The sequence below is a fragment of the Protopterus annectens genome, chromosome 1.part1, assembly GCF_019279795.1.
Source record: "Protopterus annectens isolate FY-2018-M chromosome 1.part1, PAN1.0, whole genome shotgun sequence".
Classification (NCBI taxonomy): Eukaryota; Metazoa; Chordata; order Ceratodontiformes; family Protopteridae; genus Protopterus; species Protopterus annectens.
In genome coordinates this window covers 1,811,755,168-1,811,827,256 of record NC_056726.1, presented here as the reverse complement: position 1 = coordinate 1,811,827,256, position 72,089 = coordinate 1,811,755,168, and positions in this window count along the sequence as shown.

Here is a 72,089-nt window from a genome sequence, read left to right as displayed (position 1 = left end):
TATTGGAACTATCTTGGGTTTCTTTATCCAGCACTGGTCTAGTTTCTGCTTACATGTCCTAGTATTTTATGACTGTATTTCTCAGTATGACTGTCACTCGTGATTTGACAGCCCGATCTCATATGCAAAAAGGAGTGACGGATGGATTTTTAACTGTTAGTGTTAGATACTACCATGTGATTAGAATCTCTTCCTTTTTAGTAATGCTTTTTGGTTCATGTTTCCCTTGCTTCTCAGCTAATTGTATGTTGTAGTGTCTGTGCAGTCTTTAGCGCCACAGTCTTGCCACATTGTTCTGCTTTCCAGTATACAGTTGCCCAGGCATGAGCATTTCAAATCCCACAGCAAGATGTGCAACTGTTTCTAGTTTTGTACTACAGAACCTGAATTTCTCTGTATCACTCACTTTTTATTTTGACTTTGTAAACCAATGTGTACGTAGCCTGCTCTCTTGAGCTGCCATTATCAGCCTTTCATATTTTGATTTAAATTTACATATCCTGAATCATGTCCCCATTCTGAATAACAAAAGGATGTGAAGTGCGCAATAAGTGAATCATCATTGCCTGATGTCAGCAAGAGCCATGATTAAAATCTGTGAAAGAAAGTGTAAATGTTATACAGAATGCACAAAGCATCTAAGTAAAATCATAATGAAACAAACTAATAAATGTGGGTCATTCAGAGAGTAGTGTTATGCCTTAAGAGCTGCCACCTGAAGATACTACTACTTGTGCACCTTAATGCAAAACTGCATCGATATTTATTTTATTATTATTTATTTATTTTATTTTACATTTGTTAACCGGGCTGGTCTAGCTGGATACATATCCGTTTTCAGTAGAGGCCCGAGGAGAAAAGCTCCAATACAAAATGGAAGTACATGTTTAAATTACAAAATTCAAAGTATAGTTACTACAAAGAGAATATAGATTACATATGCAGGAATGAAAAATTACATAGATGTTATATAAGACAAGGACAGACAGGAGGTTATACACAAAACATTGATTTTGTTATATTACTGTAAAATAGACTGAAATCGGAGAATCTTCCTAAATTGTTATAAGGAAAGAGAGATTTTAGAGATCTGCAATTAGGGAAATGGGCTAGGGATATGGGACTAGAAGGTATGAGATATGTAGTTAGTCAGGTTCACGACATGGGCATATACATATTATATACATACTGCACCAACAAAATCATGGGAAAAAAAACAGTCTTGGTGTCATAAGCAGCTTTGCAAAAACATAAATGCCTTCAGTCTGTGCTGCCATCTGCACTTGCCAAGTAAGCAACTGAATATACGCCTCTTTTATAAGGGAGAATTTCAGAAGAAAAGAGTCTGCAAGGTCAGATAAGCTCTCATTAACTGCACCATTCTGAAAAAATCAGCTGTCCCTTATACCATTTTTATTGCTGGCTGTAGCTGTCAGTCAGACAGACAACATTCTTCAACCTAGCATTATGGACAGTTGGACTACCCTTGTTTCTCCTGCCAACCTTGTTGACTTGGGTCTCGAGCAGTGTAGTAATTGGCTTGTACATCGACAACCCTCTACTAATAACTCAGTCTAGTACAGAGTGCGAGAGATGTATCTACACCAAGAATCTTGAATCCATGCCTCTCACACTCAAAACAGTAACATGGAAGAGGTTGTCAACTCACACACCACTACATACGCACATAGTACCATTACTCATACACATAATACTTATCAAACATAAAAATCTATATACGCAGAGGTTCTCTCAAAAAACTTACCTAAACACCAGAGACCTCCAAAACAAGACTGCTACAACTAACACAGCCCCCACAGCACCAATGACAAATAGCAACACTAGTGTCTCACCCAACAAGTCCATAAAGTGAAACACTCAAATCCCAAATTTTCTTGTCATTGGAGACTCAGTAATGAGACACATGGATGTCCCACTCACCCAAGGAGAAAGTCACAGTCAGCTGCTGTCAGGTGCCAGCATTTCATCAGATTATGTATGATCTCAGGTCTCTCAGCAACAAGTACCATTATGACTCTGTCATAGTTCATGTTGGTGTGAACGACCTGAGATGTACCTCACTGGACTACATGAAGAGAGACATGGTTGAACACTCAGTGTGTGTCCCAGGCAGGTATTTCCCTATCCTTAAACAGCATACTACCCTCACCTAGAATGATGCCACAGTATAAACAAAAAATGATTGATTTCAATAATTGGTTTAGGTTTTGGTGTCATTCAAAGAGGATCCAGTTCCTGTCAGCCTGGGAAGCCATGGTCGACAAACATTACTGCTTCACCAGAGACGGTTTGCACATTGCATCTCTAGGCTTTTGGCTGCTGGCAAAGGCTCTTGTCTCCCCCATAGTGTCTTTTTAGACAAGGTCTTGAAAACAACATTACCAACGTGAAATTAGCCAACCAGAACAAAATAAGGGTCATGCTGCTAAATGCTAGGAGCTTATACCAAAAACCGAACTCCCTGGAAGCACTTCTATCACTAGAAGATGTAGATGTATGTGCAGTCACAGAAACCTCGTTCAAGGCCTCACAGGGTACCCCAGCCTTGCAAGGTTACAATGCACTGCACACCTTTAGACCACAAAATGAATGTGTGAAAACCAGATGAGGCAGTGTTTCTATCTATATTAGAGATAAATTCACCTCCTGTCTAGTTAGACTGGACAACTCCATGGAGTTACTCCAAGTCCAGGTTACAGTGGGTAAGACTCCCATTCAAGTCATAGGCAGTTATAGATCCCCTGCATGGGTCATGACGCCCACGAAGCCTACTTGACGAAACTGGAGACAATCTAAATTTTACCGAACACACTGTTATGGGGTATTTCAATTATCCCACCATCAACTGGGAAACCTATGCTAGCCCCAAGGCACTAGCACAAAAGTTTCTTGACTTTGTTAATTCAAATGCCCTGGAACAAATTGTTCATATAGCGACAAGAGGAACAAACATTCTAGATCTGGTCCTCACTATCATGTCAAACAAATGCATTTCCACAACTGTTGGACACTCATTAGTTAAATCTGGCCGCAAAACAGTCCTTCAAGCTGGCACTAAAACCAGAACACACAAAGGGTGAAATCAGACTAAAAAAACTTCACTAAGGCAAACTATAACCTCCTAGGCAAAGGTATAAATGCATTCCAAGCCCCACCCTAAGGTGTAAGTGGTAACTATGCTGTCTTACACTAAAGTCCGTACAATCACTTGCATAAGTGTATAAACTTGGCTGTACCAGAAAGAATCAAAACCAGATGCCCAAGTAAAAACAAGTTGCCACGGTAGACATCCAGCATCAACAAACTTTACAATAAATGCAAAAAGTTGCTGTCCAAGAAAACAAATCAAGGCCCCAACAATCGAAAGGCACCCTCCTCAGCCTCAACAGGTAAATAAGACAATTTGTCAAATCCGGTAAGGGCTCCTTTGAGAGAAACATAGCAAGTACTGCGAAGGATAACCATAAGGCCTTTTACAGCTATGGACATAGCCTAAAAGGTAGGACCCAAGCATTTGCAGAACTAGTGACCAACGGTATCACACACACTGACCCCACAGAGATAGCAAACCTGCTAGCAGATAGGTCTGGCAAAATTTTTACTGCCTTATCCCCTTCTAATTTATCACAAACCTTCCCCCAGACTTCCCTCCCACTCTACATATCTGAAGAGCAGGTCTTCAAAGCCTTGTCCAAGGCAAAAACACAGCCTCCATAGGACCAGACAACATCCCAGGCTGTCTCCTAATCAGGCTAAAACATGCATTGGCATCACCATTAAGTGCCCTTTTCAATCATAGCCTAACCACAGGCTTTGTTCCTGTGGAATGGAGAACAGCAACAGTTATTCCCCTCCACAAAGGTGACTTAACAACTGACCCAAATAATTACAGACCCATAAGCCTGACCAGCCTCATCTCTGAGGCCATGAAACATATCATTATGGACCTCATAAATAAAGACATAGATGACCTCCAAACCCTGGATTCTACCTAATTTGGCTTCATCAAGGGCAGATTGCGCCTGTTAAATCTGGTGATCTTCTTTGAAAATGTGACCAGGGCCATTGACAAGGGCAAATCTATGCACGCAGCATACCTCAACTTGGCAAAGGCTATCAACACAATCCCACATTCAGGCATTACTGATAAACTTAGTAAACTGAATGTAAACCCCTTTGTTGTAAGATGGGTTGCCAACTGGCTCACAAACTGGGCACTCAAAGTGAGTGACTCCATATCAACCAGCAGACTTGTTATCAGCGGGGTGCCACAGGGGTCAGTGCTGGGCCACCTATTGTTTGGTATATGCTTTTCAGAAGTTGAGGTCAAAACTAAGGGGTTGTGCCTGACCACATTTGCAGATGACTGCAAACTAGGTGCAATCAGTAAATCCCCAAATGATGCAGTATACTCCAGGAGGGTCTCACACAGACCAACGACTGGTGTATTAGTCATGGTCTCAAACTGAATGCAAAGAAATGCATCATCATTCCCTTCAGCAAAAACAATGTCCCTTCACACTATCAAATCAACAACAATACCCTAAGTACCCATGAAGTGGTAAGGGACCAAGGATCACAAGTTGACTGCAAATTTAACTTTGATCACCATGTGTCTACTGTAGTAAGGAAGGCTTTCTATGTAGCACACTTAATTAGTAATGGCATCATCTTGAGAACTAAAGAGGTTATGACCCCTCTATACTTGGCACTATTCCATCCCATAATTGAGTATAATGCCCCATTTGACATGTACTGTACAAAGCACCTGCAGCAACTGGAGAGACCTCAGAGGTTTCTAACTAAGAAGTTCAAGGGGCTCCAACATTGCCTTACACAGACCAACTAAAGTCCCGGTCATTATACTCTGTGTCATAAAGACTTCTTGGTCTATAGAGCAAGCCAAGACCCAAACCTAATGAATTTGCTGCATATCAGTAAATCAAATGGGACTAGAGCTACCCATTCCAGGGACCTAAATATGGCCAGTGACTGAAACAGAACATGCTAGAGGGTCAGATTTATCTCCCAGCAACTGTCGCATCTTTGGAACAGGCTACGAATTCATGTGAAACAGACCATCTCTGTGACACTGTTTAAGAGGAAACTGGATGAGTGGATGGGGCACCATAAATTCTTACTGGGGATAATGCCCACAACCTTCCTGGACATGGGTAGTCATTATTAAATGCAACCTCGGGTACTGACTAGCATTTTCATGGTATTACATTGGGATGAAACGGCTAGGTTGAAAATGACCTCCAGGTTGATAGCTTAGTAATCTCCTATAATCCTATGATCAGGAAAGTTGCCCTTTTCCCTACTGTAATGTAATCTCAGAGTTGATATATGTAATTAGTGGGAGTTGTGGGGGGTGCAGCCCCCACATGAGGGGGGTTGAAAGCCTGCATTGTCAACAAGATGAAGTTCAACAGTGTGACTGTTTGACAGTCTGACATAGACCCTTCCTATAGACATGCTACTGAAGTTTAATTTACTATGTCCATATACACAGTTTTTGCCCTTGTAGCACAGGTCATGACTAAAGTATACACAAAGATCTGATTATTTACCCACATAAGATAGCTAACGTAAAATAAACATTTGCAACAGAAAATGTTCCATCTGTCACATGCAGGATAGTCAGTAAGGTCTGCTGTACATGGACAGGTACTTTTAGACAAATGCAGAAAGATATGTTAATCATACATATCACAGCAGGGATCCCTGTCAGATGATCAAAGTTTCAAAACTTCAAAATTCATATGGTCGGGACCATATGATCGAAGTTTTGAAACTTCAGACATTTTGAATGGAACTCACAGTACAGCGCGGATCAGGAAATTTACCTTTTTCCTCACTGTAGTGCAATCTCAGAGTTGGTATATTTAATTTGCAGGGGTTGTGGGGGTGCAGGTTGCTTGCCCCCCCCTGCAAAAATGCAAAAAAAAGAAACTTTTTGTTTTTATTGATTTATATATTTTTTTGTTGCTCAAATTTCCAAAAGTTTGATCATATGGTCCTAACCATATAATTTTCAAATTTTTAGAACTTCAATCATCTGATAGAGATCCTACAGCAGACAGTGCCCTCATCTGCTGCAGTATGACCTCTATGACTTTTTTGTTTGAAGAAGACATATTTTTAATAAGTAAACACTAGGTTATCAAACTTCAGACTATTACAAGTCTAGTCAATAATCAGAGGTCAGAATCAAACCCTATAACTTGTATCTGTTAAGTAAAAACACTTAACCGTTATACCAAGCCATCCTTCCTGTTTTTAACATCTCTTTATCAGTTGTTCCTTTCCTATTGCACTCCTTTAACCTGACTACTTATCAGATTTAAATACTGATTTTTTTCAGGCCACCCTCATAATGTATGCACAACAGAAGGCTATACAGTGTATACATTACTTGTGTTTTCTCTAGTTGCATTACCTCATTGACAAATGGGGAGTATTCATGTTTCCCATGCCATTAACAGAAGTCGTATGTCTTGAATAGCCAGTAGGAACAACTGACACATGATGCATAAGTGACATTATCTCAACATAAGCCTGGCAGGTGCAGAAACTCAAGGTGTAAAGCAGTTCAGGGTACTGAATGTATGTATATAAGACATCAGCAGTGCTATCCAACCAATACATGGCCATTTCAGCTGTGCTTTCAGCTTAGCAACAAGGCTATTGTTCAAACAGTTTAGTTTGTCACATGGTTCATTGTTCCTTTTATTTTAGTATATTCAAGCAAGTTACACACTTATTTGCAATATATTGTCCTACCCTTTATTCCCACCCTATCTAACATATACTTTCGTTATAACTGCCTTTCTGTTTTCTTTAGAACCAAATGCCTCACACATTTTCTTTTTTTTATCAATACATTATCAGCACATAACTAAAAATATGTATAACATACTGTTTCATAATGTTTTAGAGTTCACAGTTTTCACACACTGATAGATCCTCTGGATATGTTCCATTAGTTATATGTTTAGTTGTTATGTTTTCAGAAATATGCTATATAAAACTGTTCAAGTGCTATATGCTCATTTATCTAGAGCTGTAATAAATATGTGGTTGTTTACACATTTATGTGTGAAATAGATGCAAAATGTAAATATGTGTGACATGGAAAGAGTGAATGAGAATAAATAGAGAGAAACAGAGAGGAAAAGAAAGTAGTGCATTAATTTAAAAACGTAACTGTTCTGCACAATAACTTTCAATCTTTGACATTTCATCTATTTTTATAAACAGTTTTAAGTTGCTTATACTAAAAGCATTACTCAGCACATCCAAACATATGGTTCTGCATAAACATAATAGTCTAAAACATTTTACCACATGTAATGTTATATTTGACCTTCAAACAAATAATTTCTTCATTATTCGTTCAATTGTTCATTCATTGTCTAATACCTGTTCAGTGTCTCTAGAAAGCATGATCATATTCTAGCAAACAGCAGGCAAACACACACACACACACACACACACACACACACACACACACACACACACACACACACACACACACACAAACCCACACACATTCACATACAAACATATATACACATGTACTCTCAGCTGAGAATCTGTAAGATCACCGATTTGACTACATCATATCTTTGGGTACACCTAGCAAAACATGGGTGTTGGCGGTCTTGCTGGCTCTGCATAGAAGGCACCCCAACCAGAAACCAAAGTGTTATACTACCATATCCTCTTTTCTTGGCAAATCTTATTCTAACACTGTAACTTCAAGGAGGAATCAATGTTTTATGATGGGAGGATATGAAATATTCTAAGTATGTTTTAGTTTGTATAGACTATAATCTTATTTCTGTGTACAGTGTACTCTTTAGCCTGATTAGAAAGAGCAAGCTGGAAAGTGATGAAAATCACAGAAAACATGTACTTTCTCATTTTATTCCCTAACTGTATGAAAGTGTAGTTGGTTACGGGTCAATATTATTTGCATGAAAACTGAATCGCACAAACACATATTGAGCGACACATAAAGAGCAAATATTCAAAATATCGACGGTATGAACGGAGACCTCTGTAGGGAATTCTTCCCTTTGCTTCAATGGAGTGCAATCTCGGAGTTGGTATATTTAAGTAGGGGGGTGTAGGGGGTGCAGGGGGGCTTGCCCCCCTGCATAAACAGTTAGTGACAGTATTTGTTTGTTGGTTTTGTTGTGTCTGGAATTTGATGTTTTGAGCTTTCGCCCATTATGTGTCGCTCAATACATGTTTGTGCAATTCAGTTTTCTTGCATATAATATAAACTCGTTGGTTACTAATAGATTAGAGAGAAAACCCTTTCCTCATAGACCATGCCTGATGGTTTCCACACTGGGATTTTGATTTCAATAATCCATTCTTTGGCGCAATGTATCTTACATTTTTCATATGCCACCATTATGCATTTACATTTTTTGTGGTAGTCCTTGAATTAGCTCATTCCACATAGCATCCTCTCTCAGATTAATGTGTAGTGGGTATTCTGGGGAGTGATGACATTTAAACAATATTTTCATGGAATAATGTTTACATCAAAAATGAACTACCAGACTTTTGTGTGTATTTTCTATACAGAAAGTGGCATATTACTGATGAACGCAGCACATTTGTAACACTGGTCACTTTTCTTAGTAGTACATTTCTCTGATATGAAATTTAAAGGATCGAAGCACCGTGATAGTGAGAGTAGACTGTCACATTTGTAGTACAACATAGTAGAATGCCTAGTAACCACCATCAACTTGATGTGTTTTGTTCCACAATTGTTGAACAATGGCCACTAACAAATGCCTTTGCCCTAAAAAACACAAGGATTAACGCAGTATAATCCAAAGTGCACTAAACTGTAGTAAGAACTGTCTGAAATATGCCAACTTGCTGCACCATGCATTTTCAGTTAAAATGGAGCAGTTGTCCCTATGCAAAGGAATCATATGCCACAGAACCGGAGTGGCAATACCTCCCAAGTTACACACTGCAGTATTGAATACTGCCTTGTAAACTGAAAATTTACAGATAACCAAGCTAGGTGCCAGGCGGTTCAAAATGCAGCCTTGCACCTTTGCAAGTGGCTATATGTGGCATGACAATATATCCACATTAGCTTTGTAAACTCCCTTGTGAACTCTGTTTCTATTTGCTGTATATAAATGCTCCAAATGGCTGTGAGTCTCAATGTTTTTGTAAGTCAGAAAGAAAAGAAAAGAAAGAACTTCATTGCAGATGCAGAGAACCCAAATGAAGGAGCCTACTATGAAGGCTGATTTGTTCAGGGCCATATTAACAAGGCAGATGATGGAGTTGCAGCGCCATACCCAGGTGTCTGAAATAAGCCCTGCAGCTTCAACTTCTAGTTTTTTTAGTCTGAAATCCTATGCCATTGTCATACCAAATAAATAGATGCCTTATCATTTTCAGTTCCAGGCCCAAGAGGCCAATAATCCAGCTCTGGATTTCAGTGACATGCTTACTGAAGTGTTGACTCAAGACATGATAGTCTACAGAGACCCTCTCCTAAGAACAAAAGGAACTCCCTCCCTGAGTCTCCTCCCTGAGACTGGGTCAGTGATATAGGCAACATTTTGAATGAACTTCTATGAGTGGTGGAACAGTACCAAAGTATTTATTTGTATATCATATGACTCAGTGGTATTAAACTGATATAAATACAGAATTAAGTTACCAGTTATCTTCAAATGATCCATCTTTAAATAAATAACTTGTCTGCATGCCATAGCATTACCTGGTTCACTATGAACTTATACATGCTATAACATGGCACAGGAATCCATTATAGGAACGCAGGAGACATGTACAAGTATGTGTGCTATATATGATAAATTTGGAAATATTTTACAGGAATAAAATAACTTTTGTATATGCCCCAAAAATGTGCTCCATACTCACACTATCTCCAATGCAGACCCACAAGTTTGACTTCTCCATTTGTGGAATAGCTTGCCAGCATATCTTAGGATTTAAAGGACCTGTTTTCTTTCTCCCATTTAGCATCTTTTATAATGGAGTTAAGGTGCATGAGTAAAATAGGAGGTAGCCGTCTGTTCAGTTATACAATGATATGCCTTCTAGTATGGTAGGAGAATAGCAGACTGGTTAGTGTTCCTGCTTCACAGTGTTTGGTTACCATTTCAGGTATTAATTGGGACAGTTTCTTCCTGAAATCTGCCTGCCCAGTTTGCATTCTTGTGAATTTTCACCATATCCCAACAACATCCCGAAAGGCAAAATTGTGATATCAGTAACCGTTCAAGAGTATATGTGAGTATGTTTTTATCCAGTAGTGTATTGGAGGCTTACACAGAATTGGTCCTTTGTCTTATACATGTTGATTACCGGAACAAGTTCCAGTTCTTCTGCAACCATGAAAAGGATAATGTAGGTATTGGAAACAAATGAATGAATGTCTCTTTTCATGTGCATCTGTCATTTATTCTTGTATGCTCCACAGAAAGTGATGGATGCATTTAAAGTATTCTGTATTCAGAGCTTAGAAGCTGACGGTTTCATTTCTTTCAGCCTGCACTTGCTTACTCTATGATTCTGAGCAAGTCACTTAAACAGATAATACTCCTAGTTTGCCGCCAAAAAGTCATTTACTGTCTTAAACTTAATACCACTGTCATCCAAGCTACAGATAGAAAGGGTTTTATGATCAAGAACAACATTTAACTGGCACTTCAGAGTTCTGCTTCCCTCCAGTTTAGCTAATTCAACAAAACTTATACTAGCTTGCTTTTCAGACTGGTGTGCATTTGTGCATGTGTCTTTCTTTGTATGTGTGTGTGTGTTTGCATGTGTGTATTCCCCTAAAACCACATATTAATTCTGGGAGTGCAACAGTGCTATGTGCAGTATGTGATTTTATTTGCTAGTTATGAGCACATTACTGTTTTACTCTGGTTTTAACTTCTGCCTTAACATGATGATTTATGCTCACTGTTACTGCAAGCACAAACAAGCTACTATTCAGCACTGGCATGTTTATTATGCAACTGCATGCTTGTTTTCACGCTGACAGCAGAAAGTGTCAGTGAAAAGAAATTCCTCTGTCAACCATCATTAATTTCCTCTCAAAGCCCTCATAGCTTTTTTCTATAAGATTACAAGGAGGCGTGGACAGTAACTTAGCAGCCAGAGCAAACCAAAGAGAATTATGGTTACGATTGTGGGTTGAGAAAGTTACTATCATCAGCCTGTGATGATTATGAAAGAATGAAACATGGAAATGTTACTATAGAGATCATGGATGTGAAATTTGTTTATATGGCAGTAGCTTGTAAAGCAAACCTTTCACAATCAAAAGGCATTTTTATGTCCAAACATCTGTCTAGAAGTGTTTTCCAGATACAACCTGCTTTTTGTTACAATAGTGCTTAGCTCTGCATGTAGGACTGTGAGCAATGCTACTAATTTTATGAGAGGCTTGTGGAGTGCAGATGCACTTCTTCATATTCCTTTAGATTTCATGCTTTTTATTTTAACAAGATATACGCACAAGGCGCAAGTGCCACTTTTCTGGGACCAACTCAGGACTGGCCATACCTCTCAGTTGTGCAGATTTTTGCAGAATGTCCAGATTTTTGCCTCATAATTTAGTCCATTTTTCATAAAAATGTGGTTTTCTGGTAAATCATTGGCGATTCATTAAAGACTGAAGTCAGAAAATAATAACAGACATTTCCATTTCAGACTTCATACCACTCAGAAAGTTTATGTTAATACAAAACCTGTTATTCTATCAACTTTCTAAGTTTGTGAGAGCAAAATTTAAAACTTGCCCCTATTTTTGGGCCTTTGTCCCCCCATTATTTATGTCTTTATCCAGATTTCTTGCTGTAAGTGATTGAGAGGTATGAGGACTATTGTCTAATTGAGTGACTTTCTCAGAGTTAGTAAATGTGGACTAAAGGAATCAAACCTAGAACTCTAAAATTAATCTTTTGGCAGCTTATATGTTTAATCCTCTACACTAAAGTGCCATTAGCAGACCTCCAACATTTTCCAAGAAACAGTTGCCTAGCAGCCTTTACCTAGTCCAAGAAGGGTATAAAGGATGCAATAAAATGGTCAGAATACATAGGAAGAAAGGCTTCAAAGAGGAAAGATCAAATAGAAAAGAAATATGATTATTTGTACCTGATGAGCATACTGTTCTGTGACCATTCAGAATTTTGAGTGCTCACAAGAGAACTTAGGGTAAACTGGAAACATACTATTTACAAATCGAATATATTTTGAGATGCAAGGAATGAACATGAGGAAAATGATGGGAAGTAGGATACTGGGGTGAACAAGAAGAACAGACTTTGTAGGAAGTGGTTATTAGGGAGCATTGCCAGCAAGACTGGGTTCAGAAGACTGATGCTGAAGATTGGCAGACCTCCACTACTGTGCTTAACCCTAAAGTCTATTTCGGAAACTCATTCTAAATGGAGCCCATATGCTTAATACTTTTGAAGTTTAGCAAACTGCAGTAAATTATAAAATAGCTTAACATGCTCACCTTCTCACTAAGTGAGTCACTAACCATAGCAACCAGACGTTCCAATGGAAGCACTCGCACTAGAACAGCTCAGCACACACATTGGTAGGGGTTTATTATAATACATTTAAGAATGATATTCTGCATCTGGAAATTGCTACCCACAAGATGTATAGTATTCTCTGGGCTGTAAAGTACATTTCTTCCATAAATCTTGACAATTCAACAGTTTTCTGAAAGTTAGCTTGACCTTCAGCTCAGTGTTGCATATTATTTTGGAATCCCTCTCCCTGGTTAGCTTAGATTCTAAGTGAGCTAAGCGTATGAGGAATCAGAAGACATTTGCACTTATTTATTCTAGTATTTCAAGATCATTGTTTCACATCTGAACTTGAACCTGTCCACAGTTATGTCTCTTCTCTACTATTGCCCTGTTCCGAACCCATTGCACACACACTGAGTTTGACATATTTGATCTTATATGTACACAAGTTGAGTTGCTTGCTGTGTAAATGGAACTTGAAACCAACACCACAAAATGAACAATCCACTTAGAATGACCAAGGTTGGACCCTTGGTCATTCTAAGTGGATTGTTCATATTTGATCTTATAGTTTATTGATTTTTACTGAAATTATTTGATAGCCGTATAAATAAAGTAATACATTGTAGATTGTTTTTTAGCCCATCCTGGGCCAAGGAGACAAGATTAATTATATAATGACAGTTTGTTTGTATTAAAAAACGAGCTCATTGATTGGACAGCCCAATCAACCTGCCATTGTAAATTGACCACATACCAGTAGAATAAGGTCCGGCCTCTGAGGCACCATTAAATGGCCATATTTTAAATTGGAAAATGCTGAGGAACACAGCAAAATATAAGAAAAATCAGGTACATTCTCAAAAATAAAGAAACTGAAATGATGTACCAGATTTTCCCTCTATTTCTGCTATGTCCCTTGTTAAATCTCGACAGAAAAAAAAACAGCTACATATATTCACTTTTCTCCATTGTCTCTCCTGCATTGTAATGATGTATGATGCAAATGTAGGCATACAAGTCCCATATGCATGCTCATTACATCAGTAAAGAAATGCAGAGGAACACTACAGCACCACTATGCAAAGGCATTATTTAAGAAAGGTAAGCAATTTCTTTGTTAAATGTCATTGTATAATTAAACAATAATTCATAACTGGATGTGGGTATATCAGGATTTATCCACACTCAGTCATAGATTATTGCTTAAATATAGCACATTTGAAAAGAGTAACACAACAGCCATCACAGTTTTAGAAGCGGGAAGGAAGATAAAGTAGTGAAAGAAAAATGTATGCAGGTAAGGACCACACACATACACACACACACACACACACACACACACACACACACACACACACACACACACACACACACAAAACTCTATCATTTTAAGACAGAAACTTTAAAAATAATGTATCACATCATTTGTCCTCTTAGAAGGAGTTGCTTTCATTAGGACCTAAACTAAAATCCTGAGAAGTTGTACACTGATTACAAATCATTACTTGTTGCCTCTGTTCAGACTGCTGGTCATACCATATCGAGTATCAACATCTGAAGTACATTTCTCCAGTTCTAATTTTCACATTTTCTGAGTTACCACTTTTTGATGGCTCACTACAACCTAAGTGACTTGGTTCTGTGCTGCTTTTTGTTAGTAATGAGAGCCTTGTTTTCTGCAGTTACTTTGTAAGATTCATCTGTGTGAAGAATGTGGTTGGTTTTAAAGTAAACTTACTAGTAAAGACAATTTCTTGCATATATTCAGTAGTGGCCTATAGCTGGGATCAATGAAAAAACTGAGATGTCTGCCTGATAAGAGCCATTTACAATGACCTAAGAAAGACATTGATAAAATGAGGCAGAAAATAGGAGTTGATCAGTACAAGAGCAGTATTAATAAATCTTCAAGGTCCACTGAGTGCTAGACAATGGTGAAGTTGTACTTCTCTGTTCATAGACCTATCCAAGGATTCCATTTTGATATTAAAAAGACTGGGACTGCACTTCTAGCGGCAGTAGAATGGTAACCTGGTCTATCCAAGTTGGGAACTACACATGGAGGCTTAAAGCAAGAATTGCTAGTTGTAGCTAGCCTTTTGATTTATTTCTGGTTCCTGTTCACTTTTGGCTAGCTATACTGTGTTTTTATGTTAAGAAGACTAGCACCACAATTCTAGAGGCAGTAAAAAGGCAGCCTGGTCTGTCCAAGCTGAGAAATATGCAGGGAGGATTAAAGTGAGAATTACTTGCTGAAGTTAGTTATTTAATTTGTTTCTAGTACCTTTTCACATTTCATAGGTTCATAGGTTCATAGGTTCATACTAGGCTATCTGCCCTAGGGCATTTATAAGCCTAGCCAGAGTGTGTGTGGCTTTCACCACCCCTTAGGATGAGAATACTATACCCATTAGTTTGCTGTGCCTCTGTCCAGCAGTGACACAGAGATGATTCCTGGGGTAAACCTACGATCTCCCATCCACTCATCAAGATTTCTCTTGAACAGAGTCAGTGAGGGGCTCTGCCTCACATGGACTGTGATTCTGTTCCATAGTGTAGGGAGTCTCTGGGTGATGAATCTGTCCCTCCAGCACATCCTATTTATATCCATGTTGAGGTTTAAGTCTCTTGCTCTCGTGGCTCTGGTGGATTTGGATTTTTTGAGGTGGAGCATGTCCATTAATTCCGGGTTGGACATGGCCTTGTATGTCAGGCACAGATCACCTCTGAGCAGATGGTATGTGACTGAATAGAGCTGGAGTTTCTTCAGTCAGGCAGCGTATGACATATGTTTGAGCCCCTTTATCCTTTTGGTGAGGAACTTTTGGGGTCTTTCCAACTGCTGCAGGTGTCGGGTAAGGTACATTCGAATGGGGCGTTGTACTCAATCATTGGTCTGATAAGTGAAGAGTACAGGGGTACAATGACCTCTCCTGATCTGGATGTGAATCCCTTCATGATCAGGTGGGCAATGTAGAAGGTCTTCCTAACCACTTTGGCAATGTGAATGTCAAAAGAGAGGTTACTGTCAACTTGGGTCCCCAGGTCCCTGATAACTTCTTCCGTGTTTAATGGATTACCACCTATGTGGTAATTAGGGGTTACCTTGTTTTTCCCAAAGGGTATGACTATACATTTTTTGGCATTTAGCTTAGGGCCATGGCTCTGGCACCAGTTATCCATTTCTATGAGACCTCTCTGGAGGATGTCTGTGTCTGATGGAGTGTCAATTATGGTGCCCAGTTTGCAGTCATCTGCAAATTTTGTCAGCCACAATCCCCCTATGTTTGTCTGCACTTCAGAAAAAATAAATGCCGAACAAGAGGGGGCCCAGGACTGAGCCCTGTGGGACACCGCTCGTGATCGGCTTAGAGTCAGACATGGCACCAGCAACTCTAACCCTGTGGGTCCTGTCCTTGAGCCAGTTTGCAACCCATCTTGTGACATATGGGTTTACATCTAAGCTGGTGAGCTTTTCTATGATGCCCGAGTGGGGTATTGTGTCGAACACTTTTGCTAGGTCAAGGTAGGCTGTGTGAACTGCCTTACTCTCATCAATGGCCTTAGTGACTGTTTCGAAAAAGTCGACCAAGTTCCAGAGGCAGGATCTGCCCTTGACAAAGCCAAATTGGGTAGGATCCAGCGTCTGTAGGTCCCCAATGTCTTTATTTATGAGTTCCATTATGATCCTCTCCATAGCTTTGCAGACAAGGCTCATCAAGCTTATGGGGTGGTAATTTCCAGGGTCCGTAGAAGCACCGCCTTTGTGGAGTGGGACCACAGTTGCCGTACGCCATTCTTTGGGTGCGATCCTGTAGTAAGGCTAAGATTAAACAGCAGCCTTATGTGTGGGTTTAGTTCCTCATTGAGTTCGTGTAGCACACAGCCGGGGACACCGTCCGGTCCCATTGATGCTGTGTTTTTTGCTTTAGAGAGAGCAGCTCTCACCTGGGCATCTGAGATGTTTGGGAGGCTAGACTCTGGTGGGATAGATATTTGTCCTTTTGGGGGGGAGGGAGGGGAGAAATTAGCACTGAACCTGTCTGCCAGTATGTTGGCAATGTCTGTGGGTTCAGTGATTTTTGTATCATTTTGGACTAATTCTGAGCATATCTGGGAGTTTCCACCCAGGTTTCTAACATAGCTAAAGAAGGCCTTATGATTGTCTTTTGCATCTTTAGCGATTTTTCTCTCAAAGTTGGCCTTGGATGATTTGATGAGTGATCGTAGTTTTTTGCTAGTATTGATCACAGATGCCTTCCCTTTTAGGGATTTTGCTCTGTCATGTAGTAGCTTTCTCCTCTTGTTGTAGAGTTTGTTTATGGCTGGGGTCCACCAGACCGGGTGCCTGCCTTTGGTGGAAAGGGTCTTGATTTTATTAGGGATTGCTTGATCCATACATTCCTGGAGGTGCTCGTAGAAGGCATTTGTAAGGGTTTCAGCAGCGTGGGTTGTGGTTTCCACTGGCTCGGGGGCCTTGAAGGATACCACTCCAGTCTTAAGAAGTGTGAAGTTTGCTTTTGAGAAGTTCTTCACTGTGGTCTTTTTTGCTGGGGTTGGGGGCGGGATGTAGATCTCCAGTGAGATTAATTTATGGTCTGATCTCACCAATGAGGGATATACTTCCAGTGTGGAGCATTTTGTCCCCATGTTTGTGATGATCAGGTCTAGTATATTTTCTCCTCTTGTGGGAATGGTGACTAGTTGTTCCATAGCATTTGAGTTTATGAACTCCAGGAACCTTTGGGCTAGGGTGTTGGGGCTTGAGTAATGTTCCCAGTCTATGTTTGGGTAGTTGAAGTCACCCAATTTGATGGTGTTTGGAGAGACATTCATACTCTCCAGTGTCTTCAGGAAGGCTGTGTGGGTTTCCTGAGTTTGAGAGGGTGGTCTGTAGCATGCTACAAACTGTAGGGCAGTTTTACCTATGGTTAATTGCACCTGGATGGTCTCCGATGCTTCGTGCGTTGCCACTAACCTGGAGGTGTGGGTATCCTTTATGAATATGGATACTCCCCCTCCTTTTGTGGTTCGGTCCGGATTTTGGGGCCGGAACGCATGATATGAGGTATAACCTGACAGTGCTGGGGTGCTCTCAGGAGCCTTGAACCAGGTTTCAGTCACAGCACAGACATCAATGTTCTCCATACTGAGGAGGGCTTCGAGGGCGTGCATCTTGAGGTTTAGACTTCTGGCATTGAGCAGTATTACCCTTAGTTTTTTCCATTTTTGTTTTCTAGGGCGGTAGGTTTATCATTTGAGCCTTGCCTAAAAAAGGCACTATGGGGGTGGCAGAGCCTTTGCCAATATCCGGAAGCACAGGGGTGACAGGTGCAAGCCATCCCTTGCGAAGCAGCATGGCTTGTCAAGCATGTCATCCCAGGCAGACAGACACTGGATCCCCTTAGAATGACACCAGTAATTAAGCCAATTATTAAAGCTGATCATTTTGTCTCTGTATTGTGGCATCATTCTTGGTGAGGGTAGGATACTGCTCAGGGTCAGGGTCATACCGGCCTGGGCTACATAATCTGAAAGCTCCTCTATGTCTCTTTTGATGTAGTCCAGGGAGGTACATCTCAGGTCATTCACACCGGCATGGACAATAACTGAGTCATACTTGTACTTGCTGTGGAGTGACCTGAGTGCTTGTGTTATGTGGCGGATTCTAGCGCCCGACAGGCAGCTTACTGTGATCTTTTCCTTGTTCAGTCTGGTGAGTGGGACGTCAGTGTGTCTGACTATGGAGTCACCTATAACAAGTGTGTCTGGCATTGTGTTTGGCCTTAAGGGCTGTGACTGTTTAGCACACTGACTTTGGCTAACTAAAGTGAGTTTTTATATAAAGAAGACTAGGACTGCAAGTCTAGTGGCAGTATTAAGGCAGCTTGGTCTGTCCAAGTTGGAAAACACACAAGGAGGCTTAAAGTGAGATTGTTTCATTGACCAGATGGCTTTTTAGTTAGTTTGATCACTTTTCTTTGAGTCGATAAATTCTGCTGGTCATTGTACAGTGGCATTTAGAAGTGTTCTGTATAGTGTCTGGCACTTAGAAATTAATTTTTCCTATAAAAATTCCCTTTGACTTTATGCGGTACTCAGTTGTGCAAAGAACAACTTGTTTGCATGCTGAGGAGCACTACTGCATCAATTCAGTCATACACAGTCGACCCAAGCTAGCCTACTGTACCACTCCATTGCAGCTCACTTAAAAAGGCTTAGTGCAAAAAATCACTTCTAACCAAACAACAAGCACCAAGAAAAGACCTGGACACCATGGATCTATGCTTTCCCAATTTTTCCACTGCCAACTTGGTAGATATGGGCATGCTGAGACAATGTAGGAATTGTCTCTTGTTCAATGACAAATAATCCTTAGGGAAACAGAGTTTGTTGTGAGACATAATTATACAATGTCACTGCAGGCAAGACTCTCATACAAAAGCACTCAAAATAATCAGTTTGTCAGTAACAAAAGCATTGCACCCAGAACATATACAGTACTGAGCCAACATATAGACCAACATATGCTGAGGCACTTAAAAGCAACCTACTAAACCCCATAGACCTCCAGCAGCCCCAAAAGCACTCCACAAAAACAATACCCAGCACAGCATACAGCCACACCCTTAGAAACCTCAAGTACAAAGCTCATAAAGCAAGCCAAAACACTAATAAACATGTTAATCATAGGAGACCCTATTGTGAGACATGCAGATGTCCTGATCACCATGGTGGATAAGGAGAAAATTACAGTGAGTTCTCTATCAGGGGGCCAGGATCCACCAAATCACCCACACACACTAAAGTCATTACACTACAAGTACCAGTATGACTCAGTCATAGTCCATGTGGGTCTAAATGACCTGAGGTGTACCTCTCTGGATGATATGAACAGCGACATTATGAAGCTCTTGGACTATGTGTCCTGGGATGGTATGTGCCTAACAATGAGCAGCACTCTACCTTTACTAAGGAAGATGTCACAATATAAAAATAAGATAATTGACTTCAGTAATTGGCTTAGTTTCTGGCATCATTCCAAGGGGGTATAATATTTGTCAGTGTGGGTGGATATTGCAACAAACCACATTGCTTTGCTAAGGAAGGCCTGCACCTGTCCCTTCTGTGATTTTGCATATTGTTTAAAACATTGTCCTCCCTAATACTGCCTTTTTAGACAATACCAAACTAGCAAACCTTCTGACATAGCACAACAATACCAAGAGAGTCAAGTGGTATAACTGCACAATCTCCCCTGCAGTGCCCAAGGAAATTCCATAAAACAAACCCACACCCAAACTATCACTAGGGAGAGAGTCCTACATACAGTGTCTAAGGGCAAAAATACTGCATTGATGTGCCCTGATATTATCCCAGGATTCCTCCTAAATAGCCTGAAACATAACCTATTAGGACCACCGGAGTCACTGTTTAACCACAGCCTCCAGACATGCTTTCAGCCATGCAAATAGAGAACTGCATTGGGCATCACTCTGCACAAGTGCAGGCCATCAATGGACCCCAAGAACAGCCAACCCATATGTCTGACTAGTCTCATATTCCAAGCCATGGAAAGAATTATCATAGAAATGATTAATAAAGACAGAAAATATTCAAACACCAGATACAACCCCATCTGGTTTCATCAAGGGCAGATCATGCCTACTCAAGCTGGTGGACTTCTTTGAGAAGGTTGCCAAGACCATGGATGATGACAAAATGGTACATACTGCCTACCTTTGGCTAAGGCATTTGATACAGTACCCCACTTGGGTAGTGTATATACACTCAGGATATATATGCATAACCCCCTACATTACATAATAGATAGCCAGCTGGTTGTTAGATAAGACCCAAGGCATTAAGACAAGGTAGAACACCTTCACAAAGAGGACAGCCACTAGCAGTGTCCCTCAGGTATCTGTGCTGGGTCTACTCCTTTTGGCATTTACTTCTCAGAAGTAAAGGCCAGTGGCAAGGGCCTTTGACTGACCAAATTTGCAGATGGTTACAAACTATGAGCAGTCATAGAATCCCCCCAAGACACTAACATCTTATAGGAAGGCCTAACACAGACAAATGACTGGTGTCAAAGTAATATCTTAAAACTCATTGCCAAGAAATGCATAGTAGTACCCTTTGGGAAGTCAGCCACCCAAGGAAATTACCTCATTGATAACACACCCTTAAAAGTAGAACCAGTAGTCAGGGATTTAGATATATATGTAGACAGTAGCCTGGCTTTCAGTCAATATGTATCTAAGGTGGTAAGAAATCATTCTATATTGCTCATCTTATAAGCACAGGCATGGCATCTAGGTCCAGGAATGTCATTGTTCCACTGTATTTGGCCCTGATCAGTCCCATCATTGAGTATAGCACTCCCTTGAGTATTTACCCAACTGAGTACATGCAAAAGCTGGAACATCCAGAGTTTCCTCACAAAAAATATACAGGAGCTAAACAGCATGCTATATGCAGATCATCTCAAAGCCCTATCTTTATACTCTACATACTGTGAGGAAGATATCTATACTAAGCATATAAGGGTTCCATGGATCCCACCCCGATGGACCATATCTGCAAAAAATAGCATCAGAATTACTAGATCTAAAGATTTAAACTTTGCTTGTGAAATTAATAAGACACATTAGAGGGACAAGTATGCATCTCAGAGAATTCTCCTTCTCTGGAGCATGCTTCCCATCCATGTGAAGTAGAGCTCTTCTATAACCCTGTTCAAGAGAAATCTGGACCATTGGATCAGAAATCAGAAATACACCCCGGGTCTAGCACCTTTGTCTCTTGTCCTAGCATGCATATACTCTTTAAAGTAACCTCTAAGACACATAAACTTGCAGAATGCAACTGATATGCCTGGTTAGGCTATGAAACTATAATTCCTTTTGAATAAGACTTACCTCAGCTGCTGTGTACAGAATAATACAAATTGCATTTTTAACTGGTTAGCCTACTGGACACATAGTCTGTTTTCCAGACGTGACCCAAGAGGAATGCTTGATAATTTACTAGTTTTGAGTCACACAGTAGACAAACAAAGGAGGTTACACACAAAAATATAAACTCAAATGCCTGTCATGCACTGGTCCTGAATAAATTTGGTGGTGATTAACTTCTAGCTCATCCCAAGCTGTCTATGTTTCTATCACTTAATCAGACAGTAGTTTGGTCCAGTTCGGAAACTGGGCTTGAATTATAATGGTTTCTTGAACTGCATGCCTCGTAACTATGAATTAATATTTTTGCTGCTCTATTATTATGTTTTGTACAATTCTTTTCTATGTCAGTATATTTTATCATTAATTTACTCCCAGAGTCTGTTCCATCAACTAGAGGTTTTAATTTAACTTTTGACTTAGTAACTACATTATATTGCCAGTGAACAGATGATGGGTATGGCCATTCTGTTAGGCAGCCTCTGTTTTATTTTCCCATGGTGATAACTTGTTCTATATGTATGGGATGACTGATATGGTGTAATGCATTCAGTTCTGTACTCTCTTCATAACTGATATGTGATCAGTGGATCCTGATGTTGTAGTTTACATGTTTGCTGTCTTCAGTTTTAATTCTATATAAGTTTTTCTGATGGCAACAGGAGTTAAGATGAATTGTGGATTTCAGAGTGTTTGCTCTTTTGAACTTCATCTGCCTCTAATGTTGCATATGTGTGAGTCTGTGTGGATGCCAGTCTCTTTCCAGATTTGACATATAACTTGACTGAACACCTTGTTGCTCAGAAAGTTCTCTCAATAGTGATTTCTTCATCTGGAGTTTTCCTCAGGGAAGTACTCATTGCTATGGTTGCAAACACTGTCCATGACAAGTCAATTTCAAGGATATTTGGTTCACATTGTGGACCTGTCTTCTGGAATTTGCCCACTTGGACATTGTTGACAAACTCAAGAGGTTAGGTACAAACCTGCATGTCACCCAGTGGATAGCCAACTGGCTCACAGACAGGACCCAGGAAGTTAGAACTGGGGAGTCCACCTCCACAAAGAGGCCAGTCACAAGTGGAGTCCCTAAGGGATCAGTCTTTGGACCACTCCTTTTTGGCATTTACTTCTCAGAAGTCAAGGTCAATGTCAGTGGTCTCTGGTTGACTAAATTTGCAGATGATTGGAAATTAGGAGATGTCATTGAATCTCATAATGATGCAAATGTTCTCCAGGAGGGGCTGACGCAGACAAACAACTGGTGTCAGAGTCATGGACTAAAATTAAATGCCAAGAAATGCATAATAGTATCCTTTGGGAAGTCATCCATCCCTGGTAACTATCATATTGACAAAACACCCCTTAGAGCTGACCCAGTAATCAGTGACTTAGGGACACATATAGATAGTAATCTAGCCTTTGAACATCACGTGTCTACAGTGGTGAGGAAATCATTCTATGTTGCGCAACATATAAACAAAGGTATGGCATCTATGTCCAAGGAAGTTATTGTTCCACTGTATTCGGCATTCATCAGACCTATCATTGAGTATAATGCCCCCTTTGGTATGTACCTAACCAAGCATATGCAACAACTGGAACATCCACAGAGGTTCCATACTAAAAGAATACAGGGCATAAGTAATATGTCCTATGCAGACCGCCTCATGGCCCTATCTCTGTATTCTGTCTCCTACAGGCTTTTGAGGGGGAGATCTATGCCTGGCATGCAGGGCATTGTCAGACCCCACTCTAATGGACTTCCTGCATATCCACAAAACAAACAGTACCTGAATTACTCATTCTAAAGACTTAAACCATGCCTGTGATATAACTAGGACCTGCTGGAGAGAAAGGTATGTATCCCAGAGACTACCCCATCTATGGAACTGGCTCCCCATCCATGTGAAGCAAAGTTCCTCCCTAATCCAATTCAAGTGCAACTTGGACAATTGGATGGGAAAACAGAAATTCATCCCTGATTTGACACCTATGTCTCTGATGCAAACAGGTAACTTGTAAATAGTTCATCTCCCAGCCCCATGCTTACACTTATGAAGGGTATCAGAACTCATCAGAGATTTGGGATGCATGGCTAGGCTTAAAAAGGCCCTTGTAGTCGTTAGCCAAGTAAACACCTATGAACCTATGAAAATGTGTCTTTTCTATCACATCTAGGTAACTTCATCTTCACTGTGATGCTGTATTGCTTTATCTGCAAATTCCTTAGACTTGACATCACCTGCTTGCCCTTCATTCAAATCTGTCTGGATCTTACACTGGGATTCTGAGGTACTTCAGCTGGCAAATGTTGCTCTACATTTAAATATAATTGACTCTATTGGTGCAGTCTTATCTAAGCTAGACACCATGATTACTATTGACTTTCATGACTAGGTACATACTGCATTTGGTTACTTAATTTTAGCTGCATTTTGCACATAATAGCTTATGGTTTATTCTGTTATTTATAGCTTTCTTCCTCTCTTATTTTAATATTCAAGCCCAGTATGGCATGTCTACTTTAGCAGTGTCTATTTTTTGATGATGTTATTGTATTTTAAGTTTCTCTTTTTATTATGCTGTTTGTTCTGTCTGTTGTACAGTGTTGTGTCACACAAGCATTTCAATATACTAGACTACACCACTGTACATGCACAAGTATCTTGTGACTTCACTTGACAAATTGTAAGAGGGATTCTCCAACTCTGAACACTGGTTCAGAATACATATCTCAGTTAAATGCTCACAAAACCAAATTGATTCCTTACTATGGTATCTATAGTATTTTTCCATTTACAGCTCAGGTGGGACCCAAATAAAAATAAAAAAATAAAAAAACACAGACAGCTCCTAATACCTTGGGATTATTCTTGATAACTTCCTATGATTTTATGTTCATGTCAATTTCACAGCAAAAAAAAAATCATAAGTGTTGAGCTGCCTGTAATAAATAAAAGAGTTCTTGACAACTCTAGAAGTAAGCTGATCATTCTCATGATTTCAGTCTTGTTCTTTAAGCTTTTTCAGGGCTGCATCCATTTTATCGATGCTCACTCAGGCATTATCTCTGTACTGCAAAATGTGTGTGCCAACAGTATTTCATACATTTGCCCTCTCCAAAATGAATGTCTTGTGATGTTTTCTTATTATGTACAAATCTCAGCTCTTTTCTCAGTTCTTTTCCTCCATCTTTCCTACATTAGCTCTTACAAAACATCTCACAGATACACAGTCACCACAAGGATATGTTCCTTTTGGATTACCGGTTACAATAGCAGGATTATTTGTTGGTAGAGTATATGGAACCGATTTTTAGCATTACATTATATTTTATTGACAGCATTTAGACTTGCACAAACTAAATTAATTAAATCATTGGTGCTCATTAAAATGTCCATTTGGCATGAATTATGCTTTTAATATTGTTGATATCCATGCTAAATGTGATGGTCATGGTGTTAAGATGATACATTTCCTCAGCTCTACCAACATTGGCATCACTGTATATGTTCTCTGCAGCAACATCTCAAAATGAGAATGTACATTGACTCCCTTCTGCAATTATCTTATTGATTAACTGAGTCACCAAAAATAGTCACAACATCTCTGGGCAAAGACTCTTAAAGTTCTTAAATGTCAGTATATTCTGTTTAACATATTATGGATTACTGGTATTAAAATGCACCTAGGGATTGTCTACCTTCTGTACATTCTCGGTGAAAAATCGGAAAAAGAACATTAATATACTTCTGCATGCAACAAAATAGTTCATTTTGAAGATGAAACACCAATATATCATTGCTGGAATGAATTTAATTTAACAAGGCTATCAGATCATAAAAGGAAAGTGTCATCAAAATTGTGAACATAGAAGTCCACATGTTGGAACAAATCATTTTGATATAAAATGTCTCGTTCCTGTTCTGCTAGAAGGGGATTTGTCACACAGTCACTCCTTTTAACTGCTGGAAATATTTACCTTGAATAACAAAACATATGTTATCCAGTAGGGTACAAATCAAGTTAATATAATTACAGAAAACTCAGATGATCCTTTAAGAAATCCATGCCATATCAATGCCATCTTTATATGGAACTGCAGGTATAAAATGAAGCCATATATACTGTAACCAAAGCAATTTCTCCCATATTAAAGTCTAAAACATCTTTGAATTGATGTAAAAAAAATTGCCATTAATCTTAAACACAAGATGGCGTCTATTCTACTATTTTATCCAACCTGACTAAAAACAATGCAGGAGGCTTAGTTTTATATTTAGGGACATACAGGGACACACAGGTCTTAAGTGAGAATGATTCTAATGTATAGAGACTTTAAAGATTACAAATAAAGTGCCAGTCTTATGTGCATAAATATTAACAAATCCTAAAGTTCACAAATTTCAGAGCCAGTTATGAGTAGTTAATTCTGGTGGCTCTGAAAGATCCAGTAAGATTTCTAATGTCATGGACATTTTCAAACCTCATTGATCAGTTTGCAGAATGTTTTCTCACTTGAACTTATTAAGGGCCGGGATGATGAAACCAAGATGCCTGGAGCCAAAAGCAGGTTGTATGAAGACTAGTTTGGAGGAGAGTGGAGTGCAGAAATCAGTGTTAAAAAATTGTAAATGGTGCAAATATATAAGAAACATGAAATTTTCCTCAGGCAGACAGCAAATTTTGGAGGTGTGACAGGGAAGAAAGAGGCAATTGAGAACATATTTTCTGGGAATGCAGTGAGTTGGTTGACTTTAAGGATTCCCTGTGGGTTGCACTATCAGAGATGCTGGGTGGGCAGATTGGTGTGATGAGGGAGATGATTTTACTCAGCTATGATACAGAATCAGAATTGCACAGACATGATAAGGTCTTCCTGTGTCTAATTATGGTGTCTGCCAAAAAAGCAATTGCTAGAAAATGGAAATCAAAATCTAAACCAACTATACTAGAAGTAGTGAATAAAATAACAGAGATAAACAACTGGAATGGAGATCTTTAGAAAAGGGTAGGAGCAAACTTCGTAGGAAAAAATGGGAACTGTGGGAACAATACATACAGGGGAGAAATGAGGGTTAAAAGAAGGCAGGACTTAAATGAGCTATGTAATGGTTGATTGAAAATGAGTGGGTAGATTATGAGTGATGTATAACGTTTGCAACTGGGAGTGTGCCAGTATTGTTTGTGATGTAAAATGCTTGCAACTAGGATTGTGTCGATATGATTTATTTTCATTTGTATAAATATATGATTGCCTATGTTGTAAGTGATGGTTTAATAGAGATGTTTCTTGTTTAAAATAAAAAAGGCAGGAATTGAATAATTTATTTAATGTTGCTTAGGTTATGTGATATGCAGCAATATATGTTAACTATAATGTTTGTAAATGTGAACGTGTTAATGCAGTTTGATTACTTTTATATAAATGTAAATGTGCCCATGTCACAAGTGATAATTCAATGTTTGTTTGTGTCTTTTGGCTTTTTCCCGGTTAGGGGTCGCCACAGCGGAACTCCGGTCCGCCAGTGATTGGCAGTAGAGTTTTACGTGCTGGCTTGCCGGGCCTAACGCACAACCTTCAACGAAGAAACGCCCATTCACGCATGTTGCCACACAGAAGATGCTTTAACTGAGGATTGAATGGGCAACGTCTAACTGTGAGGCGACAACGCTACTGCAGCACCACCACCGCAGCCACAAGTGATAATTCAATAAAGCTGTTTAAAAAAAAAGAAAGAGGCAGATAACAAATTGGGTGCCTGTGATATAAAGAGGCAAGCAGTGTTGTTAGCACTAATCAGCAAGGTTAGTAAAGTGACAGATTTTATTGAGATTTGCAAGGATTGAGTATTACTGCAATGATTGTCTTACAGCAGATGTTGAAAGGACATATTTATGCTTTGGTATAAGAATATGCAGCATGAAATCTTTAACCAAATGGGACCTCTAGCTTAACATATTCATGATGTTTGTCTTAAAGAGAAAATGATAAGGTTGGCACAGACTGCAGTGAACATAAGGTCATGTTGTCCATTGTAGTTATGACGCTGTAGATGCCAAGTTTACAAGCAGCTGCCACACCCAAGGTGTTACATACATTTGGCTGTCCAAAACATCCTTTTCTAGAAACTGTTAAAACTGAACTAATATATGCCATTTGGATGAAATCATTTTGTTTGATTCTCCATCAGAAAAGGTGGTTATATCTACTTGAGAAAAAGGTCAAGGTTATCGAAAATTTAAGACAAATGATTTATCCTTCAAATCCCAGACACACTATAAATTATCCTTCTATGTCTTGGCTGTTCCACAGAAAGGAGTCAGGAAACAGAAATTTAAGAAGCACATACACACACACACACACACACACACACACACACACACACACACACACACACACACACACACACACACACACACACACACACACACACACACACACACACACGCACATACACATATGCATGCACGTGCACACACACACACACATACACACACACACACACACACACACACACACACACACACACACACACACGCACACACACTTACAAAAACTATTTTATGCAGGGGGGGCTTTGCCCCCATGGATGCCCCCATGTGGGGGGGCTGCACCCCCACACCCCCCATACTTTAATATTCCAACGCCGAGATCACACTACAGTGGGGTAAGGGAAATCTCCTGTTTACCACTATATGCGGTAGCGCTAAACGGGAGATTTCCTATATCCTACCTGCAATGTCAACACTCAGATGACACACACACACAACATGCAGGGAAACTTGCTGCCCTGCATACACACCAAAAATTCTACAATTTTACTTACCTGGCACTTCCACTTTAAACCTTCGATGTTCTGAACATCGATGTTCTGGTCTTGATGATCAGAATTTCGATGTTCTGAACATTCGATGTCTCAATTCACCTGACTTTGAGAAATAATAAGAAAATTAAATTATTGAGCCTAGGCCCTAAAGATGTTATCTCACAAATTTGAATGAAGCCAGAGATGCATGGTTTGTTAGTCTCTGTAGGAGGAATAGAAGTTTGTAATTGTTTTTGTGACTACCAGAAGCTGCACCAGATGTAAGCAATGCTCTTGTGTGTGTATTACTGACATGCAAGTGCTAAATCCTGGCAGTTTCTAGCAATGGGGGTTGCATGGGAACCAGAAGTCAGATGACCAGACGTATGTGATGTAATTCTGTACAGAAATAATGTTTTAATATTGGGTGCAACAGAAATCTTAGGGCAGTCTGTTTCTTGGAATCTGACATAGAAGGATCCCTGAATTACTTCATCTTGCCTTGCTCTGTTAAGTAAGTAGGAACATTAATCCTCTAGATCAGTCAGGAAAATATAGTAAGAACAGTCAAGTATTGTTTTTATGTAACTATGTGAATCTTTCCATCTGTGTTATTTTAATATTTCCAGTGATTGAAACTCTGGTGTTTACTGTAACTATATATTTCATATTTTCATGTTTTTTTATTATTTATTATTAAATATATTTAAACAGTTCATTGGGCTGGTCCTTTAGAGAATATTTTAACCTTTGAGAGTACTTATATCTATTGGTGACACTGTGGCCACTCCTGATGCCTGGCTGTTTGGCCGACATTACCATTTGTATTAATACTAATTTCACTCAGTTTAATTGGGTGCCCTTGCAACAGCCTTGGGTAGCTGGCTTTGTAGAGTCTGGTGGCAGTAATAACTACCTTATATTCTGGGCACAAAGGTGTACAGAGGGTACATCTGTGCCAGTCTGTGTGTGTGTGTGGGGGGGTGTCAGCTACTTGGAGCAGGAACACAAAGCACTGGTTTCACACAGAGGGTACTGGAGGAAATTGCTTCAACACTTAGCTAAGGACTTAACCCTATAGGTGTGCTAGTGGGGAGCCTTATTGGGGCCCCTGAAGGGAGACAGATACAAAGAAATCCAGACCCCAGGCTAACTGTGTTCCCTTTGTGCTTTTAAGGGAAATTGTGCTTGATGCTAAGAGGTCTGCATTTGGAAATAGTGAGTGTATCCATTTTTGTATTCCAAGTGAACGTCCCTCTCCAGTGTCAGTGGTGGGGATTTAGGCTCCTTGATTACTGGCCTATAGTGGGGATGTCACATATTGGTGAGCAGTGGTGTGGATATTAATTGAACTTCTGTAGCCTGCTGGCAGTTGTCACTTAAGGTGTGTCTGCTCAGCAGCCACAAGTTAAACATTCAAAGTTTCATTTAACAACAGTTTTATTTATTCATTTATTTTTATTTTTTTTTTTTTTAGTTTAGTTTAGTCAGGGAAAGCAGGCAAAAAATGTCAGCAGAGGATTATGGCAGGCTGACAAAGAACCAGTTGGCTAAGGTGTGTGAAGACAAAGGACTAGTGTATGCCAACCCGACTAAAGAAGAAATTATTTCAGCCTTAGTCACAGCTCAAACCAGCAACCAGGAGGATAACCAATAAGGTGATGGGAATTTTCATTCCTCAGAAACAGGACAGTTCACCTTTTCCTCAGAGAACTTAACAACTCTTCTGGAGTTAGAGAGACTTGAACTGGAAGGCAAACATTTGAAATTAGAATCAGCAGAGAGGCTGCGGTGTTTGAAGGCTGAAGAAAATGAGAAGCAATGTCAACATGAAAGTGAGATGCTGACTCTTCACCAGGATCATAGAGTTAATGGGGAAGGGAATAACTGAATGGCAGAAGCAATAAAGGTTAGTAAATATCTTCCACAATTTACAGAGGATGATAATTTTGATAGTTTTATTCATATATTTGAAAGAGCATGTTAACAGTATAGTGTTGTCCAAGGGCACTGGGTATGGTTCCTGATCCCCCCCCCCCCACTCCATGGTAAAGCTGTAACTGCTGTTTCTAAATTTACTGATATTGATTGTTTAAACTATGAAAGAGTAAAGAAATGTTTACTTGAATGTTTTAGGTTAAAAAAAGTTTTGTGAGCATAGATTATTTATTTATTTTATTTATTTGACATTTGTTTACTGGGGTGGTCTAACTGGGTCTACAGAACCCGTTTTCAGCAGAGGCCAGGAGAGAAAAGCTCCACATACAGTACAATACAAATACAATATAATCCCAATACAATAAAGATTGCATTACAAATACTATACAAAAAATATGTTGAAAGAACGAACTGCTACAAGATGTTGTAATATATTACTACAATCTAAACAGTTCTATACAGTTAACGCTTTACAGATGATAATAATCACTCTCATCATACGAGATGTAGAAATAGCTGCCAGAACATTAGTGATGCAGACATATAGTGAGAGAGAGTTAAGAAGCATAGAAGCAATAAAACCTGACCAGCAGCTTAAGGATATGGTATAGAAGCAGAGAAGGAGTTAGAAGAGCTTTAGGATCTTGCAGTCTGTGAGGGATTGAAATGTGAGAGAAGAGGAAGACCTGAGCATTAGACAGGCTTTATGCAGGAGCAGAGCCATGATGCAAGGCAGATGAAAGTGTGTGTGATCATATTGCTGAGTTAAGCACTTATTTTCTTATGTGGGTGAGTAGGTGTCAGGTCACTACTTTTGAAGGGCTGGCAGACCTTTTGGTGAGGGAACAAGCCCTTAGCACTTTGCATGAGGACATGAGTATCTGGTTGGCAGACAGAGATGAGGTGGGGAAAAAGGGGGATCTCTACTTAGCAAACAGGGCATCACTGCAAAGGAAAGGGATACCCAGTGCTGCACACGAATATAAGGAAACCCATGGTGGGCCGCCTAAACCACTACAACAGAGCCCAACAGTAACTGGGAAAGCCACTAGTTCAGGTACAAGGGTTAAATGTTTTACATGTAACCAGTGGGGCCATGTATCATACAGATGTCCATGGAAGCAAGGTGGGGAACAAAAGATGGGGGAACCAGCAAGTGGGAATAACAGTATGGCAGTGGTAAGCTGTCTGGAGACAACAGGTTATATCCTATCCTATCTTAGTGGATGGAAAACAGGCCACTGCTAAGAGAGAGAGACACCACCTCAGACATAATCATTGTAAAGCCTACAGTGGTTAAAGAGGAACAGTAATTGCTTGACCAGTGCACTCCAGTCAGAGCTTTAGGAGGGACCCCATTCCAAATTGGACAGGGAGGTAGGAAAATGAAGCAAGCAAGTAGGTGAGTTTGAGGATATCCCTGCAGATGTCCTGATAAAGAATGCGTTTGATAATGCAGTACCTTGTGTGCATGCAGTTACACACACTCAGGCTAGCAGACAAGCATGTGGGTCTGGTAGCCTGGGACAGACCCAGACAGACACCACACCTGAAGCCAGGGCTGGTGAGGTGGCTATTTCAGGCTGGGAGTTACCCTATAGCAGTGAGCCTGAAGGTGAGCCACAGCTGCTGGTAGGTACTGATGTTCCCTTGGACAGACTGACTGCAAGGGCAGAGGTGAATGGTAGTACCCAGGCTGAAAATGAGACACCACTGTCAGAAGATACCAGACTTCCTGTGGAAGGGGAGCTGGGAAGAGTCACAAAAGTAGAGCTGAGACAGACTCAGCTCTCAGACCCTATATTATAAAGCTTGAGGGAAGGAGGTAAAGAGGCGCCTCATTCTCAAGGAAAGGGGAAATCTGTATACTGGAACACAAAGTTAGTGTATAGAGAGTGCACCCCTGAGGGAGGTCTAGAGGGTGAGGTAATACAGCAGTTGGTAGTGCCTAGAGCCTACTATCTGGCACTTCTAGCCATAGCCCATGACATTTCTTTTGCAGGTCATATGGGCATAAAGTGTACCAAGAGACATATTATGCAGAACATTTATTGGCCTGGGATTGCAAGGATATAACAGGATAGGAGACAAGGTCAAAGCTCCTTTGATGCCTTTGCCTGTAAATGAGGAGCCATTTCGGAGGGTAGCTATGGATATAGTGGGACATCTGAGTACACCAAGTTCCACAGGGAAGAAGTATATCCTGGTCTTATTAGATTATGCTAGTAGATACCCTGATATGGTGGCTCTGTCCCCCATTGAAAAAGGTCAAAACCAAAGAGAAAACAGAAACCTGTAATGAGCTCGCTTTTACCAAAAACAGTCCAGGAACAAACAAGCAGAAAATGGCAGAGTTACGTCCAATAAATTTATTCAAGAAAACATAAAGCTTTCGGATTACTCCTTCTTCAGTATGATAAAAAAATAAGGAAAATAATAGCTAACAACTGGGGTATATTAACCGTTCTGCCTGAATTGAATACTATCATTCCACCACATCCTTTGTTTGCATACAAGAATTCTGCTAACTTGAAAAATAAGTTATGTTATAAAGATATGCGACAAGGTAGGCAAAGCAAATCAAAATGTAATAAAAAAGGCACTTTTCCTTGTATGAACTGTTCTGTATGCAATGTTATATGTAAAAATATCACATTTGTGCATCCTACTACACATAAATCATACAATTTTTCATGTACTGCTACCTGTAATACAACTAATATAGTCTACTTAGCTACTTGTATTAAATACTCCAGTTTCTATGTAGGGAAATCCACTAGAAGGCTGCATGAACGTATTATAGTACATAGATCGGATACGAAAGGATCTGTTCTAACTAATGCTATTGCTAAACATTGTATTGATTTTGGCACTTCTCATGCCTTTGGTTTTAGAGTTATAGTTATAGTTTTAGAGTTATAGCTATATGTATTACTAATATGAGATTGGGTGATAAGAATAACGATCTTGAGATGAAAGAGTACAGTTGGATTATTAAGTTAACGGTTGACTGCTTTCCTGGTATTAATTCTATGGTATCAATCAAACCTGTATTGAAATGCAAACAGTTACATTTAAAATAATACATTTTTCAACAAAGTTTTTAAAGAAGCTTTTTAGAGCTATGATGTTACTTTAAAAAAAAGCTTTTTAGAATCATTTTGTTTCTTTAAAAAGGAATGCTTTTTAATTAATCTTGTTATATGGTTGGCTGAATCAAACTTCTTTCAGGATTTTCTCTATTTAATAGAATGTATAAACATGTGGTAGACTTTAGAAATAACACTGAGCTGAGCATATGTTTTATACTATTTACATGCGACAAAATAGATTTAATATGTGTTTTAGTTTTACGAAGAAGACACATAACCTGTGAGTTTATTTACATTTAGTGTATTCATTTAGTTCTTTTTATGAATTTAATACATTATCAGATTTTAATATTATGGTGCATAACTTATTAGAGTTTAGAGTTTAATATATATATATTTATATGCCTTTTGTACAATGAGAGTGCTAATATTTATTAGGTGGTATAGAACTTGTTGACATAGACATACATGATCAATTTTGATTTTAAATGATGTCTGTAAAAGTTTTTTCTTTCCTTCCCATAATGGGAATGTTGTTTTTTATAGCAGATAGTACTTTGAACTTTAAAAATAGGCAATGTTGCTTTAATTTTGAATGTATATGATGACATCATTTTTGTGGCTATGAGTTCATTGGCTTTGAAACTTTTGAGGAAGTTTTAAACTGGGAGACTGTGAGAAGTTGTTTCATTTAGTCTGAAGAAGCTGATACACTGGTGTCAGCGAAAGTGCTTACAAGAATAAAGTGTTGAAGAATCTGTTGCCTGCTCGTTTTTTCGTTTACTTTGTTTGGCATTTAGAGGTGCCAATTTCATGTCAGACCTATTGGTTTGTCTATGGAAGAGTTGTGTGGTGAAGCACCTAAAGACCACCCCGCTACCATTCCCAGACTAATGGTCTTGTGGAAAGGTTAAACTCTACACAAAAGACTGTGCTACAGGTATTTGCAGACTAGTACAAGAGACAGTGCGACAAATATTTGCCCAAACTGCTGTTTGCTTTCAGAGAGGTACCCCAGGAATCCACAGGTTTTTCACTCTTTGAGTTGCTGTATGGAAATAGGGTGAGGGGGCCTTTAGATTTGATTCATGATGAGTGAGAGGGTAAGTGTGAATTTCACAAGGAATCTGTTGTGTCATATGTCCTAAACCTCAGAACATTGCTTAGGGAGCTCATGGGCTTGGTCCAGGAGAACCTGGCAGCAGAAAAAGTTCTGGTATGACAGGATTGCTCGATCCCAAGTATGCTGTGGGATAGCAGGTGATGGGTCTCATTCCTGTCAGACACAATAAGCTATACCTACCTTGGGAGGGACCCTTCAAAGTGGTAAAGAAGGTCAGTGATGTTAAATATGTGGTGGTACTGCTAGGAAGGAGGCAGGGGCACAAATTGTACCATGTTAACCTGATGAAGCCTTACCATGATAGGGAGGCCCTTGTGCTAAGTGTTTGCAGTAGGAGGCAGGAGTCTCAGTGGGACCTATGACTACATGGAGCCAGCCAGCAAACTGCCAAATTACTATGATAGAGCCCAGGTTTGCAGGCATATGACATGACAGTGCAGCACTGTAGTTGAGTCAGCAATGCCAATCAAGACAGGTTATGGATTAATGTATTCCCAGACAGGCTCATTCCTCTCAAACAATGTTTCTCAAGGGTCACTTGAAAAACTAACTTGAGTCTTCAAAGGGGGAGAGATGTGATGATGTGAGATATTGCCAGCTACGCCAAGAGAAGTACGGCATTGGATGTGTAACATATGTCAGCACAGCTAGCTAGAATTTAGTAGAGAATATGTTGTTTGAATATCAAAGTGATTTATACAAATGCTTTTGTTGAAAATGGATTTGTGAAGTTACTTGTGTTAAAATGTACCAACAGTGGGTCCTGACTGTACTGTAACTGAATTAATATATATATATATATATATATATATATATATATATATATATATATATAGTGTAACAGTGATAACTACCTTATAGTCAGGGTAGAAGCAGGCACAGTGGGTAAATCTGTGCTAGCCTTTCCCAGGTGTGTGTGTGTGTGTGTGTGTGTGTGTGTGTGTGTGTGTGTGTGTGTGTGTGTGTGTGTGTGTGTGTGTGTGTGTGTGTGTGTGTGAGCTACTTGGAGCAAGGACATGAAGCACTGGTTTCACAGAGAAGGTGTTGGAGGACTTGGCTTGGACACTCAACTGAGGACTTAACCTTATAGCTGTGCTAGTGGGGAGTCTTGCTGGGGTCCTCGAGGGAGACAGATATAAAGAAATCCAGTCCCCTGACTGACTGTGTTCCCTGTGTGCCCTTAATGGAAATTGCACTTGATGTAGAGAGGTCTGCACCTGGAAATACTGAGTGTATCCATTTTTGTATTCCAAGTGAACATCCCCCTTCAGTGTCAGTGGGTGAGGAGTCAAGCTCCTTGATTACTGGCCCAGAGTGGGGATGTCACACAGGATAGATAGAGTATTCTTAAAGTTTGTATACATATATATATATATATATATATATATATATATATGTAAGTATCAAGGATATGAAAAGCACAGTTTTCCACAATGAGGGGTATTAGGGTTTACCCCTTCCATAAATACTTTTTTCACGTGTTCTAATAATGGTAAAAGTGGTTAATTTTCTACAGTTAATCTATTTAGTGATGACAATTGAATATCGATCACAAAAAAGTCATACTTTAGCCATGAAGCATTTATCTGTATCCTACTTCACAAAGTCCACAGACAATTTCTAAAATAATACATAGGGAACAAACATCCCTAAGAAAAGAAAACACTTTGCCTCCTTAGAAAAAAGAATGAACAATACTGATAACAGAATAGGTTCATATGTTCATATTAAGATTACAAACAACAAGTTTAACATAACCTCTCAGTACTGAAATTGTATTAATTACCCCTGCAAAGAAGATTATTCCCATGTCCACCTAGCATGAATTTATGGTCTTCCATCTAATTATCAAGTTTAGTTTTGAAAGTAGCTATTATATTATTTTGCTTATCACATAGAGTGAGTTTCTTTCAAGAGCAAGGATTGTACGACTTTATGAATATGTTACTCTAGCAGGTGTTGATCTTGCTCTTGCAGTTGAGGCTGATGTCTTTGACATGGAGTTGGGCAAACCACTGGCTCTGTAAAAGTGGAGGAGGAGGTCAAAAGGGGTAAGGATTTTCAGTGCTTAATAGGCTTAATACTGATTATCCTTCAAGACTCTTAGGACAGCTCAGACAAATAGTTAAAGCAGAAAGTCAGGCATTAAAATAAACAATTATTACTATGTCCATTATGTATTTATTTGTTAGCCAGATAAGCTAACAGGACAAAGGTGTCCCCTTTTCAAGTGTGACACACAAGCACTGTCTGTTTAAATGACTTGCTAGGAGCCACACAGTCTGCAGGTGGAAATGGAGGAAATCAAACCTACTACAACTACTACAACTGGATGAAACTTCATAGTACCGGAATACAAAAGTGATCAGCCCTTTTCAATCTATCTTGCTGTTTTAAAAATAGTGACCCTCCATTAAAACTTAACTTTTTAGACAGGTAAAACTTAAGTTACCTACTTTCACATCTAACTTCCCTAGTGCACACTGCAGTGTTTAGGATAAACCATTTTTTTTCATCTTACCTTTAAGCATCCCTGTGACTAGCACTTGCTTTAATACCTGCTGGAAAGCACTAGGAAGCCTTAAACTGATACAAACAATCAATTCTCCTTATTAATAAGTAGAAATTAATCATAGGCACTAAACAGCCTATAATTGCAAAGTACCTTGCTAAGGTAAGGGAAAACAGCTCCTATGCTTTAAAAAAAACCCCACCAAACCAGGCATGTCCAAAGGTCAGCTTCCGTTGATTTCTCCTGTCCACCTGGTGAATCTAGGCATACTGGGGCAATGCAGCAATTGCCTCATGTACACAGACAACCCTCTCCTCCTACCACCCAACTCTACAACCTGTGAGAGATGCACTTACATAGCCAAACTGGAAGCAACGCTCTCTCTACCCAAGATTGTGCTAGACAGTCAAGAGGAGAAGGTTAACACCCGCAGTACACCTCAAGCAACACATAGCTTTCTAAACTCACACCACCAACACCCACACATAGCAACACTAAGTCCACATATGTGGAGGCCCTTAACTGTAACCTGCCCCAGCAACAAGGACCTCCGAAGCTGAAATGTAAACAAACACCAATCACAACCAAAGTGTCACATAGCTCACAACACCAGTGTGCCACCCAGCAACAGCCCCTAAGGCAAGACAACGTACCTAACACTTTAGTCATACGTGACTCTATAGTCAGGCACACTGATGTCCCACTCAACAGGCTGAACAAGGAGAAAATTACAGTCAGCTGCCTGTCGGGTGCCAGGATCCGCCACATAACTCATGCACTCAAGTCACTTCACAACAAGTACAAATATGACTCTGTCATTGTCCATGTTGGAGTGAATGACTTGAGACATACCTCCCTGGACTACATGAAAAGAGACATGGAAGAGCTCTCGGATCATGTGGCCCAGGCAGGCATGACCCTATCCCTGAGTAGCATCCTGCCTTCGCCCAAAATTATACCACAATATAAGGACAAAATGATTGACTTCAACAATTGGCTAAGCTTCTGGCGTCATTCAAAGGGGATCCAGTATCTGCCTGGGATGATATGATCGAAAGACCACGATGCTTTGCCAGAGATGGTCTGCACCTGTCGCCCCTGGGATTCAGGTTACTGGCTAAGGCTCTTGCCACCCCTATAGTGCCTTTTTAAGGCAAAGTACAAAGGACAAAACCACCACTGTAACAGGTACAAGCATGCAAAATCTGGAGGTAATGCTACTCAATGCTAGAAGTCTAAACCTCAAAATGCACTCTCTCGAGGCACTTCTAAAAATGGAAAACATTGATATCTGTGCAGTAACTGAGACATGGTTCAAGACTCCAGAGAGCACCCCTACAAAACCAGGCTACAACTCTTACCACACATTTCGGCCACCAAACCAGGATCGAAACAGGTGGAGGAGTGTCCATATTCACCAAGGATATTCACACCACCAGGTTAGTTGCCCAACACAATGCATCTGAAATTCTCCAGGTGCAACTAACACTAGGTAAGACTGCAGTCCAAATTGTAGCTTGCTACAGATCCCCCACCATGCCCCAAGATTCTCACTGCACCTTTCTAAACATACTGGAAACCATTAATATACAACCAAACACCCTAATACTGGGTGATTTCAACTATCCTGCCATTAACTGGGAAAACTATTCGTGCACCTACACCTTTGCCCAACGGTTTTTGGAATTCCAATGCCCTGGATCAACTAATCCATAGTCCCACCAGGGGCTCCAATATCTTAGACCTGGTCATTACCGACATGGGAAATCGATGCTCCACACCTATGGTCACCCCTTCGTTGGTCAGGTCAGACCATAAGCTAATCACCCTTAACATCCACATCCCACCCCCACCCCCCAGTAAGGAAACCTCCATAAAAAACTTCTCCAAGGCTAACTTCATGCTACTCAAGTCAGAAGTTACAAACTTCATGACACCCATGCAGACGGGAACTGAAATTTCAACTGCTGAGTCCTACACTAAGGCACTGTAAGAGCACATCCACTCATTCATGAATCATGCCATCCCAAATAGAACCAAGATGCTCTCCTCCAAAAAAAGGAAGCCCCTGCCATAAACAAACTTTACAACAAAAGGAAAAAACTGTTGCAGAAAAGAGGAAAATTCCAGGATGCAAAAAAACTCCCTTACCAGCCTCAGTAAGAAGCTGAGATCCCTCATAAATTCCTCCAAAGCTAGTTACGAAATAAAATTGCCAAAGATTCCAAAGACAACCACAAGGCATTCTATAACTATGTCAAGAATCTAAATGACAATGCCCATATCTGCTCTGAGCTACAACAGAATGGCATTAAATATACTGATCCCAAGGATATTGCCAATATCCTGGCAGATTGATTCAGTCCCAACTTCACCCCCTAAGTGGCCCATCTCAATACAGGAATATTGCCATATTCCGGTAATAACTGCCACACAGGTAAAAAACGCACTCTCCAGATCTAAGAATACAGCATCCATGGGACCAGATGACATCCCAGGCTGGGTACTACATGAACTACAAAATGAACTGGCACCTCACCTAAGTGTCATGTTTAATCATAACTTCACCTCAGGCTTCGTGCCCACTGAGTGGCACACAGCTACAGTTATCCCACTCCACAAGGAGGGATCCACCCTGGATCCAGGGAACTACTGCCCCATCAGTCTGACGAGCCTGATCTGCAAGGTCATGGAATGTATTATTATGGAACTTATAAACAAAGACATTAGCAACCTTAAAACACTGGACCCCACCCAGTTTGGGTTCATGAAGTGCCAATCTTGTCTTCTGAACCTTATTGACTTCTTTGAATCAGTCTCCAGAGCTGTGGATGAGGGTAAGGCGGTCCACACAGCCTATCTGGACATCGCCAAGTCCTTTGATACCATCCCCCCACTCTGGAATCGTAGATAAACTTACTAAGCTGGGCATTAATCCCTACATCACTTGATGGGTTGCCACCTGGCTTACTGACAGAAACCACACTGTAAAAATAGCTGACTCCAAATCCAGCTCCAGACAAGTGACAAGTGGAGTACCTCAGGGTTCAGTCCTGGGACCTCTCTTGTTTGGCATCTACTTCTCTGAAGTACAGACCAACACTAAGGGACTCTGCTAACAAAGTTCACAGATGACTGCAGACTGGGAGCCATTATTGAATCCCCAAATGATGTGGATACTCTACAAAAGGGCCTTACAGAAACAGATGCTTGGTGCCAGAGCCATGGGCTCAAGCTCAATGCCAAGAAATGTATAGTTATCCCCTTTGGGAAAAAACATGTACCCATGAATTATCACATAGGTGGCAGTACACTAAACACTGAAAGTGTGATAAGAGACTTAGGGACACAGGTGGACAGTGGTCTCACCTTCAATAACCACATCGCCACAATAGTCAGGAAATCCTTTTATGTGGCACACCTCATCACTAAGGGCTTTTCATCCAGAAAAAGGAGGTCATTGTCCCACTGTACTCATCCCTCATTAGACCCATTATAGAATACAATGCCCCATTTGGTATGTACCTCTCAAAGCATCTGCAACAACTGGAAAGGCCACAGAAATACCTCATTAAAAGAATCACAGGCCTAAAGTAGATGCCCTATGTTGACCGCCTTAAAATACTCCAGCTATACTCTGTCGCATATCGTCTACTCCGAGGTGATCTCTGCTTAACATACAAGGCCATGTCAAACCCAGAGCTGTTGGACATGCTACACTTAAAGAAATCCAAATCCCTCAGAGCCACATGCTCCAGGGATCTAAATCTTGTCATCACAATAAACAAAACATGCTGGAGGGATAGGTTCCTGACCCAGAGACTCCCCAGACTCTGGAATAGAATGCCCATACATGTCAAGCAGAGCACCTCTTTGGCCCTCTTCAAAAGGAACCTTGATGATTGGATGGGAGAAAGGAAATTCACCCCGGGGATCACGTCAGTCGCCCTGCTAGACAGGGGTCCAGGGATGTAAATAATGTGGGAAGAAATAGTCAGGGAATTGCTATGGCTAGGCTTGTATAGGCCCTAGGGCCAATAGCCTAGCATCAACCTATGAACCTATGAACACCTTTGCGGTGTGGAATGTCACACCTGTAGCAGCATACACACATCCTGCATTCCAGATCATTTTGTCAGAAATAAATTTAAAAAGCATAATATAGACAAATACAAATATTTTGTGAACAATAAAAGCTATTAAAACTGTACAAATAGCAATGTTATCAGAAAGTATTCTTTAAAGTGGTAATAGTTGGTGCATTCATAGTCTTTTCCATGAATACTATATTATAATGCAAACACAACCCCCAAATTCTATTTTTGTAGACTTTCACACATTTTCAAATGTTGAAAAATGTACAACATAGACATAATGTATGTTATTGGAACATTTTTTGTTAACCAGATATAATCCTTCCCACGACAACAAGAAATTCCTCTATAAGTACATGTTTCTTGAGATATTTACAGAAATATGACAATATATGCTTAATTGCTTAATTAACAAAACAAATAATACTGGATATCTCCCAAGATTAGCAGATGAAAATGTAAATATCTAAGGCAGTTTTCTTCAACAACATCTAAGGTTTAATATAATGCCATGCAACAGTTTGAAACTCACTTGGTTTTTGAAGTATTAAGTATACATGGAAATATTGCTTATTTTCATAATTGCTAGCAAACAACTAGCAATATTTCCTGTATAGTGTAATATAAACCAGCAATGATAATCAATTATCCTATGTCCTACACGGGTATTTTACGTCATACACCTAAGTAACATGTAGGCATTTCAGTTATGAAAATATGAACATAAATTTGAAAATATAAATAATAAGTGGCAAATATTAATTTATCCACTGCAGGACATCCTACACTAACAGACTTAGTGTCATTTTGTTAATAATGTCTTGCCCATTCTAATTCTGATTATTAATAGCTGGTAAGTTACTTAGTTAAAGAAGACAGACCCAAAAAGTTCTGGACACCATAAGGTAGCATGGGTGTGAACTGAATGGCTGAAAAAAGGGATTTTAGGCTTGAGTGAGTTCATAGCTTATAACCTTAAACCTCTGAGATAAAGTTCAAGACGTATTTAATTGGATTTTTCATCAAAATCAACTAATAGGAAGGACCTTCCCAAATGTGTTGGGGTCCATGCCCATTGTTCTCCTAATGGTACCCAATGTCAGATTCCTTAAACGAAAACATAATGGCATCAGCACACTTGGAGTCATAATGTTCAGTCCTTAGAGTATAATTTTCCACTGATTCTACCTCTGTGGAAGGATGTGCAACAGTGATACACCCGGACTACCATGAATTAAGATGATCCACTTGCTCCAGCAATACCATGTCTAACCTTAATGTTGCTTAGGTTATATGATATATAGCAATATATGTGAAGTATAATATTTGTTAATGTTAATTTGTTAATGCAGTTTGATTACTTTTGTACCATGTCTAAATTTTATAAAAAATATCACTATCATTAACATTTGTAACTGGAGAAGATGTCAAATAATGCATTACATTTGCTTCCTAGAAGGTCTGATATACCATATTATCTATAAATTATGGGTAATCCTTTATCTGTTTAAGCAAATTGGTTGTGTTATGCTATTTGGTGTTTATCATTAAGAAGGACTATTTTCCTAATTGGCTTAGTTTATGGTGTCATTCCAGGGGGATCCAGTACCTGACAGCCTGGGAAAATATGATCAACAGATCATAATGCTTTCCTAGAGATGGTCTGCATCTGTCTCACTTGGGCTTCAAGCTTCTGGCAAAGGCCCTTGCCTCCCTCATAGTGCCTTTTTTAGGAAAAGTCATGAGGTCAATGCTATCAACATAACATTTCAACAAAATGCAAATTAAAGTCATGCTGCTAAATGCTAGGAGCTAAACATGAAACTGCACTCATTGCAAGAATTCTTAACCCTGGAATATGCTGACATTTGTGCAGTCACAGAAACCTGGTTCAAAGCTGTAGAGAGCACCTCAGCCTTACCTAGTTACTCATTCTATAATACATTCAGACTCCAAACTGTGGGCAGAAAAGCTAAAGGAGGTGGAATTTCAATATATATTAAAGACACTCACACCTCTAGGCTGGTCAAACAGTATGACACACAGTATGACACCCAAGGATACCCACTTGGGCATTATAGATAAGCTCACCAGCTTAAATATAAACCCCTATGTCACTAGATGGATTGCAAACTGGCTCAAGGACAGAACCCACATGGTTAGAATTGCTGGAGCCATGTCAGACTCCAAACCAGTTACAAGTGGTGTCCCACAAGGCTCAGTCCTGGGACCTCTCTTGTTCGGTATATATTTCTCGGAGGTACAGGCCAACACGGAAGGACTGTGGCTGACCAAGTTCGCAGATGACTGCAAACTGGGCACCATAATCGACTCTCCAGTCGACACAAGCATCCTCCAAAAGGGCCTCATAGAAACAGACAACTGGTGCTAGAGCCATGGCCTCAAGCTAAATGCCAAAAAGTGTATAGTCATCCCCTTTGGCAAAAACAAAGTGCCCACAAATTACCACATAGGTGGTAATCCATTAAGTACAGAAGAAGTAATTAGGGACCCGGGGACCCATGTTGATAGCAATCTCTCATTTGACAACCACGTGGCCAAAGTGGTTAGAAAAACATTTTATATAGCCCACCTAATCATGAAGGGATTCACATCTAGATCAGGGGACGTCATCGTGCCTCTTTACTCATCCCTCATCAGGCCCATAATTGAGTACAATGCCCCTTTTGGGATGTACCTTACCAGACACCTGCAGCAACTGGAAAGACCCCAAAAGTACCTCACCAAAAGGATCAAAGGGCTCAAACAGATGCCATATGCTGCCCGGTTAAAGAAACTCTAGCTCTACACAGTGGCATACCGCCTGTTCAGAGGCGATCTGTGCCTGACGTATAAAGCCATGTCCAACCCGGAATTAATGGATATGCTGCACCTCAGAAAATCCAAATCCCATCGAGCTACGCGCTCGAGAGACTTGAACCTCAGCACTGAAATAAATAGGACATGCTGGAGGGACAGATTCATAACCCAGAGGCTCCCTTCACTCTGGAATAAAATCCCAGTCCAAGTTAGGAAGAGTCCCTCATTGACTCTCTTCAAGAGGAATCTTGATGAGTGGATGGGAGATCGTAGGTTTACCCCGGGTATCACTTCTGTGTCACTGTTAGACAGAGGCACAGTATACTAACCTCGAAAAAGGGCATAGCAAAATAAATTTAAAATGGGTGGCGAAAGCCAAACACATTCTGGCTAGGCTTATAAATGCCCTATGGCAGATAGCCTAGTATGAACCTATGAACCTATGAACCTATGAGACACTCCAGGTGCAGTTAACCATTGACAAGACCCCTATTCAAATTATAGCAAGCTACAGGCCCCCATATTTGACTCAAGATGCCCATTCCACCTATTTGGACCTTTTCAAATCTATCAATATTCAACCCTTTACCCTGATCCTGGGTGACTTTAACTACCCAACCATAGATTGGAAAAACTACTCATGCCAGAACACAAATGCCCAGAGATTTCTCGATTTTATCAATGCAAATGCCTTGGAACAGCTAGTCAGTACCCCCAAAAGAGGTGATAATATCTTGGACTTGGTATTAACCAGCATGAGTAACCACTGCAGCACCCCTACAGTATCATCCTCCCTGGTAAGATCCAACCATAAAGCGGTCACTTTCAAAGTCACCATCTCCACTGACCCCCCCTTTAGACTTCTAGCTAGGGTCAAACAAAAAACTTCTCCAAAGTTGATTACAACCTCCTGAGGGGTTGTATAAACAGGTTCACAGCTCCCTCCCCCTCTGTAGGAACTGTCACCAATGTCCAAATCTACAGCAAAGTACTATACGAGCACTTATATCATGGAATCAGGAATACCTGACAGGACAAAGGAAGAGTAACCCTGTCTGGTGGACATCTGCAATAAATAAACCATATAACAAAAGGAAAAAATTGCTGTTGAGGACCAAGAAGGACCAGGTGCCCAATTGGAAGCAATCTCTCCTTCGCCAAGCAAATAAGAGCACTAGTGAAATACTCTAAAGCCAACTTAGAGTCCAAATTCGCCACATCTACTAGAGGCAATCATAAGACTGTTTTCACATATGTCTGCAATCTCAAAGGAAGCACTCAGATCTGTTCAAAACTGGTGGTCGAGGACACCGGGTCTATATTATAATCTTGACTGTTTAAAAGTTTGAATGCATAAAGATCGAGCTTTATGCATCGAACTCTTAAACAATCAAAATTAAATAAAAATATCCCTACAAGAAAAAAAAAAACTATCAAGTGTAGGCAGGGGGGCAAGCCCCCTGCACTACCCATGTGGGGAGGCTGTGCCCCCCACACCCCCAACTACTTAAATATACCAACTCCGAGAATGCACTCCATTGAAGTAAATGGAAATCTCCCCGTATGGAGATTTTCTGTTTAAACATTCGATGTAGTGCGCTTTCAGTAATCTCGTGTCGACAATATCGTATTTGATATTGTCAGACTTCGAGATTATATTATAGACCCAAGGACACCACATACACAAATGCTGTAGATATAGCCAACCTACTGGTTGAGAGATTCAGCGAAAACTTCACCCCTCTGTCTCCCCCATCAGTAAATCAGGACATCCACAATACCTGCCCCCCTCCCCTTATCTTTAGGGAACAGGTCATCACTGCCCTCTCAAAGCCAAAAAATACAGCTTCCATGATACTCAATAACATCCCAGGCTGCATCCTACATGAACTCAGGCATGAACTTGCAGCACCATTAGGCAACCAAAGCCTGAGTACCGACTTTGCCCTAGCCAAATGGAGGACAGCCACTGTCATCCCTTCACACAAAGGTGGAGTGTACACCAATCCAGGAAATTATAGACCCATCAGCCTAATTAGCCTAATATACAAGGCCATGGAATGGATTATCATGGACCTCATTAACAGGGACATTGGCAACATCCAAACACTCGACCACCACATAGTTTGGCTTTGTCAAGGGGAGGTCATGTCTGTTAAATCTGGTTGACTTCTTTGAGACAGTCAAAAAAAAACACAAGGATACAAGAAAACTGACAAAAATGATATAAAAAAATGGTCCAAGTACTTCAGAAAACCTGCCATTATTAATTAACAAACATAATGAATGCTTTCATCCCTGAAATTAGGGACTTCATCAGAATACAAAAAGCAAATGCACAAACATAGTTTAAATACCTCACCTCACGTCCATGTGCAGTATACAACAACCAATCAAAAATTAATTGCAACAGGAACTACTATTATACCAGTGCTTACACAAGATGTTTCATCCTTAATACAAATAAAAACCACACCACTATATACATGTTAAAATAAACCAATTTGTAGGGAACAATATATATATATATATATATATATTTATATATATATATATATATATATATATATATATATATATATATGTATAACGCTTGGACTGTTCCTTATATTATGCTTTGAGACAGTCACCAAAGCCAGGGACAAGGGGAAGATGGTGCACACCACCTATCTTGACCTGGCCAAAGCCTTTGACACTATTCCTCACTTGGGCATAATAGATAAACTCTCTCAACAAGGCATCAATCCAAATCTTACCAGATGAGTAGCAAACTGGCCCACTGATAGAACCCACCTAATCAAAATAGGGGAAGCCACCTCAAGCAGTCGACCCATAACAAGCAGTGTACCCCAGAGATCGGTCTTGGGGTCTCCGTTATTTGGGATATACTTCTCTGAGGTGCAGGCCATATACAGTGGGCTATGGCTGACTAAGTTTGCAGATAACTGCAAGTTGGGCACGGTCATCAATTCCCCCAAGTGATGTGGACATCCTCCAAGAAGGTCTCACCTAAACAAATGACTGGTGCCAGAAACATGGTCTCAAGCTGAATGCCAAAAAATGCATCATAATCCCCTTTGGGAAGAGTGACATCCCCACATATTATCACATTCATAACAATGTCCTAAGCACGTGATCAGTCATGAGGGATTTGGGTATCCAGGTTGATAGCAACCTGACTTTTGACCACCATATTGCTTCAGTTGTACGGAAAGCTTTCTACATGACCACCTCATAAGTAAGGGTATCTCATCCAGGGTCAAGGAGGTCACAACATCCTTGTATTCTTCCATTATAAGGCCAATTATTGAGTACAACACCCCCTCCAGTGTGTACCTCGCAAAACACATGCAGCAGCTAGACAGAACACAGGGGTTCCTCACCAGGAGAAACCAGGGCCTCAAACATCTATCCTACACAGATAGGCTTAAATCCCAGTCCTTCTACTCAGTTTCATACAGACTCCTCAGAGGTGACCTCTGTCTGGCATACAAAGCAGTCTCAGACCCCACCTTGATGGGACTGCTGCATATCTGCAAGTCAAGCTCCACTCGAGTAACCCACACACCTGACTTCAACCTGGTCTGTGACATCAATAGGACTTGTTGGCTGGACAGATTTCTGTCCCAGAGACTCCCCCATCTGTGGAATAGACTCCTTCTCCACATCAAGCAGAGTACCTCATTATCCCTTTTTAAGCACAACCTGGATAACTGGATAGGAAATGGAAAATACACCCCTGGGATTCCACCTGTGTCCCTGCTAGACAGGGGCTTTGTCTAATCATGGGCTAAACTCTTGCCTAGGCTTATAAGGGCCTCAGAGCCAATAGCCTAGTAACTTCCTGTGATCATATGATCCTATGTGGGTTTGTTTCAAGATTAGTGCACTTAAATCTGATGTTAAAACTAAGGTTATTTGTTTTCAGGTGAAGTAATGTATCTGACATAGCTCTACGAAACATGATTGTGTCCACCTTCAAACATCTACAACACAGGGAGAATAATCGTAGCTATCTTAACTGTTCTTTGTATTCCAAAACCCTCATTCCAAGAACTGTCCTGGTGAAATTATTTTGAATTTTTTTCCTTTCTTATTCTATTTCCCTTGTTTAATTTCATGAGTTCTGCATTCAGACTTTGACGTAATCAATGATGTATACACAGGTACCTTAATGAATGAATGAATTTCAACCAGAAACACATCTCGGAATACTTCCTTCTGGACTTCAGTGCTTTGTTATTGACATGCTCCTCACAATTTAGAGTTTTCTATCATTCTTAGGTAATTGTAACTTTCAATCTGTTTTATTTCACTAGTATCGCATTAATCCTAGATTTGCCATTGATAAGGTGATTCTGTTCTTTTTTTTACCCAGCGTTTAACAAATATCTTCCTAAGTTCACTTCTAATGTATTGTCTCTAATCATTGAGCTAGATGGTATAAGAATTCCTACCTAATCTTGTCATCCAATATATTAAAAAGACATGATCTTACTTTAATATCATCTGCATACTTGGTGCAGTAGATGTGTGATATTACAAATTCACTGAGATAAACTCTGACTAGGAAAAAAAACAATGATCCCTTTTGAGGGTACCCATGTCTCTAGCATGTTCATTTAAACAACTCTTAGTCCCTTGTCGTCCATGTACTCTATCTGCCTGATGATTTCTGTTATACCACTAGATTTGCAAGATCTTCAATAAGCAGTTCATGATCCACACACAAAAAAAGATGCGTTGGAACATGTCTGATGAGGTCGTCTATGGGATCTAGAAGTTCCTTCTCAGACGAAACACCTCATCACCATTTAAGAGATGCTAGCCTGACAGCTAGATTTGATAGTTTAGCCACAAAGCTACGGAATCCTACAGACTGTAAATAGACACCACAGCTTCCAAAGCAGCAATTTATTACCTGTGCAATCCGTTCGACTCAGCACAGCTCCAGCAGGATAAAACACTTCCAGCAGAATAAAAAACAGTCACAAATGCTCACAGAGCATGAGAAATAATTCACTGGCACAAGTGTATTCACACCAATTCAGTTATAAATCCACAAGGTACAAAATAGAAGTTAAGCGCTTTCACCTAACCAAATGTCAGGCTTCTTCAGAACAATATTCTAACTTCTAAGTCCTGCTAATATAGGTGCATATTTTCAAATGAGCCAAAAGTAATACCTCAATAACTCTGACAGCAGTTTTAAAAAGACAAACCACGTTTCACAAATAAAAACACATTGTTAAGATGTTACATATTACAACATACAAATGTAACACCAGTAATACATAAATACTGCAAAGAGATTTTGTTATTTACAAGATATACTAACTGTTGTCATAATTTAGCAGATCTCAATTTCAAAACACTGGAAATACCGATGCAGTAATTCAACATTACATCAGAAACCATTGCTATTTTATCACATTTTTTCATATTAGTGAGCACTACAAGATTAGATTGTGAAGGCTCTTGCCTTAAATTTGTTAGACTTCCTTTTATATCCCTTCATATGTTCCCTCCCCTCTAGCTCAACACCATAATATTCACAGCTTAAACCAATGTATCCAGAATGCTTTTAAATTCTGTGATGAGTATCAATGCCTGGTACTTTTCTACACAATAGCAGTGATCAGATAAAAATAGAACATGCATCATTTGTCCAAAAAAAAAAGAAAAAAAAGAAAATAAAACTTCCTTCAAAACGTACTGTTGTAGCTATGAATGGATATTGCAAGTTAACTTTAAAACATGCAATGAGTATATTAGTAATCTCTAGCAATGTAAGAAATGCCTCATGATTGATGATAATACACTCTTAACCTGACTTTTAAATTTCTGTGAGAGGTCACAGATAATCAGGTGTTAAGGGTAATCTTTTAGCATCTACTCTGCCCTCTGAAAGTGCATTCAGATGTACCATTACATATGTAGAGGTCTATAAACCTACACCTAAAAATGTCTCACGTATCTCAAAATTCTACAAGAGGAGAAAAAAAGAGAGAGAGAATATTGTGCATGCAACTTAAATAATGCAGACCTGTCACTAATCATTCTAAATCAAACATAGAGATTCATCACATAACGGTAGTGGAAGAAGTCCATAGCAGGAAAATATATGAGGAGAAAAGTGTTCCAAGCCTGACTCAAAAACCCATAGAGCAGATAATTTTGATTTGGTTGTCCCAAAAACACATTAGTAACTGGTGACTTATTGTGCATAAAACAGAAAAATACCTCACTGCAAATATGTAAGGAGACTTGAGACAGTTTCATGCCAACATGGGGCCAAACTTTGTGACATCTCAACTATGTTAAAAATTATTAAAGGTAATTATAAAATATTCATTGTTCCTGTCTGAGTGAACAATCTAAAATGTTCCTCTCCCTGAATATTCAACAAAACATGATGGAATTATCTAATAGCACTCTAAGCATAACAAAAACATTGTCATGCCATTTGTTTGTCATGCTTACAATGATGTGGGAATTGTGGTGAGGGAGATACTTTAACAGATAGTAAGGGATGTCATCAGAATTAGTGACAGACTCGTGTTAATCAGACTCCAGTGTAATGTTAGGCTAAGATTATGAGTCCAGCCCTGTGTCCCATAACAGAGTTGCAAAAATAAGGAAAAGAGCTCATTCAGACAGCAGTTGCAGGAGAGGAGGGGAGATGTGATGCACGGAGAGCAGCTTGAAGCAGGAAAGATTCAATCTTTGCCGAGTTAAACTTCAGTCAGCTATGACTCATACATTAAATGGTGGAATCCAATCAGTCTTCCAAAGTAGTAAAAGCTCACACAGATTCCTGAATGTTGGTGAGATGAAGATGAATATTATCAGCATCGGGCTGATAATGAATCAGCATCAGGATGACAATGAATCAGCATCGGGCTGATAATGAATCAGCATTGGACTGATAATGAATCAGCATCAGGATAATGAATCAGCATCAGGCTGATAATGAATCGACATTGGGCTGATAATGAATCAGTATCAGGCTGATAATGACTTGATAATGAATCAGCATCAGGATGATAATGAATCAGCACCAGGCTGATAATGACTTGATAATGAATCAGCATCAGGATGATAATGAATCAGCATTGGGCTGATAATGACTTGATAATGAATCAGCACCAGGATGATAATGAATCAGCATCAGGCTGATAATGACTTGATAATGAATCAGCATTGGGCTGATAATGACTTGATAATGAATCAGGCTGATAATGAATCAGCATTGGGCTGATAATGAATCAGCATCAGGATGATAATGAATCAGCATTGGGATGATAATGACTCAATAATGAATCACCACCAGGATGATAATGAATCAGCATCAGGCTGATAATGACTTGATAATGAATCAGCATCGGGCTGATAATGACTTGATAATGAATCAGCATCAGGCTGATAATGAATCAGCATTGGGCTGATAATGAATCAGCATCAGGATGATAATGAATCAGCATCAGGCTGATAATGACTTGATAAAGAATCAGCATCAGGATGATAATGAATCAGCACCAGGCTGATGACTTGATAATGAATCAACATCAGGATGATAACGAATCAGCACTGGGCTGATAATGACTTGATAATGAATCAGCATCAGGATGATAATGAATCAGCATCGGGCTGATAATAACTTGATAATGATTCAGCATCGGGCTGATAATGACTTGATAATGAATCAGCATCAGGCTGATAATGAATCAGCATCGGACTGATAATGACTTGATAATGAATCAGCATCAGGCTGATAATGAATCAGCATCGGACTGATAATGACTTGATAATGAATCAGCATCAGGATGATAATGAATCAGCATTATGCTGATAATGAATCAGTATCAGGCTCATAATGACTTGATAATGAATCAGCATCATGATGATAAATCAACATTGGGCTGATAATGAATCAGCATCAGGATGATAATGAATCAGCACCAGGCTGACGACTTGATAATGAATCAGCATCAGGATGATAATGAATTAGCACTGGGCTAATAATGACTTGATAATGAATCAGCATCAGGATGATAATGAATCAGCATCAGGCTGATAATGACTTGATAATGAATCAGCATCGGGCTGATAATGACTTGATAATGAATCAGCATCAGGATGATAATGAATCAGCACTGGGCTGATAATGAATCAGCATCAGGATGATAATGAATCAGCATCGGGCTGATAATGACTTGATAATGAATCAGCATCAGGATGATAATGAATCAGCATCGGGCTGGTAATGACTTGATACTGAATCAGCATCAGGCTGATAATGAATCAGCATTGGGCTGATAATGAATACTCATTCTTTGTATGACTTCCCTGAGCAACAAGTTCATTGTAAACAAAATAGGGGTCAAAATGAATCTGCAAAGTACTTTGCATTCTAAAAAGAAGGAACCATAAGACATAACTCCAAATAACAGATTTGGAAGCAGACTAAGTATTAAGAGAAGAACCACTTGAGAATGATGCCAACAAAACCACAAGAGAACTGCAAGCTCTCCATCAGGATCCATTAGTCCCTGGTATCAAGGGCTGTCATAAGATTATGGAAGATGATGATAATGAACTATATCCATTGAGGTCCTGGCATCAGCAGGTCATGAATTACTCAGTTGGGGGCAGTCAAAATACTGTGCCAAGGTCTAAAGCTGTAATAACAAGGCACAAGGAAGGTGTATCACATTAGCTAGGAATACTTTGATGCATATATAATCTTCCCAATAATGTAACATATAAAAGAAAGGTTAGGAAAGGGACAGTAAGTTACCAGCAGGTGTGAATCAAGTACTGATATTTTAAGGAATGGGTTTAACAAGATCTCTTTTGATCAAGGTGGAAAAACAGTATTCAGTGTAAATCAAACAATTTGGAAAAAATGAATCTAGCAATTGAAGGTAGGATTTAGCTAACTTTATAAAGCCAGAATCCAACCAACAGTATGTTAGGCAGAGGAAACAATATTCCTGATCTCATTGTAGTAGACATAGCAAAGGCCAGCTTAGCAAAATTCTGGACATTCTTCAGTATTTCATCAGTGACTTTTGTGGAGAGGATTGCCTTATCTTAGAAATCTTATGGAAAAAGAAGTATACGACTTCCTCACATTAATGTGATGAAAATATTTACAAGTGATAAGACAACCTGGGCTATACACACAGACAATTTCTCAAAATGTGCAGTCAGATGATTCAATGCAGCAGAAATCTCAATGGGCAAATATATGCCTACTAATGGGAGATTTTCACCTGGTGTACAGCCTAATAAACATTCAGGCTAAGTCTGTCCTCAAAAATGCGCACCCTATTCAATTTTTGCTCCACAATCCTTCATCTTTGCTCCAACCTCCATTCCATTCTCCTTATCATTTGTAACTTAAGATCAAATCATGGATCATGCCAAGTGATAGCTCGGGAATATATACAAATTGAGTGACAGAATCCAGAGTACCAGTCATGACCACATTATAAAAAGAGTTAAATCATTCTGGTAATTTGCAGGATTTTCTGTAAGAGACAATCCAAAACAGAACAAATAGGGACCCTATTAACAGCTCACAGATGACAGCATTGAATCAGATTAATATTTAATAATGTAATCAATGGGAGACCAAGACTGAAGTGTACCATATCATGGTGGTCTAATATGCAGGTTTCACCACCAATTCCCTAGATGTATACAAAGCTGGAAAACCCAGTTCAATAAGTGCCCACATTTACTGGGTAGCAGTGATAACCACCTGAGCGAATGCAAAACTTTCTAAAGGTTTCGGAAGTGTCATGGTGAAGTAATTTGTCTTGACATCAGTCCTGATACTAAATTCACCAAAGATCAATCACCAGAGACCTCAGGCATTGTGTTAATGAGAATATCTGATAACTCTTACAGAAAGTAAGTAAACTATATATTTGATACATGGGGTATATCTACAATTCACTTCTTCTCTAAGACTTTACTTAAAAGAAGTTGGAATGTCCTATATCCACCAGGTAAAACTCCAAAACTGATGGAGAAACAAATAGCTAGTCCTACATTAATATTTTTCCAAACAGTGCTATGAGTGACAAAGAGACTAGGAAGAATTGAAACTTTTAAGTGTGGTACAGCATTTTCATCCAGCAAGGTCACTGTGATAAATGGTAGGTTGGCCTTACAGATCAAATATGATATGATGTGTTGCTTAGACCAATCTGACCAGAGCTGTATCTGGCTCATCTAACGCCTGGTGCCATTACCTGATATGACATCCCTCAACTCTAAGCTGAGCAAAAAAATAAAAATATAAAAAATAAAAAAGGTCTTGTTTCAGACTAGTCATTCTCCTTTTTAAACTGTCTTGCCCAACTTATACCACATATGAAGTGAAGTGTTTATGTGCTTCAGTCCTGTCCGCAAAAGCAGTATCAGTATGAAATGACAGTACAGAAATGAATACAATACTACACAATCAGTTGACTGGCCTCTCCTGATCACACTTCCCTAATACCTTGTGCCTGAGGTGGCTGCTCCTTTGCCCACCTTAGCTATGCTTCTGTCATCAAAGCAGAAACTGCCAGCCCATGTATCTGGAATTTTGTAAATAATTATATGTCATTTGTGAATATCAACCTGATTCTTATGCTTGTGTTACATATGTATTAGAACTGTATGTCATATAAGATGGTTTGTACAGACAAGTGTGCTGAGGGGTATTTTACAAAGTGCTGTTTAAAAATGGATGCACAACATGCCCTGCTGGAAGGGAACAGAAATGTACATACACCATTGTAACTGTTTGAATGTATATATTTTAACAGTGGAAAATGGAACACAAGAGGATAACTTCAGAAAAATAGCTGAAATTAAATTACTTTATGGCAGCAAAGAGACACAATGTCTAAACTTAGGGAACTTTCTGCATTGTCTTACAAGTGTTTTATTGTTTTATGACTTCCAGCAAATACCAAGATTTGAGGAAAAGCCCTTGTGTATCTATTTTCACAGATAGATGCTAAATGCTACTAGCTGCATCAATGGTTGTTTTTCACATAGGATAGAGTCAGCTGACAAGAAATTATGTCATTCTGCAAGCTATCCCAGCAGTAATATTTCAGATATTAATTTAAGAACTCTCTGTGAGAGACAATATTCTACATTTGTCTTTGAGATGACAGCATCAAGATCCACTCACCATATCTGCCTTGCTTGCTCTGAAGTAAGTGCACCAGGGTGCAGTAGGTTCATAGGTTCATAGAACAATATTAGGCTATTGGCCCAGAGGCCCTTATACGTCTAACCAAGAATTACACCTATGTTCCCATAAAGTCAGCACCCGTTTTCCCTGTCCAGCAGGGACAGAGGTGGGATCCCAGGGGTTTATTTTTTGTTTCTCATCCAGTCATCCAGGTTCCTCTTAAAGAGATCCAGTGAGGTACTCTGCTTGACATGGACAGGGAGTCTATTTCACAGATGGGGGAGTTGTTGGGACACAAATCTATCCCACCAACAAGTTCTATTAATGTCACAGACCAGCTTGAGGCCGTGCATGTGGGTTGCGTGAGTTGAGTTTGACTTACGGATATGCAACACCTCCATCAAGGTTGAGTCTGAGACAGCCTTGTATGCCAGACACAAGTCACCTCTGAGCAGTCTGTACGTGACTGAGTAGACAGACAGGGCTTTTAGCCTATCTGTATAGGATACGTGTTTGAGACACTGGATTTTCCTGATCAAGAACCTCTGTGATCTCTCCATCTGCTGCATGTGCTTGGCAAGGTACATGCCAAAGAGGGTATTGTACTCAATGGGTCTGGTAAGGGAGGAGTACAAGGATGTTATGACCTCCTTGTTCCTGGATGAAATACCCTTACTTATGAGGTAGGCCATGTAGAAAGCCTTCCATACAATGCAGACAATGTGGTGGTCAAAAGTCAGGTTGCTATCAACCTGGGTGCCCGAGTCCCTCATGACTGATTGCATGCTTAGTACATTGTTATCAATGTAATAATTAGTGGGGACACCATTTTCCCAAAAGGGGATAATGATGCATTTCTTGGCATTCAGTTTGAGGCCACGTTTCTGGCACCAGTCATTAGTTTGTGTAAGGCCCTCTTGGAGGATGTTCACATCGCTAGGGGAATTTATGACAGTGCCCAGTTTGCAGTCATCTACAAACTTGGTCAGCCACAGACCACTGGTGTTTGCAGTGTAATTATTTTAAATATAGTCAGGAATATAGCAAAGCTTAGCTTAGATATTTTTCTTTATTTTATTTGAGACAGTCCTGTAATGTTGTTATAAATATTTTTTGTGATTTTTGAACTCTGATATCACTGTACATATATATATATATATATATATATATATATACATATATATATATATATATATATATATTTAATATTGGCTTGTTCTTTCGTTATTTATTATTAAACATATTTAAACATTTCATTGTGGCTGATCTTTGTGAGACATATTTAAGTTTTGAGAGTACTTGCATATTTATTTGGTGACACTGTGGGCCACTGCTAATAGCCTTGCTCTTGGTAAAGTTACCATTTGTATTGATAGTAACATTACACAGTAAGTTGGACACTCTTTGTTAAGGGCCTTAAAGTAGCTGATAAAGAGGTGACTAGTGGCAGTAATAACTACCTTATAGTCTGGGCAGAAGGGGCATAACTAGTAAACCTGTGCCAGCCTTTCCCGTGTGTGTGTGTGTGTGTGTGTGTGTGTGTGTGTGTGTGTGTGTGTGTGTGTGTGTAAAACAAATCTCCAGGAGTGTGTGTGTCAGCTATTTGAGCAGGGACACAAAGCAGTGGTTGGACAGATAGAGTGTTGGAGGTCTTGGCTTGGTCATTCAGCTGAGATCTCTCAACTCTATAGCTGTGCCAGTGGGGGGTCTTATTGTGACTCTGGAGAAAGAGGGAGAAACCAGCCCCAGACTGACTGTGATCTCTGTGTGCTCTTAAGGGAAACTGTACTTGATGCAGAGAGCTGCATCTGGAAATACTATGTGCACCTGTTATCCTCCCAGTGTACATCCCCCACTGGTGCTAGTGGTAAGGATTGAGGCTCCTGGATTACTGGTCCAGAGATGGGGCATCAAAGCTTCTGGTCCTGACTTTGAAAAGTACAGCCCTAGATATGGTTCTAGGTTGTTGGGTCCTGCTAGAAGGCTGCAGACAATTCAAGCCTTTAAGTGCCACTGCAAGTCAGGATGCAACCCCATGTCTGTGCTGCTCATCTACATGTCGCTCTAAGAGAGCCATTACTCTAATGCAGCACTGTTCTTCATGGATCTGGTCACAGCATTCTTGTCAAATCAGATGGAAAAACAGCATTTAACCATACCACATTAGTCCCTTCTGAAACCCTTAATTTCAGGAGATATTACTGTGTTTTTTCCTCCCTTACAAGCCTTCCATCTACCATTTCTAAACACTTGCTCTCTCCCACTTCTGCCCACAAGCTAAACCCACATCCTTATTTCACCACCTTACTGCACACTTAGTTATTTCACTCACACTACCCTGTGCTAATCTGACCTTACCTAGCCTCACCCAGCTGCCTTATACAATGTACATCTGTATCCTACTACCGCATTCATGTGCTTGTATAGGTGTGTATGTACACAGATCTGTGTCTATGCAGGTATATACATATATATGTATATATATATATATATATATATATATATATATATAGATAGATATAGATATAGCTATACACATATATATATATATATATATATATATATATATATATATATATATATATACATATATATATATATATATATATATATATATATATATATATGTATATATATATATATATAATATGATATATATGTATAAATATGTTTTACTTTATTTCATTATACTATACTATTTTGAATTCATGATAAACTAAATAAAGTGATTCTGTCAACTACCCAAATTGTACTCCTCTACATTTGTAACTGTCTGCATTTCATTTAAATATTTTCATGTAATACTCTGGGCTTTTCTGCCTGGGACTCCTTTGAAAAAAAGGGCTACTGCCCAGTCAGACTTTCCTAGTCATTCAATCAATAAATAAATGAGTAAAATATGAAATAGATTTTATTTCAATATTATCGAGATGGTGCAATATATGACGCATTAGCATGTGACCATGTTGATGTTTTTCTTCTGTTATGAATGACAAAGACACTACAGAACTGCTTGAACTGAATGTTATTAAAATGTGGCCCATTGTTTGAACTGATGGACTTGAGAATAAAATTATTCTTCTGTACATGTGATAGTTTTTTTGCTGAGGTAGAAGGTATCATTTCTACTATGGAATATGGAGAGTTTATGAAGCCCATAGAAATTAAGTTAAATATTAACTTAACCTTATCAATCCTCAGCCTGTGTTTACAACAAATGAAATATTACAGCATTAGATCAAAGCACTGAATTCACAGTGACGTGACAGATAACATACTTTATTCTGGTGCTAAAAGATCAGAAGGCTGTGGGCTCCATTTCCACACCAGGCACTTGGATAAATTTTTCCAGTACAGACACTGCAGTGTGGCATAAAGGTGGTACTGCACTCCAAGCATGGTGTCCTTCAGACCAGATGTTAAACTGAAGTCTCAGATGCCTGAGTGGATGGGAAAGTGAAAAATACTGTCATGCCACCACATTCTGCATTACCTGTCAAAATTATCAAGTTCCAGGTAAACAGCAATGTAAAAGTGCAAATGCAGTAAACACTGCCCATGTACTACCATAACGTGACCCTCAAATGGACTATGATGCTTGGCTTGGGCAATATTTCCAAGATGTACTAAAGAGGATTTAACAACAGCTAAAACCTAATCCTGAAGTATGAGTATTAAATTCGAGGCAGTCATCCAAAATAAGTGTCCAGATTTTACACCTTTGACAGAAACCCCAACAGAATATTTCCATAGATTATTACAGAGGTAAGATGGCAAACAGAGGGGGTTCTGAAAGTACAATTAAATAGCCCTGGCCTTGGTATTATATGTACTGTGCAGAAGACATCTACTCTTCATTCACTTCTTTATTTCTGCCAAACTTCCTATGAGCTGCATCAAAGAATAATCGTGAAAAACGAAGAGGTAGAATTGAGCATCATTGCATAAGAATGGTATTTTAAACCCTTCCAATCAAGGAACTCTCTAAATAAAAATACATCTACCAGGAATAACATTGTACTAAGAAAAGAACCCTGACAGGCAGAGGAATGAATCTATAAACCACCATTTTTGTGAAGCCCAAAAATAAAAGGAAAAGCACCTGTTGGACTACAATAAGTGCAACAGGATCCCATGCACCATGGTGACAAATGCAGCCAAGAGTTGAAGATGGACCAATGCCAAATGGTATTACTGATTTCTAATCACAAGGAGAGCATTTCCTATTCCAATGAGAAAAATCCACTATTATGGTTCTCTCTAAAGATAGAATCAAAATGACCCAAGAGATTACTGATAGATAAATATGTTTTCTAATTGTGCTGCTATCACTTTCAAAATAACCTTACTCATAGAGGGGAAGCTATACGATTGGTGATGACTTTTGAGATGTATTAAGTAAAGAATTGTTTCTTAAGGATCAGGTAATTAAAGCTTAATTCAAAACAGATTGAAAGAATTTCAGTGCATAATAATTTTTTTAAAAATAACTTAGTCAAGTATACCTAGGCAACCTTCGAAGAGTCTACTCTTACTCTAAGACTCTTGAAAGCTGAAGATCCTGTGCACAAGCTACAAACAAAGGAAATAATATGGACTCCATTTTGTATCCAGGGAGGTATATTTATACTGCTACACTTATCTTACCAATTAAATCAGTTGGTGGCTTTTGAGCCACCTGCTCATATGATATATTTGACCTCTGAAACTCCTCTCAATTTCATCTCCTCTGCTCATTTTACTGGGCATTGACCCCTCAAATTGAGAAGACCCACCCCTTAGAGTATTAAAGCTTGAGTTAGTCTGTGTTTTACAGCATCCTACTCACTTAGTGTATGCATACTTCAATATTCTGATTATTAATCCTTTTTCCAATCTTACCTTTAAAATCTGTATCATCTGGGACAAGACTACTAATCACTGGAAAGCCTGGGAACTGCTTCCCAGGCATCAGCTTGGGATTACTGCTTCTATATTGCTGTTGGTGAGAGAAGGAGGAGGGGAATTATTCCCTGACCACCCTAGTAAATACCAGCCTCTGGAAAGCCTGACAATTGCTTCTTAGGACTAGATTAGGGATTAGTGATTAGGGATTAGTGCTACTGCTGTGCTTCTGGTGAGAGAAGGAGTAGAGAGCATTATTTCCTGACCATCCTAGTGAATGCCAGCCACTGGAAAGCCTGATGATTATTTCTTAGGACCTGGCTATGGATTAGTGCTACTGCTTTGCTCCTGGTGAGAAAAGGAGTAGAGGGTCACTGATTTCCTGCTGGTCTCTGGCTGGGTAGTGTGTATGGGACTTCATTGACTAGTCTGGTTCCAGTTTTGGTGGGAACCTCTTCAAAGCCTTTGTGCATCTTGTCTGTCTGCTGCTCTCAGCTGCTGTAAGTTCCATCTGGGGTATCTACCAAGAGAAGACTATAGCAAGTGTACTTAACCTATTAATACTACTTCTCAGGAAGCATCTTGGGATTAGAGCTACTTTTTGTTCTGCTGAGAGAAGGAGCAAAGGATTGTTGACTCCTAGCTGTGTGCAGCTCTGTTGAGACCAACACTCCACTACCAGACAGATAACACCTCCGATTACCCAACTCTCATAGGTGGAACTTTTCCCTTCAGCCCACATTAGTAAGCACCTGAAACCATGGACTTGCACTTCCAACTATCTCTGTAGATAGCATGGTTGAAATGAGCATCCTGAAACAACATAGCAGTTGTCTAATCTTTATTGGCAACCACCTACTGCTTAAACAAAGTGACACAGTATGTAAGAGATATAGGTATATAATATCATTAGAGGCAAATATCTCACAGAAAGCCACTCCAAATAGCAAACAGCGTGCCAAAAGTAACTTACCCAACCAGAAAGGCCTCCCAAATTCTATTTTTATACTGCATTGGTAAGTACTAGGATAGGTGCCCTTGCAGGCCATTTTAAGCCTAGTCAATTTCTACTCAAGGCTGAGAATCAAACCTGCTACCCTGTGCCTGTGAAGTAAACACTTTAACCATTACACCAGACCCCCAACCTAAGAGACAAGTACCCTCAGCAACCTCACAAACACTCATCTCTGGAAGTACCCACCATGAAACGGGTCTATATTAGAACATCGAAGTTTCAAAACTTCGAATGTTCTAAAATCGAACCCTATTCAGCGAAAGCTGAAAATATCGAAGCAACAAAAAAACAATTTTTTTTCTAGGGAAAGAATTCAGTTATCCATTTGTGTTGCTTTGGCATTTTCAGCGCTGTGGTGGAAAGTTAAAGGTCGAATTCAGGTAAGTGTGTGATTGAGTGCGGGTTAGGTTAGTTAGGGTTAGGGTGCGGGTTAGGTATGTGTGTGATTGTGTGGACATGAGGGTTAGGGCAGGTTAGGTGAGTTAGGGTTAGGGCGTGGGTTAGGTATGTGTGTGTGATTGTGTGGATGTGAGGGTTAGGGTGGGTTAGGTGAGTTAGGGTTAGGGCGCGGGTCAGGTAAGTGTGTGATTATGTGGACGTGAGGGTTAGGGTGGGGTAGGTGAGTTAGGGGTAGGGCACGGGTGAAGTGAGTGTGCGATAGTGACGGACCTTAGGGTTTGGGTTAAGGTAAGTGGATATTTAGTGGTGTGTCTATAGTTTAGTGTAGGGTTAGGTGTAAGATTTTAGGTGTATGTGTGTGGATTGCTGTTTGTTTGGTGTGCTTGTGTTGTGTATATGAGTTTTGGAACAGCAAATTTTTTCCCTAGGAAAAAAATTTGCTGTTCTGTATGTCTGATGTTTTGAGCTTTCTCTGAATAGGTTCGATATTAAAACATTCGAAGTTCTGAAACGTCAATGTTCTAATATAGACCCCCATGAAACACATATTTAAGGCTCTCAGTATCTCAAATCAAAAGCCCGTGAGGCAAGCCTCCACACAAACAGCACAATCATATGTGACTCCATAATTAGACACACTCATTCACCCCTCACTAGACTGAGTAAGGACAGGGTCACTGTTAGTTGCTTATCAGGTGTCAGAATTAATCACATCATGCATGCACTTAAGTCCTTGCACTACAAGTACACATATGACACAGTTATAGGACACGTGGGAGTAAATGACTTGAGACAAAACTCCATGTACTATAAATGACAGGCATTATGTAACTCTCAGAATATGTGACTGAGACAGGTTTGAACTTAGCCTTGAGCAGCATTTTACAATTATTGAGAATTATGACACAATACGAACAATAGATTATTGACTTCAACAATTGACTTAGCTTCTGGTATCATTCAAGAGAGGTCTAATATATATATATATATATATATATATATATATATATATATATATATATATATATATATATATATATATATATATATATATATATATATCAGCCTAGGGGGAGATGGTAGACATCCTTAACTGTTTTGCCAAGGATAGCCTGCACCTATCTCCTCGGTGCTTTCTTATACTGGCTAAAACCATTTCCACCCCATAGTGTCTTTTTTAGTAAATGTCAGTCTTCAAAAGCTTTGTACTTAGCTATACAAATTCTGTATAACAGAAAGTTATCGCTGCTCATTGCTAGGAGCCTCAAGAGAAAAAAAACCTCTGCACAGGCACTTCTTACCCTGGAATGCATTGATATATGCATTGCGATGGAGATCTGGTTCAAGACCATTGAGAGCACCACATCAGTGCTGGGGTTTGACACCTACCACATGTTTAGGCCCACTGTACTAGATGAAGTCACTAAAGGCAGCAGTGTCTCTATACTCAAAAAACAAAATAACATCTGCAGGCTTGTTAGACAAGATAATGACCTTGAATATTTCCACATCTAACTTACCATTAACAAAAACCCTTATCACATTATAGCTAAATTTATAGGGTTTCTGCCCTTTTTTAATTTTTCCAGATCTTTTGGGTTTCTAATGCCATGAAGGGAATGGACCCCATTCCTATGTCAAAGTATGATTAAAGTTCATGAAATTAGTATTATTTCAGTCTTTGATGTCAGCCAGAAGTGCTCTTTATAGTACCCGTAATGTGCCTAGTAATGACTTATTCTGCAATTTGTACGGAGTTACATGTATTAGTAACATTTCTAGATATGATTGTAGATTCTTTTTGATAAGACCAACTGCTCCTACTACTGCTATTGGAACTGTTTGGGTGTCTTTCTTCCACATTGCTCTCATTTCTGCCTGCGAGTCCTGATATTTTATAGCTAACCGTAGGACCCCCTCTATGTCCCCCTAGGCCCATACCTCATACCAGACTAGTATGGAGTCCCTATTATTATTCTAAGCACCATTCACTTACCAGATTTCAACTACCTCTCCATCAACTAAGAAACTTTTATATCCCCCAGAACATATGCCCAGAGATTTCTGGACTTCAGAAGTACATGCTGTCTGGATGAGTTTGTCCACACCCATACTAGGATGACAAAATCATGTTACTGGTCCTCACCAATATTTGACAGCTCTGTTCCCCACAAGTTGCAGTGCCCTCCTTCATCAAATATGACCATAACTCAGTCACATTCACCATAAGACTGAAGCCAGAGGCATCCTCAAATGCCTCAGAATTCAGAGATTTTACAAAGACTAAGCTACAAATACTGAGTGTTGACCTAGCTAAATTCAGTATCCCCCTCCAACCTTATGACTCTTCTGAGTATGCATAATCCTTTACCTCCAAATTCTATGCACATATGAATAGTTTCATAGACACATCTGTCCCCCTTTGAAGAAAACACAATGCCAACTTTAAAAATAACCCCCATGGTAGAACTCACGTATAAACATGCTCTACAATAAAATAAAAAAATCATATTCCACTCAATAATAAATGTCATTGTCAAAAACAGTTTTGCTAAAACTAACCTGTTTGACTTCTTTGAAAGGATCATGAAGCAATGGAAAAAGGGCAATCAGTCCACAATACATATCTAGGCACTTAGGTATTGTTGATAAACTGCCCCAGCTAAATATTAATCCCTAAGTAACTGATTTTGCAACCTATGTGACAAGAGATTGTCAGTCATTCACTATGCATCCACTAAAGTAAGAAAGTCATTTAATAGCACAGCTTATTCGTAAGAGTATCACATCTAGGTCCAGGGATGTGATCATTGCACTGTATTTGGAAGTTATTAGGCAAATCATTGACTATAACGCCCCTTCAGTATATACATTTCCAAACATTTAACACAACTGAAATAATTGCAATGCTTTCTCACCAAAAAAATCAAGGGCCTAAATCAGAAAAAATACACTGACCATCTCAAAGCCTTGTCTCTCTTCTCAATATCATATAGGCTACTGAGGGGCACATGTACAAGTCCAGTGGTGGAATAAACATCTGTTCAAGAGATCTTTGTCTAGAACATGTTCAAGGGATAGATATGCATCACAGAGGAAAAATACATCTCTGGAATGTTCTTCCTCTCCACATAAAGCAAAGTACTTCCCTTACTCTATTCAAATGTAATCTGGACGAATGGATGGGAAACTGCAAATTCACCCTTATTATTTATAGCTAGGGGTGACATGTTAATGCTCTATCCAGCTCTGTGTTACTTAGACTTAAATTACAAGGGCTAAAAATATCATAGGAATTCAGAGCTAGGCTTCTGAAGATCCTTATGGATCAACAGCCTAGCAAACATGATTGAACCTGGATGAAGAAGAATTCGGTTTGTACTAAGACTCATATCTGAGATCAACTCCATAGCTTCAGAGTAATCACTGCATCTGATCTCACACCAGTCAGAGTCCAAATATTCTTGAATAAGGTTAGTGCTTTGATTCATGAAAATACTAAAAATGTTACCATTTCCAATATTTTCTGTCTAAAGGATAAGACAATTAAGTCAGGAGAGCAGCATCACAATCTAGAGCTGAAAAAAGTTTTCTAATTAATTAGCCAGACTCAGTTGTACAGCTTGTCCTCAAATCAGAATAGGTATGTTGGCAAATTTAAATTGCACAAAGTCTCCTTAGATATGAAATTGCCCACGTATTAGAGATTTCTGTTCCATAAATAGAGCAATATCTATTTGACTTAAGCATGTCTTCAGTAAGGAGTTTTCACGTCCAATGGCATTCCAGTCTTTAACCCTTCCTCTGCAAGCTCTGATCTCATGGTTATATCAAGTCACAGACTCCTGCAGATGCTGTACATGGAAGAGGCAGTCTGCATTAGTGTACTAGTGATGGCACTATTATATGGTGTCACAAGCCCAGCAGAATTACAAGCTAATATTGCTTTGCCCTGTAGAACAAGCATCAGTTTATTACTGGAAGCCTTACTTACAGGGCTGAAGCTGAGCTGAGCTTAACATCAGGACGCTGAGTAGGGGGCAGCTCTACATTGAAATTAATTCTTTACTGATCAGATTAAGAAACTAGTGATACCACCTAGGCCAAGGACCATACCTAGTTAAAACGTCAGATGAATAGTCTTTCCTTTAGAAATCAATATTTATATCTATGCAAACAGCCTAAAGAATTCTGATATCTGAAATGGTTCATTGGTGTTACTGCCTATATTTGCCTGGTAGATCAAGTAGTTGTTTAACACACTTGTTAGCATTATGCCCATATTAGGGAGCCAGATCATTTTTCGTACAAATGCTTTAGATTTTACAGCTCATGATAAGCTTTGGTATCTGTTATAATCTTTAAAACTATGAAACTTTAAGGGCAAATATGAGGGGATATATACCAATTTGTAGACTGAGGCTTCTTCAAATATGTCCCCTTCTCCGAGGCACAGTGATCCTAGAGTTACCATAAATAAGTAGAAGAGATGTATTAAGAACCCCCCACCCCCCATTGGGTGGCACAAGGAGTGAAGCCCTCTTGGGAAAATAACATGCAATAGGGAGTTTCAAAATAAGCTGTATTTGTAGGAATTGCCCTTGAAGTTTCAAAGAATTGGGACTCACAGTATCAGGTCTCAAACCTTAAAGAGTCAATGGTCCTTAAAGGGTAGCACCATATTTTTCATTTGGAAACAACCAGGGAAAATTAGTCTAATCTTTAAATATGTTTCTTCCTAAACTGGACCCAAGGAACAGAGGGATGAAACCCTGATTGTGAATCAGAAGTACAGGGATCAAGCAGATAGCCCTGGCACTGCAAAAGCCAGCCAGGAAGTTACTGATACCCCCTTGTTTGCTGAGAGGATGTGTATCTTTACATACAGGGGCCCTGTGGTCCCAAAGCTGAGGGTTAGCAAGTTCCTTGACATGCAGACTACAACAGCATTACAAGGTATGAGCAATGCTCAAGAGTTACATATATCACAGCATGGTATGAAGTAAGCAGAATGTTACTACATACTCTTCTGACATTAGGGGCAGTTATTCCCTTCTAAGTTGTTTCTCCTTTCAAAATGAAAAGAAAAATCATCTGTCTGACTGCTATATGACCCCCCCTCCCCCATTGTCTTGAGAGAGACAGTCATTTGGAGTACGGACTGAATGTAAGAAGTGTATGTGAGGGCAAATTAAATAAAAAAGTTAGCTTCCTATTTTTGAAATACTGATGTCATCATTCCAGTGTTCACAAATCTTAAGTTTATCAAAATCTGTATTTTTCCTTCTGTACCAGGTACTTCCAAACAAAACTGCTACTCTGTGAGAAGATATTTTTTCTGTTTCTTCCTCTATCTCTGCCAATGTGATTATCATTTGAGCAGCAAATTCTGCCAAGTCATCCCACTTTTCCAGATTTTCTGTAAGTAAGCTATCTAGCCTGTTGCTTTTAGGAGATGCCTTTTGTGTTGTACTTATAATTTGAATTAAGCCTAGTGCTTTTGCCGTAGAAGAGCCAAGAAACAACAAAGAAAAGAACATTTGCGTAGCAAAGAATAGATTTGATATCCCAGAATCAGCAGTACTTATATTTTTAAGAGGTAGAAGTGTATCCCTGGGGTTCAATAAACTCTATGCAGGAATAGTGCTATTCCCGCATGGAGTGGTTCATGTCCGTTTAGCCTTAGCTTTAACAGTAGCGTGTCTTGCATATTCATGAAGGTACTCTGCTGGTAAGGCTAAACGGACACGAAAAGTAAACGAGTGCAGAAGGCCTGTCTAAACAGTGCGCACATATCCAACACGGCCCCTGCACTCAGAAAGTGCTGTACGGCACTTTGTAAAAGTATTTCAATGTCCACGGATACTGAAATGAAATAAAATGATACACTGAAATAGCTAGGGGAGCAAGAAACAATGCAGGGGGGGTGTCTGACAGGTTCAAAGAAATATATTGCTATATACATAGCTGTCCATTTCGCACACATGTCCACTGGACACATGTAATCTGGTCCAATTGGCTTGACAACACATTTCTGTTGTTCTCACCCCTCTCTCTGGGGTTTGAGTGTCCAAATTCTGTACAAATGCACAGCTGTTGCTGTATAAGAAATGGACAGCTATGGACCTCCCCTACACCCGTCCTGCATGTCCCTAGCTACCTTTCATATTGTTTTCCCTCTGGGTGCCCCTTTTTCACCAATTTCCTATCACCCCTTTTTCTTTTCTTTTAAAAGAATTGGCGCGGGTGTAAGTGGGAATAAGCACCGCTAAGTGAAGTCAAAACAGGCTAACAATGTTTTGGTATTGCTTAGCGTCACACAAAACTGCGCAAACCCACTTATAACTGCTTTAATCACTCTGTCGCCATCAGCCTCGGTTCTGCCCAGCAACAAAATAGACAGATGTGGCAGGTCTCGAACCCAGGACTCTGTACACTATAGTCAGAGAAATGCAGCACTACACCATTTGAGCTATATGAATTTCTGTTGCTTTTTCAAACATATCATGCAATAGAAGCATTCAACATTAGGGAAAAAGCTCTGTGGAATCAGTCATGTTTTGTATATATACATATACACATATATATGTATGGTGATACGTATATATATATATATATATATATATATATATATATATATATACACACACACACATATATATATATATATATATATATATATATATATATATATACACACATGGAAAAAGTATATATATATATAAATAATATATATATATATATATATATATATATATATATATATATATATATATATATATAACATGCAGTGCAGTCATACCTCAGAATCATAACTCACAAGCTCTTAGTGCAGGAAATCTGGCCAAAGTCCTTCAAAATGGGGGGGACAATGGAACACAAATAGGGACATATTTTAAACATTGCCCTCATACATTTTTAAAGATGCTACAGTAAAAGTGTTTATTTCAGCATACATTTTTCTGAAGGATATGAGGTCTGAAACAGAAATGTATATGTCATCATTTACCAACATAACTCCTCAGATCATCACAGTGATGTACCAGACACATACAAATAATTAGTGGAACAGACCAAAAATATGAGCCAAACATCTGGACATCTTGTGGAATTCCTGACAGTTGACAGGTATGCCCAGAATCCATTAGTGCAATGAATCTGGACCAAGCCTGACAAAGTGGGAGGACAAAGCCATGATAATAGGGACACATCTGAAATACATGAGTAGATAATCTGAGAATGTTACTGCAGTAACACCATCTGTTCTAATGTATATTGCCTGAAAGATCACAAGCCCGATACTCAATTGCTTCTCATAAGTTAGCGACCTCAATCCTCACATCATCCCACTGATTTGTCAGAAATACAAAACAGTTATGGGAACTAGGCAAAAGATATGATCCACAAAACCGGATATCCTATGAATATCTGGACATAGCATAACATTAGGTAAACTACACTGAGCTGCCAAGCATGTCACCAAGCACTATCCATACTACAGTCAGACCAACTCAACACCACCCCAAATCATCTCTGTGGACTTACACATCCATTAGCAAACATAACAGGCACTACAGGGATGTAACAGTAGTGGAAAACAGACACTGATGTGAAAGTGCATACCCACAGCCAATCACACCACTGTCACAGCAACATACTGGTAAAACAACTGAACACTACAGTATAATGACTGTGTGAACAAAAATATCCTGTTTGCCACTCACACACTACCCCTACATATACTGTCCCAAGCCATGGTGTTGTGGGGAATCCTGAGGTGTTAAGGGACATGTCACAGTCTGCCCATACATACATATACAGCCAGTAGACCACCAGAAACTGGAGCAGCATGCACAGTCAGATAGAAAGGGCCCATGACACTCACATGTACCCCCTCCCTACACAGCCCAACTAACATATACACACTACATTGCTACACAATCCTGACAGTCTGTTAACAATGGCCAGACATACACAGACATCTCAGCTGTATAGATTCCCACAGAATGTTCCAGCTTTGGCCTCATTTCTATGGCCTCTTCCCTGTAACATGTCTGGGAGTCTGATACATCACTGGGGTGATAGCAGGAATTAAGACACTAAATAATGATACCTCTGAACCTCTTAGTGCATGAGATCTGGACAAAACCTGACATAATTGGGGGACAAAGGCCCAAACACAGGGGCATATTGGAAATATTGCTGTCATAAACTGAGAAAGTTGCTGGTGTTACAGGGTTTGTTGTAACATATCTTTTCTGAGGGATATGAAGTCAGAAACACAAGTGGATGTTAGCATTTACTGACTACAATCCCCAGAGTATCATACTGATTTGCCAAGAACAAAAACTATCTGGGGATTAGACCAAACATCCAAACAGGCAAACATCTGGCCATTTTGCAGATAGCTCTACAGTTGAGAGCTATGTCATCCACATAACATTGTCAGACTTGAAATCACGCTGAAAATGCATGTCTAGACAAACCCTATTAAACTAGCATTATTCCAACTGTATAACAGCACTACTTACATTCTGTCCTTAAATCTGGAACCTTCTCCCCCAGTTAGTTGTGCTGTCTCTACAAGACTTGTTGTAAGAGGGATTCTCACCTACCCTCTGTGATGCTGTAGCTCACACACCTCCATGATGTCTTCCTCACAGGCAAGGAAATGGGGCAATGCACACATAAAGTACTCAGTTATAGGAGTGTGTTGCCATGCCATTTGCTATTGGAATAACAACACAACTGTTCTGCATGCAGTTAGCAAGTGGGGAACACCAACTGGTGCACAGGCAATCACCTGCTTATGACCATAACCTACAAAAGGCAAGCTGCTGCCTATGCAAAACAGGTGTAAACCTCTATGTAAGTAGACAGAGAGAGACAGAGAGAGAGAGAGAGAGAGAGAGAGAAAGACCCCAAAACAAACTGAACAAAACCAAAACATGATTATTCAGGACTACTTGGAAAAAAAACAGGTATGTGAAACAAGTAAGAATGTAATGGAATGCAGTAGGGGGGTATGTAATAACAGGAAATAGGAAGTTAAACAAATATGTCTCAACAAGACTTGCTGTACTGATATATTGCTGAACCACACCTATGGCCATAGCATCCAGCTCTGTCTGCAATGACATATATCTCAGCTCAGGCCCCTGAGTCACCCCAGGAAAGGACAGTTCACATATGACTACTACTGGAGTGTCTTGTCAAACAGTACTGACTGTGATACTGCTAGGCCAGCTACTGGGATGGTGTACATATCCATATGTTACTTGTGAATATAACTATGATACACGTTTGTGTTGCAAATCTAGCAGACCTATACGGGTATGTGCATAATAATCTACTGTTGCAGAAGTGTGTGTTGAACTGCATGTGATATACTGAGCTCATACCATTCAACTGTACAGTGTCCTGCTGCACAATAACCACATGTCTGCCTAATATTTGTAGTAATTTACACATAGAGGTGTGTTATGTCTGGCAAACCATTGGCAAATCTGTGAACACTGACATCAAAACTTAATAGCATACTTATAAATTTTGGACATCCTTCAAGGTATTTCTGAGAATGCAATGCCTACTGTGCTACCAACTGACTTAAGTATGTTACAGCAATAGTGATACAGTGTAAATATTTTTGGGGCTTTCCCCCCATTTATGTCTGCTATTGTCCAGATGTCCTGCTCTAACAGGTTTCAGAGGTATGACTGAGTAGCAAGACTGTAAATACAGCATGCCATACTGACATAGAACTTAAATCTATATCATGTATCACCTATGCACATGTACGTATGAGCAGATTTAGTTGTAAGCCAGAAAACAACAGACATGAGTTGTGAGCAGTCAGGTAAATAAACTGTGCATGTTGTACACATGTATAATATGAGTGTTAGAGCATCTAACAGACATATATGTCTACAGCTACTGGTTGATGCATTACCCTGACACAGAAATGGGTATTACAATAAGCATGATTATCAGGTTGAAATTGGAGAAGTGTCCAACTGTGTTATGACCTCATGTCCATGCCTACTACAAAGTTATAGGAGCACCTACATAGCTGTATGGTCTCAGCAATACCTGACTCATAAAACCCGCCTCCACCAAGGTACAGCAATCCCATTTGTTGGACAGCAGCAATACCCAAGCCACATAATAGGTCACTATAGTGGCTGTACAGGGCCAAGTAGGTGCAGGCACCAACTTGGAAGCATGTCCACCTTTGTCTGAACAAGCATATAAGGTCACAGGTGAATCACAGTAAGGCTAACTATGAGTACAAATTGGACACATCCACTCCACCAAGGCCAATCACAAGGCTGTGCTCACAAATGTCTTCAGTCTCAGAGACAACAACCCAACCCACCCTGTACTGGTGGTCAATCACACCATATACACACATTAAATAGCTACTGCCAACCCGCTGCAGACAGGTTAAATGGAAACATCACCCCCCCATCCTACCTTCAGTATAGGTGGATATACACAGCACCCGCACCCCTCCCCTCATCATCAGGGAGCAAGTCCATAATGCCTACTGAAAGGCAACAAAATTAGGTCTCCATGGAACCTGATAACATCCATGTCTACATTCTACATGAACTCAATCATGTGCTCCCAGCTCATTTA